The 72,089-nt window shown below is 32.1% G+C and overlaps 4 protein-coding genes, 2 non-coding genes and 1 pseudogene across 7 annotated transcripts in view; 4 read left to right on the top strand and 3 right to left on the bottom strand.

Annotated features, from left to right (window-relative positions):
* Positions 1-4,838: 4,838 nt before the first annotated feature.
* Positions 4,839-7,195, top strand: LOC131655999 (uncharacterized; annotated as a pseudogene).
* A 3,040-nt stretch (positions 7,196-10,235) lies between these two features.
* On the top strand, positions 10,236-11,796 carry LOC131661733 (large ribosomal subunit protein eL15y). Its single transcript, XM_058931341.1, has 4 exons — positions 10,236-10,373; positions 10,500-10,666; positions 11,103-11,300; positions 11,390-11,796. Exons 1-4 carry the CDS (start codon positions 10,370-10,372, stop codon positions 11,633-11,635), a joined length of 615 nt encoding a protein of 204 aa, XP_058787324.1. The 5' UTR covers positions 10,236-10,369; the 3' UTR covers positions 11,636-11,796.
* Positions 11,797-20,752: 8,956 nt separating this feature from the next.
* Positions 20,753-27,520, bottom strand: LOC131661734 (protein argonaute 4-like). Of its 2 annotated transcripts, none has more exons than XM_058931342.1 (23): positions 27,369-27,520; positions 26,174-26,437; positions 25,853-26,058; positions 25,531-25,752; positions 25,250-25,386; positions 25,039-25,136; positions 24,862-24,959; positions 24,561-24,717; positions 24,341-24,457; positions 24,155-24,262; positions 23,989-24,051; positions 23,765-23,878; positions 23,516-23,681; positions 23,314-23,426; positions 22,998-23,135; positions 22,727-22,857; positions 22,429-22,494; positions 22,010-22,073; positions 21,815-21,926; positions 21,653-21,726; positions 21,432-21,526; positions 21,304-21,335; positions 20,753-21,216 (listed from the first exon to the last, which is right to left on the bottom strand). In XM_058931342.1, the coding sequence occupies exons 2-23, from the start codon at positions 26,432-26,434 to the stop codon at positions 21,041-21,043; spliced, it is 2,748 nt and encodes a 915-aa protein (XP_058787325.1). In that variant the 5' UTR covers positions 26,435-26,437; positions 27,369-27,520; the 3' UTR covers positions 20,753-21,040. The 2 variants fall into 2 exon arrangements, with proteins under 2 accessions (XP_058787325.1, XP_058787327.1); XM_058931344.1 differs by having other exon boundaries at positions 27,246-27,383.
* A 17,491-nt stretch (positions 27,521-45,011) lies between these two features.
* Positions 45,012-45,084, top strand: TRNAR-UCU (transfer RNA arginine (anticodon UCU)). The gene has a single exon. It is a non-coding gene; the product is annotated as a tRNA-Arg (tRNA).
* An 8,025-nt stretch (positions 45,085-53,109) lies between these two features.
* TRNAR-UCU (transfer RNA arginine (anticodon UCU)) lies at positions 53,110-53,182 on the top strand. Its single transcript has one exon. It is a non-coding gene; the product is annotated as a tRNA-Arg (tRNA).
* Positions 53,183-62,845: 9,663 nt separating this feature from the next.
* Positions 62,846-65,801, bottom strand: LOC131661735 (putative transferase At4g12130, mitochondrial). The gene is made up of 5 exons (XM_058931345.1): positions 65,133-65,801; positions 63,946-64,199; positions 63,748-63,846; positions 63,501-63,659; positions 62,846-63,407 (listed from the first exon to the last, which is right to left on the bottom strand). The coding sequence occupies exons 1-5, from the start codon at positions 65,570-65,572 to the stop codon at positions 63,163-63,165; spliced, it is 1,197 nt and encodes a 398-aa protein (XP_058787328.1). The 5' UTR covers positions 65,573-65,801; the 3' UTR covers positions 62,846-63,162.
* Positions 65,802-69,461: 3,660 nt separating this feature from the next.
* Positions 69,462-72,089, bottom strand: part of LOC131661737 (protein EDS1L-like) — a 2,994-nt gene continuing 366 nt past the window's right edge. Inside the window, exons 1-3 of the mRNA XM_058931347.1 lie at positions 71,992-72,089; positions 70,432-71,238; positions 69,462-70,342 (exon numbers count right to left, since the gene is read on the bottom strand). The exon at positions 71,992-72,089 is cut by the window's right edge and continues 366 nt beyond it. Coding sequence (XP_058787330.1) covers positions 69,635-70,342; positions 70,432-71,238; positions 71,992-72,089 — 1,613 coding nt within the window. The 3' untranslated portion in view covers positions 69,462-69,634. The remainder of the gene's footprint in view (positions 70,343-70,431; positions 71,239-71,991) is intronic.

Here is a 72,089-nt window from a genome sequence, read left to right on the forward strand (position 1 = left end):
GACGGTCTAGAGGCAGTCGCCGTGGTGGAGAGGATCGTCGGTGATGCGGGCCGTGCGGCGGCATACAGGCGGCAGAGGAGATCCCAGGGAGAGAGGGTTAGGCATACCCAGTAGGGGTTCGGGTTTATTTTTTTTGTATTCGAATTATATATTTCGCACACTATGACTCGGTCTGTATATATTATTTGAATTTTATTTATTATATTAGTATTTTACGTTGATATGTCGTTTGTTTTGTTCGGTGTTTTCGTTTTGTATATATTACTCATTTTGTATATATTTCGTAAGGGACTATTAGAAAAAGCATAAAAATAAAGACTTCTGCATAATTCGAAAATGCATTTCCGAAACACCGTAAAATCTGAAAAAAGGTGTTTTCAGAAGTGCATCTCCGAAAACACCCCCAATTTGGTGTTTTCGGAGATGTACTTCCGAAGTATGGAAAAATTTAGAAAAAGAAATACTTCGGAAATGCATTTCCAAAGCAGGGGAGGGGTAAAGTGGGTTTTCGTTGTGGGTGACACCCATAGGGAGGTGGATAAAGAAAAAACCAATTTTTTTAACATATTGTAAATTATAATATATTCATAATGGAATAATTTCACGTTGATGAGTATTTTTTTTCAAGTAAGACTAACATGATTTGAAAAATTATTAATTTTTTTATGGAAAATATTGAAAAGCATTGTTAATTTATAGTTTTCTTTTTTAAAAGATTTCATAATTGGAAGATTTTATTAATAACCTTGGTACTAAAGTACTTTTTCAAGGTTCACTAATGTTTGTGCTGATATGTTAGCTACGCGTGGCTGCAATGATAAAAACTTCACCATCTATATTGAAGTGTGTTCCTTGAACCTTGTTTGGCGGCGGATTCAATTGGAATTAGTAGTTTTTTTTAGATAATCTTTAATTATTTTTCTTTTGGGCCTAGGCCCTTTCTTGTACCAAAAAAAAAATTACTTTTTCAAATATATTTTTGTGGTATTTTTTAATTAATTTTTAAAGCTAAACTCTTAAAATTTTACAAATGTCATGGGTGTTATTTTAACATTTTTAACACACTTTCGAATGCTGAATCGCATACCATATTTCAATATTGCTTTTTTACATATAGGATAGATTTATCTTGATATGAAAAATGATTGGTCTAAAAGCATATAAGAAATAGTAAGTGTCACATATTCATATCATTAATTATGGAGGAAGAGCAACAGAGAGACATTTTTACATATAATAGATTGGCAAATTTAAGTATCAGATTTGCAACAATGTGGCATGGCTTGTACATTTCCAACTTATACAGTTGCAAAATCAACCGCAAAAACCACAAATTTGATGAATATCATTACCAAATTTTATATATAAATCATGTTTGGCTTGCATAGCAAAAACATAATCAATTTATAATAGAGATTTATATTTGAAATTATCTTTCACTTATAAACATTTTCACTTATAAACATTTGGAGAATACATCATACTATGATATAACATTTACGCAATAATGTGCAATCTACTTTTTTCTAATATGTTTGATAATGACTTTAAGGTTTGACTAATTATTAATATTTTATTTGTTTTTATGAAACATTATAAATATACTTATTAAAAAGTATTTTATTTGATTTTCTAGTCAATACATATCTATAACTATGAATGTTTATAAATGATTAGGATTATTTATCTAATATGTATAAAATATATTTATTTTTTTATAAGATTTATAATCTTAAAAAATTATTACAATTACTTAAATACTTTACTTTCAATAATTTTTTTTTGACACTTTTACTTTCAATAATTAAAAGTATAAATTTGTAATAAATAAGATAGTAAACAACCAAAAAAATTTTTTTTTAGTGTATTAGAAAAATAAAGAATTTTCTTATCAAATTGTAACTTATGATATATTCTTAATTTATTTTTAAAGTAAGACTAACATGATTAGAAAAAGGCTTAAATGATGTTTTGATCTCCTAGATTTTTTAATTTTGATTTTGGCCCCCTAAGTTTCAATTATTTGATTTTTGTCTTTCGAGTTTTTCAATTGCTTGATTTCGACCCTCCAAGTTTCAAATGCTTGATTTTGGCCCTTGAAATTTGTCAATTGTTTCATTTTAACTCCTAGAATTTGTCCCCTTTTACATATGATGGTCCATTAGGAGATGTAAACTAAACTTTTCTTTTTTTTCTTCTAATTTGATTCTCTACAATTCTATTTTTCTTATATTTTTAATAGTCAAGCTTTGAATGAAATATCTTTAAAATCTTAATTATTCCATTAAATGTATATTTAATGTCAAATTATTTTGACAACAAAAAAGATAGATCATTAGTTAATTAAAATAATAGACTCTTTCGTCAATAACAAGTGTGAACCTTTTAACAAAGCTATTTTAGAATATAGGGACAAACTTACAATATACCTAATAAAAAGATTGAAATTCTATATGACCAATATGATTGTTAGACTTCAATACTTTATTCTTAAATATGAGGGAGTTAATGGCCAAAGAATTTGTTATTTTAATTAACCACTGCTCTATCTTTTTTGTTGTCAAAACAATTTGTCATTAGATATATATTGAATGAAATATTTAATATTTTCAAGATATTACGTTCAAAATATAACTATTAAAAAGAGAAAAAAAATAGAATTATAGAGAAGAAACTAAAAAAATAAAAGAGAAAAAGTGTATAAAAAAAACTTTAGCCTACATATCATCAAAAGACTATCAAATGCAAAAGGGGATAAACTTGAGGGATCAAAATCAAACAATTAAAAAAATTGGAGGACCAAAATTAAACAATTGAGAAATTTAGGGGGACAAAACAATATTTAAGCCTTAGAAAAACTAATATTTTTTTTTTGTAAAGTATAGAAAAACATCATTTATAATTTTCTTTTTTGAAAGATTCCATAATGAGACGATATTATTAATAACCTTGGTACTAAATTACTTTTTCAAATATATATTTATGATATTTTTTAAAATTAAACTCTTAAAATTTTACAAATGTTATTGGTGTTGTTTTAACATTTTTAACACACTTTCGAATGATGAATCGCATAGCAAAGCTTGTGGTAGCATCTCCAAATAAAATATTTTATCTAATAAAATGATAATTTTTAGAAGTGTCCATGGATATTGTGATCATGGGTTATATTATGGAGATCTTGTTACAATTACCCTTACGAAAGGACAAGTTATATTTAATTTAAACAAGTCATACTTCCATATTTTGCTTAATTAGAATTAAAGGTAACATGGTCAATCGTGCACTTAACGTGGTGTATAAGTGAACATAGCATTGTAAAAATGTTAGAGTAATTCATAATTTAATAAGGAAATTCTCACACACTCACGAAACGTATTTGAGGACCCTTTCAGCTTGATAAAATCAACAAAAAAACATTTTTCCCAAATAGCTAGTTGATTACCATCTTAATTAATCCTTTATGGGCAAAAATTACACTAGATAATCGATTATCACTAAATGATAGATAGTTATCTCTTTTTTTAACACCTTATAATTGAATATTAGGGCTTATACTCGATTAGCTATGAAGCAATTTGAAAACTTCCCGTCAAAAAATACAGGTGTGTGTAGTATCCCTGCACGGTATTAGATATTCATAGGCCTTAGTAAATAAGGGTGGTGAGGCTTTCCCGCAACGGCGAGAGGCCCTGTTTGGTGATATTTATGTGTTCTCATGGTGATGAGGGAGCCATTCATATAAGGTGAGAAGCTCTGTATTATTAGTGTATAAGCATTATACAAGTTAAGTTATGTCCTCCTTTTCTCCCGTTAGGAGGGAGGTATTTATAGAGACACTTGAGCCTGGGGTTTCCTTGGAAATGATAACTGCATACTCAGCCAATTGTGGATAATTAAATATCTAATTCCTAGGAGGACGAGGATTCACTAGTGACTTTGACTTCTCTCTAATCAAGAAACGTTTCTTCTCACATTTCCATCATTGGGCGGGTGATGGTACTTAGGGATAGGCGAGGGTTACGCCCTCTCACCTTTGCTAGGCCCTTTACAAACATATCACTACAATATTTTTTCTACTTCGAGTGAGGCTATAAGAATACCCATCCATTAGGATATTAATTTATATTGAGAATACCCATTACCAGGGGCGGACACATGTAAGGGCTTGGTGTGGCTAAAGCCCCACCAAAATTTTTAAATTTTTTTTTTAATATATATTTATAGAGAATAAGAGGCATAAGAAGAAATAAAATTAAAACTAATACATCTCCCTCACAATAAACAATAAGCTACCTACCTACATTATAGGCTATATTATAGATGGTGGTGGAGTACACTTACTTTGCGTAACTTACACATTAAAATTAAAACCAGAATTTTTTCTTTCTTTTATATTATATATATAATATATATTATAGAGAGGAGAGAGATTAAAGTGTAAAAGTTAAAAAAAAAAAATTATTAATTCTCTCTTACAGTCTAACATAAGAAGAAGTTACAAAGTTACAGCAACAATTTTATTCTCCATCTCAAATATTACAAACCTTCCACTCTCCTTCTCATTGTAAATCTTTCATTTTCTCCTCTAATTTTTCTATTTGGCTTGGATAGATTTGTTTATGGGTGATTGAAAATCTAAGATAAAGTGAGTATTTTAATTTTTCTCTTATTTTTTCTTCTTTATTGGTTGAACCCTAAAACCCCAATTTGTTAAAAAAATTCAATTTTCTCAATTTATCATAATAGTTTCTTTCATAATCAATTAGTTTTAATGTTATATTTATAATATTAGTATGAATAACTATTTTACATGGTTTCATTGATGTCTTTACAGGATGGAGAAATTTTTTCCGGTACTTTCTAGAGACAAAGCTATTTCTTCGACTAACCTAGAAGCATCGAAAACTCAACATCCAAATGAGAGTATCAAAGTTGTTGATTATGAATTGTTGGAAACGGATCCAGGAATTAGACTTCCAATTTCAAGTTATCATCCTGACATCCAAAATGAGGTAAGAAAAGCTTATTTAAAAATAGGTCATCATCAACCTCCTCACAATTTCGTGTACCCTTGGTCTGTTCAAGGTAAACAAAGACGTCGATTTTGCAAAAATTGGTTTGATTTGTATGACTGGATTGATTATAGTGAATCTAAGGATCTAGCATTTTGTTTGCCATGTTTTTTGTTTAAAAATGTCTCTAAATATGGGGGGATCACTTCGTGGGAGACGATTTTGGTGATTGGAAGCATGCTCAAAGATTGGCTAATCATGCTACTTCTTCTAATAGTCATGTTGATTGTATGCATATGGGTTATGCTCTCATGAACCCAAACCAAAGTATTAAAGACGCGTTTGTTAATCAAACTAAGCAAATGAATGTTGAATATCGTGTTCGTGTAAACACATCCCTTATAGCTACTAAGTTTCTCTTGAGATGTGGCATGCCATTTAGAGGGAGTGACGAGTCCCTTAACTCTTTATTTAAGGGGCCATTTCTTGAGTTGGTGGATACATTAAAGGAAATTAACCCAGAAATAGCTAGTGTAATAGATTGTGCTCTGGGAAATAACCTTATGAATGCCCCTAAGATTCAAAAGGATCTTGCTGCTGCTTGTGCATGTGAAATAACTCAACAAATTATATGTGATATTGCAGATGATGTGTTTTGTGTTTTAATTGATGAATCTGGTGATGTTGCTGGTAAAGAACAAATGGCTGTTGTTATTCGCTATGTTAGTAGTGAAGGTTTGGTAAAAGAAAGGTTTCTTGGCATTGTAAGTGTTAAAGAAACAAGTGCTAAGTCACTTAAGGAGGCACTTGAGAAGTTGTTGTCTATTAATGGCTTGAGTTTATCTAGCATTAGGGGGCAAGGGTATGACGGAGCTAGCAATATGAGAGGTAAGTTTGGTGGTTTGAGAACTTTAATCCAAAATGAGAATTCATCTGCTTATTATGTGCATTGTTTCGCCCATCAACTTCAATTGGCACTTGTTGCATGTGCTAAGACTCACAAAGATGTTAGTGGTTTTTTCGGTAAGGTCAATATGCTTGTTAATTTCATACGATCTTCTAACAAGAGACAGGAATTGCTACGGGACAAACAAGTAATTCAATTTGCTAAATTGATTAAATAGGGTCAGATAGAGACAGGTAGTGGATTAAATCAAGAATCATCTATTGCTAGAGTAGGTGACACTCGTTGGGGTTCCCACTTTAGGACTCTCACTAGTTTGATGACTTTGTATGGTGCCATTATTGGGGTACTTGAAGAAGTTGGGAATGATACGTCATTTGAAAAATATGGTGAAATTATGCTTTTGTTAGATGTGTTTCAATCCTTTGATTTTATCTTCATGTTATATATGATGGTTGAGATTTTAGGATTTACAAATGATTTGAGTGTAGCGTTACAAAAGCGTGATCAAGATCTTTTGAATGCTTTGTCACTCGTCAATGCTACCAAACAAGAATTACAAGAAATGAGGAATGATGGATGGGAAGAACTTATATCTAAGGTTATGGAAATTTGCAATAAGCATGATATTGATGTACCTGATATGGATGCACCGTATGTGCAAGGGAAGAAACCTAGGCGACATGCTACAACTTCTAGTGTTTCTAATTTGCATCATTATAAGCATGATTGTCTGTTTAATGTTTTAGATTTGCAGTTGTATGAGCTCAATGCTAGGTTTGATGAAGAGAATACTGAACTTTTACAATGTGTTTCATGTTTGAGTCCTTCATCATCATTTGCAGCTTTTGATGTGAAAAAACTACTAAGGATGGTTGAACTTTATCCAAATGATTTTGTAGATGTGCCGGAAGTGGTGGTACGGCATCAACTTCAAAATTATGTTAGAAATGTTAGATGTGACCCAAATTTTGCAAAGTTAAAAGGACTTTCAGATCTTTGTGCAAAACTTGTGGAAACAAATAAGTGCAAAACATTTGATATGGTTTATAAGCTTTTGAAGTTAGCTGTAGTCTTGCCGGTAGCAACTGCAAGCGTGGAGCGTGTTTTTTCAGCTATGAAGTTTGTGAAGAGTCAATTATGTAACAAAATTAGTGATCAATGGTTAAATGACCGTCTTGTAACTTTTATAGAAAGAGATGTTCTTGGAACAATTAACAATGATGTTATTTTAGCTCATTTTCAAGAAATGGATAGTAGAAGATTTTCATTGTAATTTATTGTATTAAACAATATTACTTTTTATTTTCAATATGATTTAGTTTGTAGTTTCTTTTATGTTTAGCCCCACCAATATATATTGTCTGGATCCGCCCCTGCCCATTACTAAAAAATGATCACGATTGTTCATACTTCGTCTTAGCAATAGATCTTTTCCCAAAGTGGAAGAAGCTGAATAAAAGTGTGAAGCTAAATATATATCATGAGTTCCATTTATTAGATGAAATATTATCTATTTCTAAGGTGGCCAAACAATGAAATAAACACATGGCATATATTCATATGAACAAAATATATCAAAATAATTCATTCAAAATATTACTGCTTCGTTAAGCTTCACATTATCCAACAAAACAAGTTAAACTTATATTGATTAAAGCGAACACAATCGAGAAAGATCTTAAATTAAACATTCTTAAGCAAGAAGATATAGATGATAAACCTAAGGATGACACTTAAATCACTTGTAATTTGTTAGTTAGCTCACGTCTTCCGTTACACATCCCGACATTGTATTCCTCTAATGCATAATTCTTTCCAAATTTTAGAACCTCTTTCTTCATTACATTACAGATATATCTATAGAGATTTCCTCTACAATATAATATCTCTCTATTTGAATCTCAGGCCTTTACAATTATCCATTAACTTAGAACCAACAAATTTAAGTATATTTCTTTATGTTTTACCGTGATAATATAATGCATGTGGGAGAAAACATGACATTATGGTAATGCTGGAATTGTACTAGCAGTGTAAGAGTGACAATAGTAGGCCAATACAACTTATTTGAAACTATTATCCTATAGCGTTCATCTTTATCTCTTTAACTTTACATCATATCCCTAATTACTTTCCTTTCAACTCTATCATGTCAGTCCTAATGTTGTGATTCAAACCTTCTACTAGTATATTCCACCTGAAGGCTTGGTGAGTATAGTCATAGATTTCTGGCATGACATAACTCGTTACCAAAGTAAATTCTACCGATAAAAAACAACATAAAAACTAAAAGAAATAACACTTGTTTTTCTCATCACTAATTAAAATAAATACATGAAATCATAAGTAAATAATCATAAATAAACATAAATTAATTACATAATTCAAGTATCAAGGTGTTGAATATCTCACGATAAATGAGTGATAAATTTCATGATATTCAATTATACAATTTAGGTTTTCAAACATTATAAAATACTCATCACCACACCATTGACTAATGTTAAAGACATTATGCGTAAGTATTTCACAAACAAAACACCGTCTACAGTTATTGTGGAGGAATTTTCCCACCATTTCTAAACATCATTTACATAATTCCATGGTTCCTAGACTCTCCAACAAGATCTTCCCCCATTACATGATATACAAAATTCCAAACCTTTTCTATAGTAAGAAGCTATTGTCTTCTCCGCAACAACAATTCATATTTTCTTATGTGGAGATTAACCAACACTCTCTAAATAGTCTTTATTTCATCATTCTGACATCATCATCACCTTGGAATGGTCATAACCTTTCCCGTTCTTTTTTCACATACAACATTTAGATTGAAAAAAATTAATAATCAAGATGTGGGATAAGTTATAATAACTTACTCCTCCTCTTATTTTAAATCTTATATCCATAGTTGGATTAATCAAATCCTTAATATGAAGCAACCTAGAATTCAACGATTTAATTCGCCTTTTAAGAGACTACTTTTTAGAGATAGACTAATTCCATTCTTTTTATATTTCATATATTGATTATCTTTTGTTTCAATTTAGTTTTATTCATGTTCTATGATTTTGCTATTTTGAATAACAGTGATAACGAAAAAGGTGATTTGATTGTGAGGAGAATATATGTTTGAAATTTGAGTTTTTGAGAGATATACATTTTTTAGATCGTAACAAAAAAATTAAAAAAAGATCATCATGAATATAGAGAATGTATATTTTATTCAAATTCAAATAAAAAAATGTATTCTCTTGAAACAAAGTGTGTCAAATGTTTAAAGAAATTGAGAAAGAATTTAACTTTGAGTTGGTAAGTTTAATGATTTTTTATTTATTTTAAGATTAATTATGTACGGAAGAATGATAAGAGAAGCGATGGTGAGACATCTTTATTTTTTAATTAGAGAGAAAAATATTAACAATTGAATTGATCAATGGTTAGGATTCCACCTTAAGAAAAAAAATATATAACATTTAACTGGATTAAAAGAGTTTTAAAAAAAATAAAAATTTAATACTCTAAAAAACTGTGACATACTTTCTTCCAAAACTAATTACTTAAAAAAAATCCTTTAAAGAAAATTTAAGAGATTGAATCATATAAATTAACTCTACTGTAAATTATTTTATTTAAAGAAACATAAAAATGCAAACAAAATACATATTCTCTTTTTTATAATTACTAATTTCCTCTTTTTTATTTTCTGATATAAATTATGTATTTACTCTCTAACTATCTTAATTAAGATTTATTTTGACAATCCTACTTAAAATCTAATTAAAAGAATTTAAAATGTATAATAAAATATATACTAACATAACAATTAATAACAATAAAATATACAAACATATCACAAAATATATGCATGTTCACGTGAAATGAATCAGGACACAAAACTATCACACACACACATATATATATATATATATATATATATATATATATATATATATATATATATATATATATATATATATATATATATATATATATATATATATATATATATATATATATATATATATATATATATATATATATATATATATATATATATATATATATATATATATATATATATATAGTTTGGTTGCTCTCGGGCTTGGGCCCTCCCTCCTAATTTCCAAAAAAAATAAAAATTACGTAGTATATTTAAAAAAAAAAAAAATATAGTAGTATATTCTTATTATTTATTTTTATGTAATTTTTTATAATAATTTAAAAAATCAATATAACTTTTTTATTTTAAAAGTGTAGGTGCAAAAAGAAAAACAACTAATTTGGATTTAAAAAACGGGTCAGCCCAATCACACAGTCCATTGGGTCTGCACATTAAATTAGGTTGAAAATCTGTATATAAAACGATCCTTTCTTCTCAAAACCCTAACTCCCGTCTCTCTGGTTTTGTGAGCTGCTACTCCATCTTCAGAGGCAGAGAAGAAACATGGGTAAAATTTCTCTCCTCTCGATTCGATTTACACGATTCTCCTTCTCCCTCTCTATGTTTGATCTGTTTGTTAGAAATGATAAACTGGTTTTTTGATTGGTGTTGTGATTTGTGATACTGTGAATAGGTGCCTACAAGTACGTTTCTGAGCTATGGCGCAAGAAGCAGTCCGATGTGATGAGGTTTATGAGCCGTGTGAGGTGCTGGGAGTACCGTCAGCAATCTTCCATTGTTCGTCTCACCAGGCCTACTCGTCCTGACAAGGCTCGCCGTTTGGGCTACAAGGCCAAACAGGTATCCCTTTCTCTCATAGGTTTCTATCATTTTGTTTATATTATTGTTGATTCGGTAGGGTTTTGGTTACTGAGTTGTTACCTCTTTAGTTAGAATTAGGGTTTTTACAAATTGTTAAGTTTGAATTTAATTAATTATATTCAATTTTATTATGTTTCGATTAAGTAAACCCTATTTTTTGTTTGTCTAAAATGAATAACTACAACTATTCAACTATCTATTTTATATGGGTTTCAATTTCAGTTATATAAAATTGTAATTACCTTCATAATCAGTGCATTTTATATGATTAATATTTAGTTTTTTGTATAACCTTATGCATTGTCTTTTGATTGTTCTTTGGATCTGTCATTTTATCTGAATTTAAGAACTGTAATTTGGTTGGATGAGATTTTTATAGTTATTGTGTTACTGAATTTTCATTTTATTACTCCAGGGTTATGTTGTTTACCGTATTCGTGTCCGTAGAGGTGGTAGGAAGAGGCCAGTTCCCAAAGGTATTGTTTATGGTAAGCCAACCAACCAGGGAGTTACCCAATTGAAGTTTCAGAGAAGCAAGAGGTCACTTGCTGAGGAGCGTGCTGGACGCAAGCTTGGCGGTCTCAGGGTTCTCAACTCCTACTGGGTCAATGAGGTTTGTTTCTGTGATCTTTTATATATTTTGTTTAAATTGGTTTTGAAAATTTTAGTGGTTGTTCTTAACACTATTTGTTTTCCTAATAGGATTCAACCTTCAAATATTTTGAGGTCATTTTGGTTGATGTTGCACACACTGCTATTAGAAATGACCCAAGAATCAACTGGCTCGTCAACCCTGTCCACAAGCATAGGGAACTTCGTGGTCTCACTTCTGCAGGAAAAGAAAACAGAGGTTTGAGGGGCAAGGGACACCGCAACCACAAGAACCGTCCTTCCCGCAGAGCAACCTGGAAGAAGAACAATACTGTTTCTCTTCGTCGTTACCGTTGATTACTGCAACTATTTTGTTTTGCTTCATTCTCTGGATTTTTCGAATGCTTTATATTTTGTTGGGATATTTAAGTATCAAGTTTTTGTATTGTCTACTGCCTAGAAACTCATTTTGTTTGTTAAAGAAGAGAGATTTATGATAATTTTCCCATGTTTGATTATTTTTCTATTTCTTTGAAGTTTTAATATGGTATTTTTGTTTTACTGTTATTTGATAAACCCACATGTCCTATTGGATTGCAAAAATTTAAGCTTTACTATTAGTGTTCTATCGCCATTTACACCATCCACTAGTGGCATATTTTCGTTTATTGATGTAATTGTGGTTGTTTCTGTGATTTAAACTGTGTATTTTCTTTTATAGCTCCTTAGCCTCCCCAACTATTGAGTGTCATTGGTGTTAAGACCTAATCCCTAGAGCAATTCATCGTAACTTGTCATTATCATATGTTGTTTTTATCTTTCCCCTTATATAGTTTGATAGATTGTTCTTGTAAGAATAGGTAGATGACTGTCAATTACTTTGTGAGCTTAAATTACGAGAACTTGTTTGATTCTTGTTCTTATTGTTATCCTGTATTTTCATTTGTTTTTCCCTTTAACGAGAGTTCTACTTTAGTTTGACAACTGCTTTGTCTGGTAATTCACAATGATAATTTCCAATTGAAAGTGTTTTAATGTTGTCTTAGATTAATATGAAAAATTGAAAATGATACAACATTCTGTCATAGATCTTTGAAAATGATACACCATTCTGTCATAAATCTTTAATCAATATGAAAGTGATGCATGAAAAAATATTTGCAGAAATATAAGAATCTAACATAAAATCCTATTGTCGCATAACAAGTGCAATAACGGATGCTTTCTATCTGTCATGTGATGAAAAGAGTCTATGAAGTTGCGATTCATGATGGACTTTATAGTTACTAGGAAAAGTTAGAACCGTTAGGAATTCTATAACAGGATCAGTTTGAGTGGCAGATTCGACCAAATTTTTTTCGGTAAGCTCATGTTACAAATTTCTGCCGAAGGAAATCCAGGATTTAGATATTGAGGCAGACTTGAAAGTTGTCCTCAATCATCTTTGGTGTACTAAGATTCCCTCCAAGTTCTTTATTTTAGCTCGGAGATTGATGTTGGATAGGTTATCGATGAAGAATAACTTGTTGTTTGGCGAGTAATCAACAGAGATAGAGACTTAAGGTGTGCTCTTTGTTTTAATAAAGATGAAAGTTTGAATCATCTTTTCTTCTCTTGCTCCGTTGCGATTTCTGTTTGGAGTCGAGTGGGATTGTGGTTGGGCATTGAGTTACAACCTCATACCAATCAGTGTGTTGCGATTTCTGTTTGGAGTCGAGTGGGATTGTGGTTGGGCATTGAGTTACAACCTCATACCAATCAGTGTGTCTCTTTCGTTAAATCGTGTAATTTTTTGCGGGTGGCTTTTGGTAAGGAGAAGGCAGGCATGATTTGGATAGCATCTTGGATTATTTGGTCGGGGAGAAACCACACTTTGTTCTAAGATAGTCTTTAATCTAGATGAAATTGTTCTGTCTATTAATTTTATTTCGTGAAATTGATTAATTGTTGGTCTATTGATTTTATTTTGTGAAATTGATTAATTGTTTGTAGTTTGTTGTCAAATGTTTGTAATTGGTACGGTTAATTTATTGTGCCTTTGCTTTATTTGAGTAGATCGTAAGTAGTCGTAGACCGTTGTGTAAGGGTTGGAATACCCATGTCCTGTACTTTGATATTGAATTTTCGATTATAAAAAAACATCTAGATCATATAGTCTGGTGGTATATTAGTTAAAAAATGAGATCCTTAAGTGAAAAATATGCTTATATTTATATGCTCAAGAGAAGAATCTAAGAATATTGATAGGCTCTCGGTTGATGAATTTCAAAGTTCATTGATAGTACATGAATAAAAAAATTCATATACTAAGACTAAAACACAAAGGAAATTATTTACAGAGTTCGAAAATTATACTTATAATTGTCAAAACCGTAACAAGTTCAAAAAATGATCCATTAAAAAACGAATTCACGAACAAGTTCGAAATCTGTTAGTATCAAAATATATCTTTTTCTTATCTTTATTCAGTTAAGGTTTGAAGACATATTACAACAATTCTCCACCTTGACTATGGTGATATTAATTTAAAAACTAATCACTTTGTTGCTCTCTCCAAAGCTTGAATCACTCTCGAACAAATTCGATTAAGTCCAAACAGTGGCTGAACATTGATCTTGACAATGATTTAGTAAACATATCTCCTGAATTCTCTTTTCAGGACACTTTTTAAACTAACATTTTCATTGACTATATCATGTCCACAATAAAGTGTACATGAATGTCAGTGTGTTTTGCCCTCTCTTGATAAACTCGATGATTGACCCAGTGAATAACAATTTGACTATCACAATTTATCTTCACACATTCTTGAGTAATATCTAACTTCCTAACCATGCCTTTTGTTCATATGGCTTCCTTGACCCCTTTACCACGAGTAATATATTTCGCCTGAGTAACAAATAACGCGATCATTGATTGTTGATTTGTGTTAATCTCTATTTTTATTATTGACATTAATTTTGATAAAATTAACTTGGCAGCAACATGTTGATCAAGATGTTCTAACATATAGAGAAACATGTTGAACAAGATGTCTTATTATAATGATGAAAAGACATCTGGGAATGTGATGTCATTCTATGTGGCGTCCAAGATTGAGGTATCATAGATTCTTTTTGATATTCAAAGATTATTATATGTTTCTAAATATAGAGACATTTTAGAAAAAAATTGTTTAAAGACCTATTTTTATACAAAAGATTCTGTAGACATTTAGCAGTCTCTTTCTGCGTCTTTGAAGCCCAAATCTAGTCCAGACTTATGCTTATAAATAGATTGGTACAAACCTAATTTAAGTGTTGAACAAATAACTAAGATTTGTGTGATTGTTTTAGGGTTTGTATGTTAATTATGAACCTCTCTAATATCACTCTGATATAAGAGGAGGATTGTCTCTTTGAGTTGTAAGTTCAGTTAATCATTCTTAAGCTTTTAAGCATTGACTAATTATGTGTCTTTGGAGTGTAACTCTGAAACATTCATTGTTATTATAGTTTCATCACTGGTGTGATTGAAAGAGAAGTGAGAGGTGTTTCATGCCTAGGTGAGTCTTAGGTAGAAATTAAGCACGGGTAGTAATTAGGTGAGTAGATTGTAAACTGGAGATAGTTTGCTGACAATCTACAAACTGATACTATTTATTGGATATCCTTTTAGGCTTGGTAGATTCCATAGTAGGTGTTGTACACCGAACTAGGTTAACAACTCTGCGAGTGCTTTTACTTTCAACATTCCTATTTGTGTATATTGTTCATTATGATTTGATCAGATATTAGTGTCTCGACATCTCGTAGGACATCTATATATGATACCAGAATTTCAATTTGTCTTTCAACGTATAGCTGTCACAATCAGCATAAACACAAAACCACATTACTTGCATAGTCTAAATCTACATTGAATTTGTGAGCTTTTTAAATCATCCTTTAGATAACTATTCAAACATCAACATCAACTTCAAAAAAATTTAATGAACCTGTCTAGGATTTTTCATAAATTGGTTTACTATGTTGATTGCATATGCTAAATCCGTCATACTACAAACCATATTATACATAATGCTTCCAACTCCACTTGAATATGGAGTATTTTTCATTATCTTCGTCTCTTTCATGGTTTGAGGACATTGTTTAACTGGAAGTTTTGTATGATAAACTAAAGAAGTGTCGAAGGTTTTAGCATCTTGCATTCTAAACGCCCCACCACTTTCTTCAAGTAATTAGATTGAGATAAGAATCATTCACTCTTCTTACGACATCCCATGATATCCATACCCATAATTATTTTAACTTCACCAAGATCTTTCATCTCAAAATTTCCATTCAAAATCTCTTTGAGCTTACCCATCTATATCTTACTAGATAGAAAAAGGTAGATAATGATTTTCTCATTTCTCTAAAAAAAATTACATAGATGACATTATTACTTTTCACAAAATCATATTTAAGAAGATATTCATCAAACCAATAATAGCATTGTCTTGTACTTTGTTTTAATCCATATAAAGATTTCTTCAACAAATATACCTTAAAATTATCTTCTATAAAACATTCAAATTATTCTATATAGATTTTCTATCAAGGTCTTTGTTTAAGAAAAAAAATTTGACGTCCATTTGTTCCAAATTAATATATTGATTAACAATATTCATAAGTTCCTTTATAGTACAATATTTTACCTCAGGTGAAATTTGTGCATTGTAATAACTCCCTTTTTTCTGAGTAAAACTTTCTGATACAAGTCTTGACTTAAACATTGGTTCTTCAATTTCTAGAATATCTTCATTTTTCTTGAAGATTAACTTGCCTACAACCCCCCATTGTTTCTTAGGTAGTCTCACAAGATCCCAAATACGATTCTTTATTAGTGACTTCATCCATCTCATCATTTACCGCAATCAACAATCTTTAACTATTATAGACGGTCTTTGGTTTTGAGTCTTGCAACCCTTTAATCGCAATCAAAGCATGACAAATAAGATCAACATAATCATACTTTTGAGGCGGCAAAATCTCCCTCATAACTCTATCATAAGCCAACTAATGATTAGGAGAAATTGTGAGTGTGTTTACCTATAATAGTTTTGGAAACGAGAGTCACAACTACCTCCTCGACTTTATTCTCACTAGTAGGAACCTGCACCTCAAACTATGTCTTTTATAGCATGAATTTGAGTTATGATTGGAATCAAGAAATTCGAACAGTCTTGATTCGAGTTATGGTCTTTGATTCTAATTATGAATTTTTTCATTTCCCAAAAAATAATTTCGAAAAAAATGATTTGTATCATGACAACCCATGATTTGAATCATAAGAAGTTTGGGGATTTGGAATTTGGTGTTAGAAACGTGATTCGAGTCATGACATTGCTTTGCTCGAATCATGAAGAATTTTGATTTAGATCATTGCTTGGTTTAATTCGAATCAAACACGGAAATTTGGTTTTTGAAATAGTTTCGAGAAGCTTGATTCTAACCATGAGTGAGAAATTTGAACCACGTTACTTGAATAATGATTAGAAACAAGCAGTCAAAATTTGAGTTCTTTATCTCTTGATTTTGATCATTTGCTCATTAGATTTGAATCACTCCTTTTGTCTTTGACTCGAATTTAAGTGTCATTTTTACATTATGTGTCTTATTTCTAACACATATATAAGTTATTTATCACTCTAATTTTCATTAAGAAACGAATGAAATAATCATACAATAGCTTTTGATAAACTTTGAGTGCTCATCATTCACACAAAATCTCTTTCAAAGAAACCTTGAAGAAAAGCTTTTTTGAATCCTAATTTATTGAGTGATAAATGTTTTTTGTGAGATTTTATGAAAAGTTATCTTCAACCTCAAATCATAATACCATTGGTGAGTGTTGCTCAACTATAGGAGAGAGTGTCCGCTCTTGTTGTGAAGTGGTTCATTAGGCATTCTAATGATTTTGTGAAGATTTTTCAGATAGTATAATCGGTTTGTGTCTTTTGGAGATTCAATTCCAGTTAAGAAAAAGAACAAGTTTTTTTCAACAAATTTTAGAGTTTCTAGCATCTTTCTACAAATCAAGATTCAGACAAGGGGATCCCGATAGAACCGAGTGGGGATCCCGATAGAACCAAGTGAAGATTGTTTTGGACAGGATCTTGGAGTGCATTGAAGAATTTTGTGAAGGGGTACCTGATCGAGATTGTGGATCTTGGAGAAAACCAAGAATTTGAATGTTTAGCTTAGCAGTTAGTTCTAAATATTTTCGAATTTGATATGTGATTATCATTTGTACTAAAAAACAATGTACAAAATTCACAATGGAAGAAAATAACAAATTTCGATGACTTTTCATTGAATACTGGATTAAATACAAGCGAGGACAAAGCTAAACTAGTATGAATCTCAGTGTACAATCTTTGCTTGCCTTTGGCACACTAGGTGGCGGGTTTGGCTGGGTAACATGATGAAAATGTGTCGGAATGCAAATCCTTGAGTGACGGTCGACCCCGTCCTTGGCCTCAGAAAGTGGCGAGAAGCATGAAACTTTCATTAATTTGTACTTAGTTTTGCATGCTTTAAGTCTATTGCTTTTTGTAGAGCACAAAACTTTCACTAATTTGTACGTAGTTATTCAAGTTTTAAGTTTATTGTTTTTAGTAGTGCATATATTGTTAGATTTAATTTCTAGTCAATAGCGATATAATGTTCAAGCGTAGAGATATGTGTTAAATCTAGGGATGACAAAATGGATGAATTGGATGGATTTGGATTGGATTGTTAATGGATGGATCAAAACGATCCATTAATCCATTAACAATCCACTAAACTTTCTTTTGAAAAATCCAATCCAATCCATCCATCAAGGGATAGAATCCATCTAATCCATCCATTAAGTATTTCTAATGGATGGATATCCATCCATCCGTAAAATTAACTTTGATATTTTTTTAAAAAAAATTCAATTAATTTTACGAAAACAATTTTTTTATGAAACTTTTTTTAAAATTTTTAAATTATAAATATTTATATCTGTATCTAATTCTAATCAACCAACGTCTTAATTAACTTTACTTTTTAATTAACTTTCTAATTTTAACCAACTAACTTCTCCATAAACTATTCTATTGAAAAGAAAATTAAAATTCAATGCATATACCAATTAAACAAATTTAACGTGAATGTTTAATTAAATAAATTCAATGCGTTTCAATTAAGCAATTTTAATGTTAATACTAATATAGACAAAGCCATTTAAGTATCAGCATCATTAATTTTGTTTAGGAGAAAACAAACCATCCTATGCATATTAAATTAAATTTACATGGTATCGTAGTATACTATAGTATGTAAATAAAAAAAACAAATTGTTGAATATTTATGTCCTGGTCCGTTCATTTTTTTAACATTATCATACAGGAAAGAAAAACAAATGGCTGTGAACATTTGTTTGACTCTGCTTAGATTAACTCTTGCATTGTTGTTCAATAAATTCATCATTGTTTTTGCATTCTTTAAATTAATCAAATAAGTATAATATCTTCCAGAAGCTCTTCAAATTTCCAGTGATTTTAAAAATAATTTTTTAAGAAGGAAAAAGTTTATTCGCTCTTCAAATTTCCAGTGATTTTAAAAATAATTTTTTAAGAAGGAAAAAGTTTATTCAACTCCCCACTTCAAGACCGTTTTTGCACTCATATTCAATCAACATCATTGACTTGTAGACGTTTGATATAATATCTACAAAATTTTGTAAAAATTTATAGAGAAAAAAAGGGTTAAGATTGCTTATATTCAAATTATCCTAAATATATATAAAAAGGCTGTATGGATACATAATAGAGATAGAGAGAGACAATTTTTTCATTACAAATATGTAAGGATACATAATAGAGAGAGAGACAGTTTTTTCATTACAATATAATTGCAATGCATCAAGTTTAACTCTAAATCCCTACCTTTTTCACTACAAGTTAGAATGTGTACTTACAAATATTATCTTTAAATTTAACTCTAAGAGTGTGTTTGGATGGAATAATTAGAAATTTTAAAAGAACTTAAAATTTAAAGCAATTCAAATGATTCAATTTTCCATTCTTTTTTAAATTATTTTGTTTGGATGGAGTATTAAGATAAATTATTGTTAGATTTTTGGGGTCATTTTTTTATAAAATCTAAAAATTTTGGACCAAATTAAAAAATGGAAAACAGGGACCAATTTGCAATTTTTAAAAATTTAAAAGATCAAATTGTAAAATTTAAAAATTATTAAGGACCAATTTACAACTTTTTAAAATTTTTTGGGATCAGTATAAAATATGTGAACCACTTTGCAAAATTTAAAAAAGTAATTGTAACAAATACTTTCTAAAGAGTATTCTTTGATTTTTTGTGTCATTTCAGAATAATTAAATTTAACTTACATAAAATACTCCATAAATTTTCATCATTTTAACACTACTTCATTTTTGAATCTAAACAATATATTTTGTAAAAATCATTTCAAATTTCCTCAAAACATTACATTACCTCATTAAAATACTTCATCCAAACACACTCTAAATTACAAATTATCATTAAAATACTTCATCCAAACACACTCTAAATTACAAATTAGAATGTGAGATATAAACTTAACTCTAAGTCCCTACCTTTTTAGGAGAATGTGAGATATAAACTTAACTCTAAGTCCCTACCTTTTTAGGTTAAGTTAGAATGTGTACTCACGAATATTATCTTGAACAATTAGAACCCAATGCCTCTTTGAATATACTTCACTATTTTGAACATTATGACAAAATTTGACGTGTATAACCGACTCACTTTATGATATAAGGCTCAGTAGTTGTTGACTATGTGGATTACATATAATCTTTAAAACTACTTTCAATCTATAAAACACTCACAACAAGAACAAGTAAAACCAATTGCTTCAACTTTGAATATGCTCCACTGTTTTAGCTCAAGATATTACACTTCCCAACACAGTAGATCACCAAAATATGAATGGTGCAAATGCAATAACAATAACTATGCTCATAAACTATCCAAAATAGCATAGAAATGAAATGGTGTTAACTTTTGAATGATTCAGGTATTGCCATGGTCTGCTCAAGTTGGTTTCGCTTGTGATGATGAAATTCAGCAGATAATGAATTAGAGTTCATATTTGGGTAACCTTAGGAATGTAATATTACCACAAAATCAAACTGATAATTTCCTTATTTCATCTTTATTTGTTCACCATTTTCCTCCTAAATCTGAAGCTTTTGACTTAACTATAAGCCAAACGATTTTGGGAGTCAATTCTCATTACAAACCCTGTCCACAACTTTTACAGTCGTGGATGCTGGTGGACATTCTCCACATGTTCAGTGGCAACACATGCTGGCATGCAATCAACAACAAATCCAAACATTAACTTGGAAACATAACCATATATATTGCAACCATTAGTCATAGGTCACGCACCATACACCATACATATTTCGCCTACCACAAAACAAAACAAGGCTACATTGCAACCACAAGTCATAGGTAAGGCACATACATACTTTGCCTCCCACAAAACAAAACAAAACAAGGCACCATACATCCTTCGCCTTTCACAAAACAAAACAAGGCTATAGATATATGAAAGCTTGTACTGAAAGCTTTCACATACAGAAGTCAACAGCCTACGGCTAACAAGGTTTAACTTGGTTCAAAAGTTAGGTTGAAACAGTTATATATATACAACATCACGTCTTCACTAGTCTTCAGAGAAACAGGCTTATAAGCCTCAACAGAAGAACATAGAGTTGCACACACTGTCCTGCAATTTCGGAAGCTGAGGGACAGGTACAGCTCCTGCAGCACTTAGCCCACCATGGCTTGAGGCTGTCTCAGATTTATCCTCAAATTTCATGAACTGACCCAATTGAGTTGCAGCCAAGTGTGCATAGCATATAGGTGCAACTGCAGAAAAAATATAAGTTGTAGATAAGTTTCAATCATGCATTAGATTTTATCAACACCAATAATAAATGCTATGTAAGAACTTACCAACTGAAATAGCAGTAGTACTCCTCTGGTAACTGAAATATCATAAATTATTAAACAAAGATTAGTCACAAACAATTAATTAAAACATATATCTAATGCCAATCAAATAGAACCCAAGTTTAACTTACACATATGAAAGAGAATGAACAAGCTCCTGAAGTTCGTCAGGGGAGAAGCCAATCTCATCAAGCAACACATGATAATGAGTAGGCCTACTTGTGCCCTGAGCAAAATATTCAAAAAGGAAAAGAAAATGAAAAACTCCTTACATGCCACAATCATGTTCAAAATTAGAAAAAAATAACATGAATCATGTCCAAAAACTAATATTAAAAACATGGATACTCACTATCATTCCCGCATGAGCACAGAGATAGAAATCATAGTTTCTGGGGTGACAAATTTTATTGTCAATAACAGTACCTGTAAAGACAGGATGTTAATAAACATTTTAACTGTAAAGATTGTTTCAAATAAAAGAACTCTGTTTGAATATTTTTAAAATACTTGCCTGGTGGGACATTTTCGGGTGCGTTGGGCTGGAAGAATCTTGTGTGGTGGTTCTTTTGAGCAACAATTACCGCAAATTTTGGATTCCATTTTTCATCAAGAAACTTGCATGCCTAAGAAGTTCAGAGTCAATATTAGTGCTCATGACAGAAATGTATGCTACTAGGTAAATGGTACAGTTAATCAGCTTATGAACCTCAATGATCTGGTCAAGTTCAATGTTCAAGACTTGATTGAATTGTGACTCGCTAACACCATCCCTGTATTTGATAAAGACAAAGCATGTGTACATGTTCATTAGAAAAGAATTGCAGTATTCAGAATGATATAAACATACTTGAACAAATACCAGATGCATCTTATAGAAAATTGATACAAAACAAACACAAGATAGTATTATCTTAACTAGTCCTCAACTTCATATCATAGTTTCACACTGAACAATTAAATGACATCATTTAAGAGGACTTATAAAGGGACAGAAAAAAAAACTCAATAGGGTCCTATAATTAGAGAAAAAGGTAGAGTAATATAGAACATTGATAATCACAATTGTGAGTTAAACAACAAATTTTAAAAGGAAAATTAACAGAAAAGTGCTCAGAGAAAACATACCTAAAAATAATAATGTTATCTGGTTTTCTCTTCCCAGAACTATTATAGAAATCGAGCAAGAGTTCCCTGCAATTGATTAAATAATCAGGCTAAAAAGTCCTTTGTGTGTACCAAATTACCAACGAGCAAGAAAATGGTCTATGAAAATACAACTGCCAATAGAAGCTTAAGATAGATGCTTTAAAGGACAAACAAACAATCGCATATAAAAAAAATATCTCATGATGCCTAATCAAGTACCAGCTATTAGTCAGAAATCTATAATGGTTATTAAACAATCATGTATAAATGAAGTTACCTTATGATGCCCTCATCTTCAGTATCTGATACTTTCTTGAACAAATTATCTATCATTTCAACTTTTGCAGATTGTGTGCGAACACATGCCCTATATTTGGAAATCAGAGGCCACTGTCTAGAACTGACAACCTACAAGTGCATATGTAACATTAAACATGAATATTATTGCAAGGGAACCAATATATAAGACATCAAGACCTAACACCATTGCATGAATTTAGAAGCGAATTATATCCATCATGAACATACAGAACCCAGTAATCACTTACAGCAGCAATTGAAGGAATATCAGTCTGCCCTGGTGAGCCGTGTGACACATCCATTCCTAGAATGAGAGTAGGAGCTTTGGAAACAATAGGAAGAGACGGAGAACTTTCAACACCCAGCAATGAGTTCAACCCACCAAGCTGCAGGAGAATGATTGAATTAGAAATGGATAAAACATTCTGATATAACTACGAAAGCAATAAAAATGAACTATAATATGAAAGAGTTCAGATATGGCAGTGACACTACATGCCAGATATCTACATGTAGAAAGTAGCCACTCAACTTTTTACCATAATACCAAACTAAACTACATACCTTGGCATTGATCTTCAACATAATATTACCCAGATACTGATCATTGACTCTTACAGGACACATGCACTGATTGACGATTCCATAATCAGCAAGATTCTTCTTTTTCCATGGACCTTGGATATGTCACAAAATAATTTTCATCAAGTACACTATAAAGTTACTTAAACATATAAATAAGGTATAATAACATCAATACACTAACCATAAATATCACAGTTTTTTCGATCAGGAAGCAAACAGAGAAGGAATTGAGGAGCCCCAGGAAGTTTAGACTGAATGATCTCAAACATCTTCTCCACTCTAACCATTGGTGGGGCACGTCTAAACTGAGGATTTTCTTCAAACACATCAAATGGTTCAGCAATCACCTGCAAAGGTTAAAGGACAAAAGTAATGAAATTATGCTAGCACATTCATACTCCAGTTAATAATATGCAGTGGTAAAACTTACAATTCCTTTCGTATTTCCAATTCTAATTAGATCCCTTATAAGTCCCCGTACATCACATCGTGCAGAAAAGTTTGCCACAGCCCATTTATCGATCTTTGTTGGCTGCACAAATTTCTGGAGAAAGAGAAACATTCAAGTCATTTTAAGAACTTAGAACGTGAGTCAATGCTGTTAACAGCAGGATCATGTAAAAGATTATCTAATGTGAGGAATGTAAAAATTACCTTATTGTTAAAATTCCACCTTCCATTTCTTGGATTGAAATCTTCACCATTGCCAAATTTCAACTAATGAAAACAATTCAATAGTCAGATTCAAAACATAACACATACTAATGAAACCCAAACAAGCAATGTCATGATCAATCAACTACATTAATTTAAAATATACCCTTGGAGCAGGCAAAACACGTCCTTCCACTTGAGTAAAGCCTGTGCTTATAGTAACTCCACAGCTTTGAAGCAGAGGTTCAGCACCATAGTTGCTGGTTTTAAGTGCCTACAACAAGAATAACCCTTCAGCCGCAACAAATGGATGACATGGCAATATCAATCAAAACTAGGCAAAACAACTTACATCTGATAAAATTCGCATCCTCTCTTGTGGCTTCTGTCTGGACTTCTCTACTAATGAAGCCCTTTGAAGTGTGGACAAAGCTTTTGTATATCGTTGCAACGACACCAATTCACACAGCTAAAGGAGTAAACATGAACAAAAGGAGAGTTAATAACCAAACACGCAATATAAACCACTGAAACAATACAATACTTAACAAAACGGGAAAACTGAAATTCACCTCAATGGGTAAATATGTTGGTCGTTTAGGCCTGCCAATATTAATGCATGGTAAATCGGCAGAGTAGCGCAGATCTATCTTTCGGACATTAACAAAATAATCCAAAACAGTCATTTCTTCAGTACCTTCGCTGCCATCCCTTTTCTTCAAAGTAAAGCTGCAAAATACAATTCATTATTAAAAAATTAACTCATCATGCAAAACAACTCTGCAATTTCAATGCAGCACACAAATAAGGTTAACAATATGCCTTCCTCAGCTAAAGAAATTTAACAAAATTAAATGTAAAAAAAAAAAATACATAAGCTCTTTGCATGGGACGTCACTGAGTCCACAAATTTTTCCCTCTTGATTGGATGGATGAGTTTTGACCCTCAGATTTTTTAGAGTCCTTTTAGCCTGATTAAGGAACCAAGTAAAAGATTAGACAAGATCAATGAATGATGATAAACAACATTATGAAAGTAGACGTATGTACCTTTGCCCAGTCAAGATTAAAAGGATCTCTTGCATTTTGATTAGAAATTAAGAAATCCACCACAGGCCCAGGTTGAATTATCATGGTGGTTGTGACATCTAGATAATTTGGAAGAATGAAGAAAGTTAGACAATTTCGAATCCTGGGTGGATACCAGAGCTTTAACACCAAAAAAGTAGAAGGTAGGTTGCATAAGAGATAAAGATTTAACCTATGTTAAGGGAGAGACCGCTCTGCGTAGCTCTAAAACTTGAATGGAATCCTCTACAGCCTAGAACACCACCCCCGACATCAGCAAAACTCTTGGGATCATTATGAAAAAAGTTTTGACGAACAAGTAGGCAGCCCCTATAATGACAATGCAAAGTTAGAAATATTGAGATGTAATACTGCAACATGCATAAACAAAATTGAAGATACCGTAATAGTTGAAGTACAAAGAAATAGATAAAACAGCACTTTTGTTTTACCATATAAGAAAAAACTACTTACTGCTTAGCAGCATGTTGCCTCAATATGATATCAAGAACTCTAACAGCTTCTTGGAAATTCTCCGTTTCCTGCCCACGTAACGCATTGGCAATGGCATACATAGGAACTTTGGTAGCAAAGCTAATTTCAACTTTAAATGCCTTGGCATTGTAGGGGCGTCGGATCCTCTTTTTGTCACTCTCATTGTCTCCATTACCATCAGGACTAAGATTACCATTATTTCTACAAAAATGATGGAGAAAATATTAACACAACTGAAACAATAATATATTAAAACAGGTTTCAAGGGCCAGTACAACAACCCTATGATAGTAATTTCTACCTGTTAGATCTAGCCTCCTCTAAAACAATCTCAAACTCGAGCTTGTTTTGAGGAAGAGAGCCAATAGTAAACAGACTTTTCTCCCCGTCGTATGCAAATTCCTTGCCATTCAAGTCAGAAGCATATGTCTCCTGCACACGGTCCATTATCTTCCTACCAACACCCTTACCTTCCACAGGGCGTCCATCTTCATAAGTAAAGTTCACCTTTTACATACCAAGAGAAGAAAAAAAATTCAAGCATGAGTAAAGGAGCTTTAACATTAACACAAAAACATATACTGTAAAAAATAATACATCACAAGTTAAGCAAGAGACATACACTGTACTGAAAAAAATATCCATCATTTTTACCAATGTTAACATTAAAGTGATTAGTTAAAAGGGGTATCTTCATTCCTTTTGTTCCAAGACCTCGTCTTGCAATTGGAAGACGGGTAATTTTCTTCTTAACAGGTTCAGGAGGGGCTGAGAGCACCTCCTCTGCTTTGAGAGGCACCACATCTGAAGGGACAACAGGAGGTGGAGGAGGCAAAGACTCCTCCTGCCCATTTCCATTTCCATTTCCGTCTGCAGAATCCATATCCTACAGATACAATGTCACAAGTATAAGACAAAACAGGAGTGAATATTATCAAATGCATTTAATAGTTGGAAAGTGGCAAAACTCAGCATGGTAAACATATACACTGATTATCAACGGTGCCCTAAAAGGAAAAACATATAAGGATGTTATGGAAACTGAAAAAGGTAACTAAATAGTTTTCATCATGAAACTAGCATAACAATAATGTAACAAAAACCAGGAAACATTTAAACTTATGAATGATTTTGTACTGTTATTCCAGAAACCAACAGAAAACCGGCATTGCAGGAAAAGAAATCAAAATTTCAAAAAAAATTGCAAACAAAAGCAAACCCCAAAAATGCAAAACAACAACAGCTACAGAGTAACCCAAAATATTATACCAAAAAAAAAAAGTAAAAAAACCCAAAATTTCTAAAACATTAAGCTCTCTTTCTGAAACATAGCAAAAACCTTTTTTTCTTCAAAATAACCAACCAAAAATTGTAAGATCGAAGCCGAAGACATGCATGCAACACCCTCAACAACCTTAAAACACGCGAAACAAATGCCAACATGGTAAAAATTTCATTTTCAGATGAAAATAGAAAAGAAAACACAATCCTACATCGGTTCAACCAAAAACCTAAAACAAAACCACCCTTTTTCAAAACAAAAAATGAAACCAAAACACCAAAATCAGAACACAGAACACTAATGTAGCATGCATGGTAAGAAAAACCCAACAAAACAAACAAACAAAAAAGAAAATTTTCATCATCGCAAAAAAAATATAAATAAAAAAAAATTCACTGATAAATTAAGTGACCTTGAAATGAAATGGTTGAAAAATAACAAGAGCTTAGTGTTGGAAGAGAAAGTTGAAACTACAAACTAAGAAGGAAGATGCATAACCCTAAATCCGCAGTACAAAAAACCTAACAGTACTTACTTAGTTACGAAAGCTTGAGAGTGTGTTGTAAATGTAATGTGTTGTGTCAACGTTCTCTATCTACTCTTAAAAGGGTGATGATGTAATGTAATAAATACAGTATTTTTCCTCTGCGGTTCGCTTCGGTGCAGTGCGAGCCTATGAACCGTTGATTTATTTAGTTTGATTTGATGGACGGATTAGATTGAATCATGGGTATTGTAATGAACGATGTGCACGCTTTCATGGGGAAAGTGCTGGTGAAAGTGCCTCGAGGTGCGTTGGTGAGTTTATCCATTTTGGGCTTCTACATTTTCGGAAATGACGGACCAGTCCAAATATTCGGTCACTTTCCAATTAAAAGTTGAAAAAATTATTAAAAAAAAGTTAAGAAATTAAAAAAGAATGGATAACCTAAACAAAATAAGGTGGTCCATAGAGGACATACCTAAACTACATTGGATGCTCAGTTTTTCAAACAATCGTGTTGGGAAGACATAAAAGATTTTTGTTTCTTGGGTTGAGATTTAACACATTATTTACATTTTTTTTGTCAGTTAAAATTACTAATATGGATCTCATCTTTTTTTAAAACAAAATAATATTCAAATTGTGTTGCACTCGCATGATATGATATTCTGTGTATTCTGATAGTTGTTGTGGTGTATTAGTGACATGTGTAGAATAATTGTTTTTTGTTTGACAAGTGTTAAGAATGCTTGTAAGAAGTAAGAACTACTCTTTTGTTTGACAAGTTGTTGGAGTACTAGTAAGAGAGTTGCTTCTGTAGTTGAATGGAAGTGTAATAAGAGAATTCTAAAAATAAAACTAAATAGTTTCTATATCATTTCGTGCATAAAACAAAATACTAACTTAAATAAAATGCATGCACATGATCTAAAACAAACGAGTGTTAGGGAAGTTGGGCTTTTGGGTAAAAAATGGGAGTTGGGTAACTTAGCCCAGCAGATAAAATTGGGCAAAAATATGAAAAATCTAACTGGCACCTCACACTTGATACTGCCACCCCAACATATTTCAATAATATCAAAACTATCCCTCTTATTTTTTACCTCTCTTAAAATTTTCATTTTTTTTTTTTAAATTTTTACTCTCAAAACACTAATATATGCTAAATTTTTGATAGTTTTATTGAAAATTCGGTCACACCCTATATCAAATTCAGGGTCGGCCCTGGGCCAGGGCAAGCAGGCCCACACCCCAGGGCCTCTAAAAATTGGGGGCCTCAAATTTAGGAGGTGTAGGTCAAAAAAACTAATACTGAAATAATAAAATATATAATTCTTAGCGATTGTTTGACATCTCGTTAGTTGTGGCCCAGTGGCAGAGCTTCTTCTTTCCAAGCTTGGTATAACTGGTTCGATACTTAGTGTTTCCAAAATTTTATTCTGCTCTCTCTATCTAAATGTTGTTTATTTTGCTCTCTCAATGACAATAAATTATGGTTAATTTAGAAATAATAGAGAGGTAAAGTCATCATTTTAAAAAAAATATAATTTTTGTGACAATTAAAATTTTTGTGACAATTAAAATTTATATATAACTAATTAAAATTTATAATTAAATTTTATTCTCAATGGTTATTTATTGTAACTCTTATAATATTATTTTAATTTATTTTAGTGTAATTTTAAAAACTATACATGTTATAATTAAATATTTGAAAATTTATTATTAATTAACTCATTTATTATCAAATTTTTATGATAAAATCAAAGTATTTGTGCTATGATTTATTATTTTCCTGATCATAAAAATAAATTTCTTATCAATTCGGTAAACTTGCGTATGAGGGCAAGAACATGGTTTACACCTACTCGTACATTTTCAAGCGACTTAGTTTGCCGCCATTAAAGCAAGAGAAAATGCCATTTCTATTTCTTTGAGATGGTGGATGTTGCTTAAAAATTGGAATAGTTAAGACACTTACAAAAATTCTCAGTTAATCATATTTCAATTTTGAATTCTTTAATAATTTGCAGATGACTACTTTTCTGGTTTGAAATTTTTTTTATAGTTAGAAACAACCAAGATTTCGTATTTTTGATCTTGTCTTCGAGAGCCTTCTTCATTTTAGAGACGAATAAAACATCAATTTTTTATTAGGGTCCATTTATTTGTGTGCCCTGGGCCTCTAAAAAGTCAGGACCGGCCCTGATCAAATTTATAAAAACATTGGTAATCAAAATTGTATCCTTATTAAAAAATTTAAAAATTTGGTATGATGATGATTTTTACTGATTATTTTTAAAAAAAATCTAGAAACTCATATCGTTTATGCTAATTTTTAGAAAATTGAGGTAAAAATGCAACAAGGAGTTTGGATTATACCGGATATTCCTAAAAAATTGGAAAATTTCTTTATCAACCCTCATGTCTTCTTGGTCACCTCTGGTGAAAAACCCAAACTACCCCCAACTTCGGAAATGCATTTCCGAAATGCAAGAAAAAGGTGTTTTCGTAGATGCATCTCCGAAAGCGCCTTTTTTTTTGAAAAAAATTGTCTTATTTCGGAAGTTCATTTCCGAAAACAGCATTTCGGAAGTTCATTTCCGAAATACTGCGCGTTTTGCAGATTAAGCAAAACAGCCCCCTCCCCCTAATCATTTACCCTAATCTTCTTCCAAACTCAACCCCAAGAGATTTTTGTGCAAACCAGTTCCAAGCTACCTCAAAGGCTCCATCTACTTGCTCTATTACATTCAAAAGTCCTCCAATCTATTCAATCGATAAGCATTTTGATTTTAAGATCTATGATTAAAATGTATATTAGGGTGTTTACAAATAGCAAAAAATGTATTAGGTTAGGTTTATACTGATATTTAGGATGTTTAGAATGTGTAGACATAGGTTTGATGTTTGGTTTAGGGGTCTGCCATGGAAGTTGCAGAAAACTTCCTCGCAGGGGTGTTTCGGAAGTTCATTTCCGAAAACACCTCCATCCCAGTTTCGGAAATGAACTTCTGAATTGTATCAGAAGTTCAATTTTTTTAGTTTTTTCTTTTATCTCGCATATTAATCTTATTCAATTGTTTACAGGAACATGTCAGACAACCAACCAGCACGCATCAGACAAGGTAGGGAGACCCAGACTGCGTCGGCTAGACGCGAGCGGCCGGCGGCGCAGCTGGCGTCGACACAGGGACGGGGGCAGGGCCGAGGACGACGTGTGCGAGTACCCGTGGATATGGGAGAGGGTACATCTTCTTCAGGATCTAGGAGTCGGCTGGCTCGGGTATCTTCTTCCCGCCAGCGAGAGGAGGAGGAGGTGGCGGCAGTGCCTTACCACGAGCCAGAAGGGGGTACCGGATGTTGACCCTCCAGTCGGGGAGGAGGATGAGCAGGAGGACAGCTATCCGGGAGGGCCCTTTGACACTTCCGTGCTGATTCACTACCACGATCACGTCGCTCGGCGTATCTGGGAGGGAGAGGTATTTTTTATAATTTAACCGTTTATTTGTCACCATTTTTTATAATTTAACCGTTTATTTGTCGTTTATTTGTTTTTTTTTTGTAACAGGAGAGAGAGCCGTTGAAAATGGTGAACCACGCCAGGAAGATTTTCAGTCTGTTTAAACCAGCAGCTGAGTGGTTTAACGACCATGTGCGAGGTTCAGGGCTTAGCGGGCTCTGCATGACGGGGTACACCACCATCAGCACCGGCATGCAGGGGGTATTTGTGGAGCGCTGGCACAAGGAGACGTCCTCTTTCCACTTGCCGGTTGGGGAGATGACGATCACCTTGCATGACGTGCAGTGTCTTCTCCACCTGCCGATTAGGGGGCCGCTGTTGCACCACTCCCGGATCCAGAGGGTCGAGGCCATTGAGTGGATGACGCTCTATTTGGGCATGGAGCACGAGGTTGCTCACTTTGAGTGCGTCACGACATCTGGGCCTCATGTCCGGTTCACCACACTTAGCTGCTATTTTGAGCACCACCTGGACGCGGCGGCCGAGGCTGAGGAGGCGGGTGACGAGCTATTCACACACTATCACCGTGGCTGCGCTCTCCGGTGTTGGTACATGCATGTGGTAGGCGCTGCATGCTTTGTGGACAAGAGTGCAAGGTACGTCGACGTGACCTACCTCCGCAACTTCATGGACCTGGATACCGTTCACCAGTGGAACTGGGGGGCAGCTACTCTGGCATACCTCTACCAGAAGCTGAATGAGGCCTCCAACTGGAGGACGAGGCAGTTGGTCGGATCTTGCACACTACTTACGGTACGTTTTATTTTAATACATTATCGTATTTATTTATTTATTTATGTTTCGTATTTATTTTTAATACATTATCGTGTTTCTGTTTTAGAGCTGGATCATCTCCTACTTCTCCCGCATCCACGGCTTTCACATCGATCCTGCGTACGTGGACGCCATGCCCAGGGCCGCCAGATACGTTCTCCAGAGGGGGAACGATGCGATGGGACCATACCGTGGATACCTGGACCGCACGATACACGACGACGTCACCTGGAGGCCGTTCAGCGACTACGCTCAGATTGTCCCCTTTGACGGCATTGCTCGATATTCAGGCTGGCAGGCATGCGGGACTACCATCATGGTCTGGTATCTCCCTGAGCGGTGCATGCGTCAGTTCGGATTCATGCAGCGGATACCCAGGTCACCCTTTGAGGCTGCTCCCGACACAGTGACCATATGGGAGGACTAGCAGCATCATGTGGTACCGCAGGAGTACCGTCTCACTCGGGTCACCCAGGACTGGCACAGTGAGGAGGGATACGTCACATGGTTCTACCGGGTGTCACATCCTCTTCTGAGACCCGACGTTCCCGGCGCTCCTAGGCCAGCATACGAGGAGATCCTGGAGAACCAGCAGGCCGAGGATGACCACGCCATTGACCTCATGCCGATCTGCCAGCGGATAGAGATGCTTGGGCGGGACGCGTTGGATTGAGGTGTCGTTCAGCAGGGCGGTCCAGAGGCAGTCGCCGTGATGGAGATGATCGCCACTGATGCGGGCCGTGCGGCGACATACAGGCGGCAGAGGAGGTCTCAGGGAGAGCGGGTTAGGCACACCTAGTAGTGGTCGGGTTTATTTATTTTTTGTTTTCGGATTGTATCTTTAGCACATTATTATTATTATTTGGATTTGGTTGAGCTTGTATATATTTCTTTTTTTTATCATATTAGTATTTTCACCTTTATATGTCGTTTATTTTATTTCCCGGTTTCTTTTAATTAAAAATACGAAACTGTTAAGAAAAACATAAAAAAAAATCTCTGTTTCTGCATAATTCGGAAGTGCATTTCCGAAACCCCTCAAAATCTGAACAAAGGTGTTTTCGGAAGTTCATCTCCGAAAACACCCCCATGAGGTGTTTTCGGAAGTTCATCTCCGAACACACCCCCCATGAGGTGTTTTCGGAGATGCACTTCCGAATTGTGGAAATTTTTTTAAAAAAATCAAAGCTTCGGAAGTTCATTTCCGAAGCAGGGGTAATTTGGGTTTTTCGCTGGGGGTGACCCACATAGGGAGGTGGCTAAAGAAATTTTCAAAAATTGGTATGACACCATAACTTTGATATTAGTATTTTTTTTATAAAAAAAAAAAGATAAAAATGCATGATTTATATGAAATATATGGAATTCTAGTAAAAAAAATTGAACCAACAAATAAAATGAATGAAAAACGTTACTTGTAAAAAAATTGGTATTCTTTAGCAAATCTCGGAGACAAATCGCTGTTTTTTGAAGAAAAAAATCCAAAAAATATTTTGAATGTGAAAATTTGATTTTTCATGTCTTGGGGGTATTATGGTCAAGTTATTGATTATGGGTGTCAGGTTCAGATGTAGAGGTGACAAATAGATTTTTCCAAAAATATTATATAAAAAAAAAACATGGCTTAGTGCACCTAAATTACTAATATGTCCTTTTGATTTTAAAAATGTATTTTTAGACGCACCCTCTTTACGCCAAAACACGTCTTAAGTAAGACTCGCTCCATATTTTTCTTAATATTTAATTCGGAGATTCATTTTCGAATTCATCCTATATATTACACTAAATTCATACGTAAATAAGTCACCTTCATTTTGTAAAAAAAAATCCTAAAATATATTTCCAAAATAAAAATGAAAGTATTCTTCTGAAAACATATAAAGTCGTCCTCCTGGCATTTTATATATTGTAAGATGAAGTAACCAGAAGGTGTTTATGGTTTAAGTTGATTTTTTATAAGTTGAAACAAAAAAAAAATTACGATATATAAGCCTATATCTATAAGATGACTGATATGTATAATTTTTTTCTTCATAACCTTAGGAAAGGAACCGTTAAAGATAGGGGAAAAGTTGGTTCATCGGTTAGACAAGAATTTTTAAGACGAGCAAAATGTGAGAAAGTTCGAGCACAGAGAATGTAATTTAAATTTATATTTTGTCAGCTATATATGTTATTTGTATGATAACATTTATTTATCTCTTAAAAAACACTCAAGAGAAAGAAATAGCAAGAAGGAATGCATTCACTCTTTACTGTAGTATATCATGTAAATTGCATACTCTATAACAATTTGGAAACAACGAAACGAAATCATATTCAACAATGGGGTGGGCGATATCGATCATTGCTTATATATCATTGCTTATAAAAAAATGTATATTTTTCTTATTATTGATGTTTCAACCATATATATTTATAGACACACATAATAATATGAGCATTGCAATTAAAAGGAGCTAGTGATTAGAGTTTTACTTCCCCCATAATAATTCTTCAAGAACATTAATTACAACTTATACACGATTTTTTTTGTTGAAGTTTTGTTAACAATCATCCAATAATATAAAGTGATAGATGGCTTTAAATATTCTAATATATAAAGTGGTAGATGACTTTAAATGTTTCCATAAGTATATATCCGGAATGTTTTTTTTGTAAAATGGGTGTGACTCGCTTACGCGTGAATCTGGTGTATTTAGGATACGTCCAAAAATACATTTTTGAATTCTATGGATGGTTTTGATTTTTCACTAAGGTGAGGAAGCAATACTTAGGGAGCCTTAAGCAACATCCAAATATTTATCTCAAACTCTACAAAAATTATATTCCTGACCCACTTGTATCATATTATTCATATGATTTCACTCGAAAAAATAACCAAATGGGTTTGGTCTATAGTTAAAATCGGAATATTATTATTTGTACACACACACACACACACACACACACACGTAGTAAATGGTAAGTTTAAAATATTACTACGAAATTTGATGCCAAATAATAATCCGCACAGGCCCGGCCCTGTACAGGCGCAGCCTGCGCTGCCGCACAGGGCCTCAGAATTCTAGGGGCCCAGTTTGTTTTTATCATCAAACAGAAAAATATGAAAAAAATGGAAAACATACTATCAATGTAAAATTATGACTGTGTTAAAAAAGAAAACGCTTGCTCTTTTCCCTCATATGTTCGCTCTTCACCTCTTTTTGTCGAAAAAGAAAAAAAAAACGCCGCACCATTATTCCCACCCGTTTACAACGACATCGATGGAAATGACTTTGAATATTTTGTTTCTATTTGTTACAAGAGTTTGAGAATAATATTGAAATTATCTGGGAAAAAATGAGAGATATAAGTGATTATGGACCATGAATTGAAACTGCTATAGTGAATGAATTGAAATAAATACAGAAAGAAAAAGAAAAAGAATTGAGAGACAACTATGGTGAAATAGGGATAAGGTGAAATGGATGAAATAGATATAGCTATGAACAAATTGAAACAACTGAGAGAGTTAATTGACACAACTATGATGAATGAATCGACATAGATACAGAAAGAAAGAAGAAGAAAAAAAGTGAGAGAGTGAGATGAGATGTGACTTGAGTTTGCAATTTTATGTACAATACAATACTATTACAACTTATAAATAAAATAATATATATATTTTATATATTATATATTACTATCAGCTAGTCATCATTAGGCAGTGTTCGCTAGATTGTACGTGTGATATATAAATGTATGTCTCTAATTCTTATTTACTTTAATATTGGGTTAGGCTCTATGTCCCCTCAATATCTTGTATTGCTCTATTTCTATTTTATTGAATTTTTAGTTGATAAAAAACAAAAAAAAATTGTTACATTTTGTAGTGTACATCTTTCAGAATATTATTATATTGTCAAATTTGTTCACATGATGTTGTTTTGTTTTTCTCTCTTTAATTCAATATTATTAATTTATATTTTTGTTTAGCTTAGATTTTTTAACTGATTTCTAATTGTCAATGTTCTTTTCATTACTAATTTATAAGTTTTTATATTTAATAAAATTAATTTTTCTTGTTACTAATATAATAATTTAATGTAGGTTTATTTTATTTGACTAATATATATATTTTTTATTTTTGAAATATTAATTTTAGTTATAAAAAAATATATATTTTAAAAAATTAAACTATTTTTTAAATTAGAACAGGGCCTCCCGATCGATTGGGCCGGCCCTGAATCCGCATGAGATTTTAAAGTAAAATCTACAAGAACTTCTAATGTTCAAAAGTTAACTTTCGATCCACTTGCTCTATTATGAACTCCATGTACTACCAAAAATATTTTAAGTATATTTATGGGAAATGTTAACTATTACAAAAATCTATGAAACTTGATGTGAAAAACTTTAGAGTGCACTCAGAAGACAGGGCCAAGCTACTCAAGCTAGGACTTTAGGCCTCAAAAGTTTTGGCCTAAAAAATGCCTCAAATTTTTTTCATTTAGTTATAAAAATATATAATGACGCTTGAGTTATATATATTATTGTAGTTAAGTTGGTAAAATATAGGCCTTTTTTCCTTTATGTCTTAGGTTCAACTCTTAGCAACCTCCAAATTAATATTTTAAAATACATTTTAAAATTTGCTTTAGGCCTTCTAAACGGGTTGGGCCCGCCCTGTCGGAAGATAAGTTTCGGATGTGACAAAGGAATATTTTTAAATATTCATAAAGTTTTACAGAAATATATATATATATATATATATATATATATATATATATATATATATATATATATATATATATGCGCTAAGCATTCCTAGATAAAAGAAGAATAAAATTAAGAGCTACTTGATAATAAGTGTGTTAAGCACTAGATAGTACAACTACGTTTTTAATTGAGCCACTGCTAAAGAAATGAGGGACAATTGACCTAGGGATGGCAAACAAACCTGCACCCGAACCCGAGTCAATAGGTGAAAATCCGAGTTGACTGGGTTTAGGTTCGGGTTCGAGTGCCACCCGATATTTCGGGTGTGAGTTTGGGTAGTGTGAAACCCGCACCCGAAATCACACCCGCTTATATATATATATATATATATATATATATATATATATATATATATATATATAAATTATTGTGGAAAGTTGTAGGAAAAATGTATTTTTTTAATGTATTTTACTGCAGGTTCGGGTTTGGGTGAAAAACCTGAACCTAACGGGTGTGGACGTAGGTGTTATTTCAACATTTGGGTTCGGGTTCGGTGCCGATTTCGAGTACGGGTTTGGGTAGTATGAAACCCGCGCCCAAAATCATACCCGCTTATATATATATATATAAATTATTATGGAAAGTTGTAGGAAAAATATATTTTTTTATCTATTTTACTGCGGGTTCGGGTTTGGGTGAAAAAACCCGAACCTAACGGGTGTGGGCGTAGGTGTTATTTTACCATCCGAACAACATTTGGATTCGGGTTCGGTGTCGATTTCGCGTACGGGTTTGGATTGTGTGAAACCCGCACCCAATCTGACCCGTTGCCATCCCTAAGTTAACCAAGATGCTGCAACACCAAGTGAAAATGAAGAAAGTCTTCAAAGATGGTTTCACGTATTAAAAATCTTGGCATTGATTTCAAAAATTTCATGTCTCACAAGTTTATGAGATTCTAGAACTAGTATGGAAAACCTGATCCGACCATAAATCATAAAGAAACTTAAAGAGTTTATCAAATTACTTTAAAATGATGAAAAAATGAAAGAAGAAAATTTATAGGTAGAATTATATGAAATATCCTTTGAGAGTTAAGATGAAGAATTATTTGTACCATCATTTGAAGAAAAGTCATATGAAGATGAATCTGAAACATCCTTTGAAGCATTAGAGATGATTTACATTAGTTGGAAGATGCTCCGTGTTGAATGGATAAATTCTAACTAGTTAGTGCAAACAAGGAAGACGGTGACCTTGCAAGGTGTGGTGTGCTTCATGCAAGGATGTGGGACATGTTCCTTAGTTTGGATATGGCTTAAAAGGAACACATTTCTCATCTCACTGTATATATCTACGTGCTTGCAGATATAATCATCAGTTGGTTTTCATGATAACAAATGTCAAGTAGTATTAAGGATGACAACTTAATAAGTCAAAAGACCTTTGGGAGTTAAGAGTTCTTTATGATATGGGAGTTATGTCAAGTTTCAAGTGAAGTTTCTAATGATGGCACCTGATCAAAAAGATATCTCAAGTCTCATCAGTCAGACAATTCAAGGATCCAATTTATGTGTTAATCAAGTTGTTAAATCAAGTAGAGGATCTTGAAGTATGATAGAGAGAAAATGTGAAAGCTTGTCTGGTCTTGAGCTTATCGCTTTATAGTGGCCATTTTAAAATGTAAAAGGTTAAGAGTAAGTATTGATGTACTGAGGCCATCACATACGCACACACAAATCTTTTTCAAACCTTCTCTGATTTCATAAAACTTCTTAAAAACATATCAATGCTTGTATGAAATTGATTAAGAAGTGTTCTCTAATCAATTAGGGAAGTTTACACGCTGCCTAATCTAATAAGGACTAAATCCAATTGATTTGAGCAAGTTGAAAGATCTTTTAATCGATTAGAAAAGTTGTTAACTGATTAACTCATATAGTTATTTTAGGGTTTCTTTTTTAGATCAGGGTTGTCATTTTTGAAGGTGTTTTCATTGATTACCAGATAGAGTCAATTGATAAAATTAATTAATTTAACACATGCATTATTCCTTTATTAACCAAAAAAAAATATATTGAGGAGGGTTTTCCTCATCATCTCCATATTCATTCTATCATTGCATTACCAAAACTAATATAAATACTTCCAAAGATAAATCTTTTTACAAATAAATCACGAATTTAGAATATCACAATTCGTCCATCGCCCCCTTACTCGTCATGTGTTTGGAGTTACTTGGTCAACAAGTGGCATTTAAGCTTAACTCTTGTCATAAGATTGATCATCTCAAGAGGAAGAAATGACATCAAATAATTCACTAAACATACCACCATCCTTTCATAGAGAAGGGCGTTCTTTGTGGAGAGAGAAGACAAAAAAATTTATAGAGGGGTTGGATTATGATATGTGGAAAGTTGTGAAAAATGGTCATTTTGCTCCCACCAATAAAGTTAATGGTGTTGTGGAAAATAGGGATCGATAAATTTGGATCAAAGAAGAAAAGGGAAAAGTGCAGCACAATATGAAAACAAAATCTATTATCACTATTGCCTTGGGCATTATGAGGTTTTGTATGTTTCTCATTGTGATACTTTTAAATAAATGTGGGACACCCTTCAACTTACCCATAAATGTAAGGATGAACACATTGGTCCATGGGTATGAATTATTTAATATGAAACTTGAGGAAAACATTCAAGACAAAAAAATTATTCACATTGTGAATCACATGAGAATTCATTGTAAAGTTTTTCAAATGAGGATTTGGTTATCAAATTCATTAGATGCTCAAGCTGTAGTCGTTATCCTAAACTCACTATGATTTACTAATATAAAAGCTTATCTTTTAAAGATTTGGCTACCTTGTTCAGAACGTTGCTAGAACACAAAATGGAGATAAAAATTCTAATTGAGGATAAAGAAGGAAACACAAATAAGAAAATTCTTGCTCTAAATGTCACAAATGTCAAAAAGGTGGAGTCAAAAGATGAAGATTTCCAAAGTACAAGAAATGGAGACATGAATCTCATATTTAAAAAATTCCTTAGACGCGAAAAACAAACTTCAAAATTTGAGAAGAAAAGTAAAGAAAGATCAATAGTTATTCCAACATGCTTCTAATGCGTAAGAAAATGTCACATAAAACAAGAGTATCTGCAAAATAAAAAAATATATAGAAGATACAAAAGACAACAAAAAGACTCAGAAAGAGCTGATACTACATGGGACGATAATGACATGGACTCCTCTAATGAATCTAAAAAGTGGAAGAAATAAACCACAAATAAAATGAGGTATATAATATAATATATGAATTTACTTATGATGAATTATTTCAAATATGTAAAAAAATTAGATAAGGATTCAAGTAAAATAGAACACGCTGAATTATACTCCTCATATTATGATATCTTCCCTTAAAAAAATACTTATTAGAATAAGTAGATAGCCTTAGAAATAAATAAAGTATTTTAATAAAAATCTCTTCTTCTCCTTCTTCTCCCTCTCATGGGGATCTAGTTAAACATGCAGAATGTGAAGAATATCATGTTTTGAAAAGTAAAATTGACAGTTTGCATAATTCACTTGATATGTTTACCAAATGAAGAGATAGCTTAAATATATTTCTAGAGAATCAAAAAGCATCTTATAATGAAGTCGGTTTAGGTTATGAACATAAAAATAATTCTAAACATTTTAGTAACTTATGTCATGCAAATATAACATTCAAATACAAAACTCTTAAGTGCAACTACTGTAATAAAAATGACCATGTTGATTTATTTTGCTGTGTTAAGAAAAACCATGAAAGTAAGAATTATTATCCTACTTCTCATTTATATGAAGCTTAACATGTATGTCAAGTTGTGATGAAAATATGCTTGATGGCTCAAAATCAAAAAGTCATGTTGATCGTGGTTGTTCAAATCATCTAAGTGGAGAAATAAATATGTTCTTTAATTTTCCACCTACTAGAGGAGAAGTTTTTTCTTATGGTAAATGTAAATCTGTTGGATCTGAGACTATTGTTAAGAGACCTAATATTAACTCTGAGTTTTTTATTATTGAAAGTTTATAACCCAATTTACTCAGTATTAAGTAAGTTGTGTGACAAAGGTAATTAAGTATCTGTTAATACTTCTATATGTATGGTCTTTAAAACATCGAAATAAATCTTACCATTTTCTACTAAATCTTTTTTATAGACCATAAATATAGAAAAATTTAGACACGTTACCTTTGTTGAAAAATATATATTGTAGAGGTAGAATTCTTTGTTCGCACAAATAGTCTAAGAATTTTTTTCCTAAAATATAAAAAATAAGGAAAAATCAATATCATTTGAAGAATCATCAAAATCATCATATGAAGAAACATCTGGAGAATAAGGTGAAGAGGAATATTTTGCAGCATAAAATGCTAAGTTTCAAATCAAGAAAAATCTATACAAACTATATGTCCAAAGATTTCACAAAGATCTAATGTTTAAGGAATTTCTTGGTAATGGCTTAATGGGTGAAGAATTATTTGGAATTAATTGTAGAAAAGGTTTCATAATTGTCTCTCGTATCAAAAGATTTACAGAGTTGCATAAGAAAGAAATCAGAGTTTGGTTCCAAATAGAAACAAGGAGAATAAGTCATTTAAAGCTTACTTTTTATTTGGTAAGAGGTAAGTCACTTTATAAAGAATGAACTCTGAAAACTTCAATTATTCTTCAAACAAGTGCTAAGTTATTGTTTATACTTTAATTTATTATTATCAATATTACGTGTTTAAGTGTGTGCCCAAAATAAAAGGGGATTGAGACTTAACGGGGGTGTATATAAATAAACTTGGTCCAAATTTTTTATAAGGCCCAAAAGAACTTCACAAGTTACAACCACTTTCATCACTCAATAAGGAATCAATTACGTTTGATGCTCGAATCAATTAGAATAACTTCTAAATTGGTTAAGAGTAGTCTAAATAAGGGTTGTAATTCTACAAGCATGTTATCACAAGGTTATGGGTCAGTGTAATTTTCATCTTCAAGACAATGGTATCGTAGAGAAAAATGCTCATATTGAGAACCCACACCAGACTCTAAGCAAAAAGCTTCTCAACAAATAGGACCATCCTAGGGAGAAGTACATACTTATATTTTGCTTAAAAGGCCTTAATATACTTATGCTTCATTAGGCAAATAATTCTTTCTCATATGATCTATGATGTGATCAATGTGTTTGTGCTATTTATTTATATGCCTTTTTGATGATGACAAAGGGGGAAATATACTCCCACAGAGAGTAGCGTATACGCTATTTGTCTATGAATGGGAGTTTAATCACTTAGAATCATTATCTATCTTTTTCACTGTTTTCTACCTCCCTGAAAAATGCATCATCATCATAAAGAGGGTGAATATGGTTCCACGTATATCCATCAGTTAGTTTTTATGATGAAAACTAATGAAGACTGTCAATTAACCTTTTAAGATGATAATTATTGACAACGGCCAAATAGCCTTATAAATGACAACTCCATAAGTCAAATGACTCTACAATATTGAAGTTTATTTGTGACAGGGGGAGTTGATATTAATTATCAAGTAAAGCTCCTAATGATGGCACCTGATCAAGAAGATATATCAAGCTTTATTAATCAGACAATTCAAGGATCCAGTTGAAGTTCTAATCAAGTTGTTGAATCAGGTAGAGGATATTGAAGTCTAAAAGAGAGATGGTGTGAAAGCTCATATGGTCACGCACTTAGCATATTAGAATGATCAATTTAAAATTTTAAAGGCCAAGAGTAAGTCTTGAAGTACTTAGGTAATCACACACACGAAGACACATAGAGAAATATTTTTCAAACCCTCTTTAATTTCACAAAACTTATTGAAAATCAATCAAGGCTTATATGAAATAATAATAAGTGTTCTCCTTATTTCATTTAACACACGATTTTTTAAAAGAATCCTCTATATTTTTCTACTCTCATTTTTTTCTTTCAAAATTTCTTTTTCACGAGATTTATGTTGCGTTGTAATTGGTGTGATACTTATTTTTCTTTATTCAAGAGTGTCATTCTCTTGTCAATTATATTTGTGAAGGATTTAAATATTGTAAGATAAATCTAAAAAAAAAAGCTTTGGAGAAGGTTCTTAAGCGGAGCCTGTATAAAAGCTTTGTTTATTTGTCTTGGATGATTTGTGGACTCGTCCTGTATAAGATGAAGTCAGATTTTAGTGGAACTCTTAAGAGGAAACTCTTGAGGGTAATATTAGGCCAAGTAGTTAGGCCGAATATGTATAAATTTCCGGTACACTCTTTCTAAATGATTTTTTTTTTGTTTATCACTTGATTTTTATTGAACATCTTTCTTCATCTCTATCTTATTTATATCATTCCATTGTCATTTCTCTTTGTTTATCTAAAATAATATAAACATTTTCAAAGATAAAAGTTTTTATAAACTAATCAAGAATTCTAAATATCACAATTCATCCCTCTTGTGCTTGGAATCACTTGGTCATTACACTGTTAAAGCAAAAATCTATCGATCAATTTAAATGGACATTCACATTTCAAAGACGTTGTATATTTTTTCACCTAGATAAAATCTATGAATAACCATAATAAATATTTAATTTTCTTATTCACATTGTACTCATTTTAACAGCTTATTTAGTGAAGAGTTTTTTTTATTGGTCTTTAGTTGTATATATCAATCAATAAAGTATGTGACTAAAAGTACGATATCAACTTTCACATCAACAGATTTTGCATTGACAACTAGAGATATAATGTAACTTTTACATTATAGTGGGAGCTTCATGAAAAATGCTCATACTCGAAACACTAAAATCTAATTAAAAAATATATACAACTTCACGAAACACATAATTCAAAATATAAGATCCGGAGGACCATTATAAGGGTTCACACTATTTGTAGGTTGTGCATTCTGAACATGGGTATCATTAGATTTTACAATATGAATTACATTGTGCATATTACATATTGCATTTGATTCTCCAATTTTTCTTGGATTGAAAACCAATGTAGAGAGGATAAAAATATCATATGGACATCAAATATAACCTGCTCGCACTAAGTCTTTAGAATTGAATATCGTACAGAGAAATCTATATTCTCTAACTTTGATTGCCCAACTTATGTATATTCTTCCACCTCACTTCTCAACAATACTCATTTTTGGACTTCTCAAAATATTCAATACCGAGTTTAGATCTTGTATGAATCTATTGGACTTTTTCTTTAAGGCAATCTCCCCATGTTCTCATTGTAATCTATGACCTAATGAAATACGTCATCTTTGATTGCCATCTCTAAAGTATGCATTTCATAAAGTACTTTGACAATGTCATCGACCCTTAAAGACTTGCAAATCTCCTTAACAAATACTAAATATGATTTCCATATAGGCTTGATGAATTGACATTTCACACTCAAGAAAATTTTAAATGCTTCAGACACATGATTTTGTGAAACATGGCGTACAATCATGGTTGTTAATTGTTATACCCAAAATATATGGATTAGTTCACCTTATTTAGACGTGGAAACTTTAGGCACGTAACCAAATTCATTCATGCTTTGAAAGAAATCAAGACCCGTGCATATATATTTCTCCATGAATACCCTTTTTTTTATAATCATGTGAACGTCTCCATAATGATTGACCTTACTGTTCATAATTTCAACAATCTCTAATGCATATATATAAAGTCCGGCTTTCCTTCCACAAACTTCTCACCAAAGTCTCAAAATACTCATGTTCAAGCACATCTCATGAGTTTTCGATACAGTTCATTAGAATCTTATACAATCTTACAACATTAAGTACATTTATACAAAAAAAATAGTTCATGACCTTATAAAACTCCATAACAACACACCATTATGAAAATTGCAAAGCACACAAATGATCATTTTATGCAAAAAAAGCATTTGTTCACAATTACACCTTTCTATAGTTTTTAAAGGCCAACAAAGCTTCTTTTATTTTATTAGCACTCCCATTATATGATACAACGATGGTTCACATATTAACATCTTTTAGAACTCCACATCAATCTATTTTATCAACCAACTTCTTCACTAATTCAGACTCCTTAACTTATTATGCAAGGCACAACATGGTATTATAAATGTGTTTTGTGTGATTAAATTCATCCTTAAGTTTCAACCAATTGAAAACACTCAAAGCTAAATGTGAACTTTTGAAACACTTTTTCAACACTCTATGAAAAATTCAACATTCAATTCACAATAACCTATTTTTATTACCGTTTCTAAATAAATAGAACCAATTTCTGCTCGAATTATTGCTGCAATGTCACCCACCATTTAGAGCATTCCCTCTTCTCTCATTTTACTAAAATTAGTATCTTCCGAATTTGTGAAGTTTTTGTTTATCTTTATCAAGTATCATACTCTCTGCAACATTTCAACAAGTAGACTTGGTACAATCACGTTGCTCCTTATATTTAAATCCTATATCTACCAAAATAGAGACAAAGTTTGTATTTGAATGCTCTCATATATTTGGAAAATTTGAAGTTGAAACAATTATGTTACCTTGTTATTATATAAAATTCAGAAATGTTATATACCATACAAAGAAAACAATGTATAGTTCCACTAAAGACAAAATAATTTTTAATTATTTGAATTGTATACAAAAATGCACCTGTGGCCTAATGGATAAGGCGTTTGACTTCTAATCAAACGATTGTGGGTTCGAGTCCCACCAGGTGTGGTATAAACTTTTTTTTATGGAAATCTAAAGGAGTTATGAATATCAAATATGATTGGGGGTTCGAGTCATACCCATTGGATAAATATGATACTCGTACCAGCCTCATATCCATTTTAGGGTGTGTTTGGTTGGAGGTAGATGGAGGGGAGGGGAGGGGATATTTATAACAAAATGTGTTTGGTTCAATTTTTAGGAGGGGAGAGGAGGGGAGGGGAGGGGAGCAAATTCCCTCCAAATCACACTTTTTGCGTTCCCCCGAATTGGGGGGAATCGGAGGGGAGGGGAGGGAATGTCACTTTTAATACTTAATAAATTGATATATTTACTAAAATATCCTCAATTATATTTTATTATTTTAAAACTATTGTTTTCTTTTGTGTTTCTGCTTTTCTTTTTTGTGATTTTTCTCTATTGTTTTTATCAATTTATTATAATTATTCTTCAACTTCAAATTAAATTTTTATTTAATAAAAATTATAATCACTGCAATATTTTAGTAATAAGTTATTTTATGTAATTAAAAATTGTTATCAAACATAGTTTAATTTATGTAAAAAGTTATAATATGAATCAAGTGTACTGAATTTTTAACGTTATGTGGTAAGTTATGAATTTTTAATCACTTAATATTACAAATATTATTTTCAAAAAAATATTTATGAAATTTTCACCTTTGAATATCATATCATTTATATAAAATTATAAGGATAGAAAAGTAAATTATTAATAAAATCCCTCCCCTCCCCTCGTGAACCAAACATATTTTTAACCAAAATCACTCCCCTTCCCTCCCCTCCCCTCGTTTGAACCAAACATATATATAATTAAAAAAAATCCCTCCCCTCCCCTCCCCTTCCCCTCCCTCCATTAAAATCTCTCCCCTCCCCTCCCCCTCATTTGAACCAAACAGACCCTTAATATCCACCATATGGGTATCCGGGGATTTTGAGATACCCGCATATATTTAAATCAAATTTTATTTGAAAAAATAACGATTAATTAAAATTTATTTATCCTCTTTTTAATGAAATATAAAAGAGTTTCAAATTTAGCACAAAATAATTCTATATAAAAATAAATAAATCACATTCATTTTATTTCATTTATTACCACTCAATTATACTGTATTAAACAAAATAATAATTTCATATTCAACAAATAATAATAATAATAATAATAATAATAATAATAATAATAATAATAATAACAATAATAACAACAACACTAATAATCATAAAAATAATAATAGTTTTATATTTAACAAAATAAAAAAGTAATTTTAGATTCAATAAAATAATATTTAAATTATTTTAAAAATTATTAACAAATACATATACCAACAGGTATGTGTATCATCAAATCTGTATTCGTACCCGTGAACTAACAGGTAATTAAATACTCATTAAATTTACCCTGGATATCAATTAAGCCATCAAACATGTGCCTGTGACAAGTTTTACTAGCGGATACCCACATATACGAGTTTTTTTATCCATCCATATTTGAAAGATATCAAACGCTAAATATATGTATATATGTCAATCAATATTTGAAGTATTTTTTATATAACAAGAAAATAAAATAAAAATAAGTACAAAGTCTAGACTATCGAGGAATACACTCCTCTAAGTAAATTTTAAGAAGTAGAATAAATATTATAGGATATACCATATAAACTAGTAAGAGAGAAGTCCACGTCATAACTTCTTAAAATTCGAGCATAAATTTAAGAGCTAGCCTCACAGTGAATGTGATTGTTTTAAGTAATACACATTATAATGTAGATAAGAAGAATTATATCATTGAGTAGATGTTTAAGATGGAATATGAGAGTAAATTGATAATGAATTATAACAACAAACATATTGAAATAAGTTTATAATGTAATATGAGTTAAATGTAACTCTCAGGTCAATTGAATATCAAAGTAAATACCTCATAATTAAAAAAGGAAAGCATTTTAAATTTCAAGCTTTTGTAAAAAAAAACTTCACAAAGTGACATTTGGAATTTCTAATAAGGTTGAAAAAGACTATTCATGAACGTAAGATCCATCTGCACTAATTTTGAAAATTTTAAGGGAGAAGTTTGGTCAAATGAATATTGTGCTTACCGATGCTCTCATAAAAAAAGACATGCAAATAAATGATTTCTTTATCGATCTGGTCCTATAGGCTGACAATCTTTGCAGTTAGACTCAAACCAATATCAATCTTTGAAAAATTCCTGAATTTTGGTCATAAGATTATTCAAACTAATATTTTCCTATAAATAACTTTTGCATGGACAATTTGAGATACAATATCAACTTTTACATCAGTGGGAGACTAAAGAAGACCTATGTTTGAAACACTTCAAACCAATTCAAAAATATAATCATTACACAAAACAATAATTTAAAATATATGACCTGAAGGATTATTTCCAGGTTTCGTAACATTTTAAGATTGTACATTCAGAGCACAATTATGATTTGATTCTACAATCTAAATTAAACCATGCATATTGCATATTCGAAAAGTTTCCATAAAATTACGCTTAACTCAATGTTGTTTTTCTCTAATTTTTATTGGACTAAAAATCAAAGTAAAAAGGATGACATTATCTTATAGACATCACATATATCTTTCTCGCACTAAGTTTTAAGATTTGAATGTTGTAATGAGAAATATACCTTCTCTAACTTTGATTGCCCAACTCATGTATCTTCTTCCACCTCATTTCTTAATAATACTTGTTTTTGGGACTCCTCAAAATATCCACTCTCAAGTTTAGTACTTGTAGGAATCTATTGGACTTTTTTCTTATAAAACAGACTCCACATGTTCTCATTGTAATCTATGATCCAATGAAATACTTCATCTTTGATTACAATCTTTGAAGCTTGCATTTCATACAGTACTTTGGCAGTATCATCAATCCTTGAAGTGTTGCAAAGATCTTTACCAAATACTGAATATAATTTCAATGTAGACATAGTTCATTGGCATTGTATGGGATGGAAAATTTTCCATGCTTCAGATAAAAGATTTTGTAAAGCATGGCATGTAACCATAATTGTTATAGCCATAATATCTGACTTTTCTTTTCTTTAGATGTGCAATCCTTAGGCAGGTAAACAAATTCATTTATGCTTTGGACCATATAAAAGGCCATGTGGACATAATTTCTATGTAAATACCATTTTTTTATAATCATGTGAATGTTTCCATAAACATTGTCCTTTGTCTTTGTAATTTCAACAATAACTAAAATATATGAAATCTCGTCTTCCTTGCACAACCTTCTAACTAAAGCCTCAAAATATCCATGTTCAAGTATAGTTCATGAGCACCTTATGCAATCTTACATCATCAAGTACAATGTCCTTCTGGACCGTGTCCTTACCCTTGCAAAAAGTGCAAAGCACACAAATGAGCATTTTATATGAAATAATATCTGGTTCACTGTCACACTGTTGCATATTTTCAAAGGCCAACAAAGCTTCGCTAATTTTCTTAGCATTCCCATAACGAGATAAAAGAAAGGTCCATATATTAACATCCTTTGGAACTCCGCATTCTTCCATTTTTTCCACGAACATCTTCACCCACCCAAATTCTTCAGCTTATCCAACAAGGCACATTATTGTATTATAAATATGTGCTAAATGACCGATCTAATCCTTAAGATTTAACTAACTAGTAACAAACCCGTGCGTTCGCACGGGTTCTGGTACGGGACGCGCAGTTGTTTCAGATGTATTTTTTTAATAGAAAAAATTATATATAAAAAGTAATTAACATTTTAATCAGTAATTTCATGTTGCCGTTAACATTCAATATTTTGATAAATATTTTCATGTTCCCGTTAATATTCAATATTGTGATCAGTAAGTTCAGGTTCCCGTTAATATTCAATATTGTGATCAGTAACTTCATGTTTCCGTTAATATTCAATATTTGAATAAGTAACTTCAAGTTCCCGTTAATATTCAATATTGTGTGATCAACAACTTCATGTTCCTGTTAATATTCAATATTTAATCAGTAACTTCAGGTTCCCGTTAATATTCAATATTGTGATCAGTAACTTCATGTTACCGTTAATATTCACTATTTTGATCAGTAACTTCATGTTCCCTTTAATATTCAATATTTTAATCAGTAAATTTAGGTTCCCATTAATATTCAATATTGTAATCAGTAACTTGATGTTCCCGTTAATATTCATTATAAATAATCAGTAACTTCATGTTCCCGCTAATATGCAATATTGTGATCAGTAACTTCATGTTCCCGTTAATATTCAATATTTTAATCAGTAACTTCAAGTTCCCGTTAAAATTCAATATTGTGATCAGTAACTTTATGTTCCCGTTAATATTCGATACAAATAATCAGTAACTTTAGGTTCCCATTAATATGCAATATTATGATCAGTAATTTCAGGTTCACGTTAATATGCAATATTGTGATCAGTAACTTCATGTTTCTGTTAATATTCACTATTTTGATCAGTAACTTCATGTTTCCGTTAATATTCAATACAAATAATCAATAACTTCAGGTTCCCGTTAATATGCAATATTGTGATCAGTAACTTCGGGTTTCCGTTAATATGTAAAGATAAATGTTTTTAAGTGTGAAAAATTATTCAATATTTGAATCAATAGTAAAGTTGTTACCGCTTATAACAATGATATATTTTTATATATGAAAATATTTTAATAAACAATATGTTTTTCCCCGTTTATAAATATTATTTTTGTTTTGACATTATTTATAAAAATATTTGAATCAATGATAAAGTTGTTGTCGCATATAAAAATATTTTAAACACAAATGTATTTTTGCCCGTATATAAATATTATTTTGTTTTTTTACTACATTAGAAATAATGTATTATACATGTTTTGTCTTACATTGTGATAAAAAAGTTTATTTAACAAACTTCTCTCACACACAAACCCACTATTTTCTAACACGCCGCCCTATACTTCCTTATCCATCATATTATCAAATTTAACCATTAAAAAACATAATAAAATACTTTCTTACCCTAAAATGTGTAATTAAAAAAATTAATAAAAAATATTATGAGTAAAAAATAATATTTAAATATTTAATATTGTAAGAAAAATAATATTTTATATTAATAACTAATCCAACTCATAATATCTTTCATTATCACAAAAAAAAATTATATAATTAATACATAGATTAATTAATTAACATGAATATAATATAATTTTAGAGCCAATAAGCAAGATAATAGAAATCTAACTTTATGCTCCAAAATCAAAAGAAAAGAGGAGATCTACGTTTTATATACACCTACAACAAAAAGAGGAAATCTAACTTTATTCCCTAAAATAAATAAAAAAATAGAAGTTGTAACCAAGAAAGTAGTGATTTGAAAAGAAGAGTGTGAAGTTGTAAAAAAGAATGTGGTTACCAAGACCAAAACCAAAAAGTCACTTTTATGAGTTGATCAAAAGTTTAAAAGCAAAACAATAAGTAATGAGTAGAGAAAAAAGCAATTGAAATCTAAACATAGAAGGCATCCACTAGTCAAACTTAGAAGCAATAAGAGCATTCATGTCTTTTCCAAAACAATGAATTTTCTTATATGATAGATTATCAAATTTCACCATTAAAAAACATAATAAAATACTTTCTTATCCTAAAATGTTGTAATTAAAAAAACTTAATAAAAAATATTATGAATAAAAAATAACATTTAAATATTTAATGCTGTAAGAAAAATAATATTTTATATTAATGACTAATCCAACTCATAATATCTTTCATTATCACAAAAAAATATTATATAATTAATACATAGATTAATTAATTAATATGAATATAATATAATTTTAGAGCCAATAAGCTAGATAATAGAAATCTAACTTTATGCTCCAAAATCAAAAGAAAAGAGGAGATCTACGTTTTATATACACCTACAATAAAAAGATGAAATCTAACTTTATTCCCCAAAATCAAAAAAAGAAGTAGAAGTTGTAACCAAGAAAGTAGAGATTTGAAAGGAAGAGTGTGAAGTTGGAAAAAGGATATGGTTACCAAGACCAAAACCAAAAAGTCATTTTTATGGGTTGATCAAAAGTTTAGAAGCAAAACAATAAGTAATGAGTAGAGAAAAAACAATTGAAATCTAGACGGAGAAGACATCCACTTGTCAAGCTTATAAGCAATAAGGGCATTCATGTCTTTTTTAGAACAATGAATTTTCTTATATGATAGATTAAAATCGCTCAAAGCTAAACATGAAATTTTGAAACACCTTTTCAACACTCTATAAAAACTTCAATATCCCATTCACAATAATCCATTTTTTCTTAGCTCTTTTCCATATAAACAGAACGAATTTCTCCTCAAAGCATTTCTCCAATCTCACCAACCATTTAGAACATATCCTCTTCTCCCATTTTACCCAAATCAATATCTTCCAAAACTGTAAAGTTTTTGTCTTTATTTATCAAGTACAAGAGTCTCTGCAACAAATTCATAAATAGACTTAGTGCAATCATCTCGCTCCTTATAGTAGAGGGTATAACATATAAAATAGTAAGAGAGAAGTCCACATCATGGCCTCTTAAAATCCGAGCATCAACTTAAGAGCTAGCCTCACAATATAATGTGATTAATCTGAGCAATGCACCATAGAATGTAAATAAGAAGAATGATATTATTGAGTAGACATTTAAGATAGAATAAGGGAGTAAATTGATTTTGAAACATAGCAACAAATAGATTGAGAGAAGTTTCTAAGCTAGCATGAGCTAGTTGTAACTCTTAGGTCAATTGAATACCAAAGTAGATACCTCATAACTCAAAGAGGAAAGCATTTTCAATTTCAAACTTTTGTAAAAAAAATCACAAAGTGACCTTTGAAATTTCTAATAAGGTCGCCGCAATACACCTATTCATGAATACAAGAACCATCTCCACTAATGTTGAAATTCCAGGGAAAGGTTTGGTCAAATTAATATTGTGCTTACCAATGCTCTCATCGACGAAGATAAGAGAATAAGTGATTTCCTTATCGATCAGGTGCACTAGGTTTACAATTTTTGCAGTTGGTCTCGAATTAATATCAATCTTTGAAAATATCTTAAATTTTGACCATAAAATTTTTCAACAAATATTTTCCTATAAACGACATTTTCATTGATAACTTGGGATACAATGTCAATAATTACATTACTCCTATATTTGAAACACTGCAAACCAGTTCAAAAATATAACTACAACATGAAAGACATAATTCCAAATATAAAACCCGAATGACCATTATCAGGGTTGATAATATTTTTAGATTGTACATTCTGAACACGTTTACGAATTTTCCATACAGTTCATGAACATCTCATACAATCTTACATCATGATGCGCAATTTTCTTTCAGACCATGACCTTATAAAACTCCATAGAAACACACCATTATGAAAACTACAAAGCACACAAATGATCGTTTTATACGAAAAAACATTTGTTCACAATCATACATTTATGTAGTTTTCAAAGGCCAACAAAACTTCACTGATTTTATTAGCATTCCCATAATAAGATACAATGATGGTTCATATATTAACATCTTTTAAAACTCAATTATTCCATTTTATCAACCAACTTCTTCACTAATATCCAAACTCCTTAACTTATCATGCAAGGCACTACATGGTATTATAAATGTGTTCTGCGTGAATGAATTCATCCTTAAGCTTCAACTAATTGAAAATGCTCAAAGCTAAACGTGGAATTTCGAAACAACTTTTTATTACTCTATACAGGCTTAGTGAAATCATGTTGATCCTTATATTTTAATCTTATCCCTATTGAAATGGGAACAAAGTTGGTATTTGAATGCTCTTATATCTTTTAAAAATTTAAAGTTGAAACAAATATGTTGCATTGCGATTATATACCATTCACAGATGATACATACCATACAAGGAAAACAATGAATAACTCCAATAAAAAACATAATGTTTTAATTATTTGAATTGTATAAAATTAAAAAAATGCACCTGTGGCCTAATGGATAAGGCGTTTGACTTCTAATCAAACGATTGTGGGTTCGAGTCCCACCAGGTGTGTATAAACCTTTTTTTTTTATAGAAATGTGAATATGTTGTGAATATCAAATACAATTGCGGGTTCGAGTCCCACCAAATGTGTGTAAATATTTTTTATGAAAATGTGAGGGAGTTGTGAATATCATCAAATAATGTGAGTGATATTTGGCATTATTGTCCTCAATTATAATTGTATCTTGATTTATTTTATAGATCATACCAAACATATTTGAGACACGTTAAACACTAAATATATGTATACATGTCAATCAATATTTGAACTATTTTTTAGGGTTAAATATGTTATTGGTCCTCATAAATATAACCATTTTTAATTTTAGTCCCCTTAAAATTTTTCTTCAAAGAATGATCCTTCTAAAAATTTCCATCCACACTTTTGGTCCCTCTTGCTAATGTCCGTTAAAAGAGCTGATGTGACAATGCCAAAGTGATAAGATGTTAACGTGTCATTCCACATGGATAAGGTCAACATCATACTTGAACCCATAATATTTCGTAGCTAATCCGTAGCTAAAATCGTAGCTAATTTGTAGCAAATTTATTGCAAGAATTCTGATTAAAATGCAGTATGTTGATGTTGATGTAGTACAAGTTGTAAACTAGGAAAATCATTGCCTTAATAACACTTTCAACAACCCAACAAACCATAAGTTTTCTCAATATAATTTTGGATAAGTTGTAGGCGAAATGAGAACTTTTTCTTTCAGAAATCATGCCTAATAACTTATTATGATATCAGGTGAAAGGGTTAGAAGTATTACACTTACCGTCTCTATGGGCGATGAGGCAAAAGCAACGGGTGTCCCACCATATGTTAATACTTATGACCTCTCAAATAAAGTGTAGTTATTTTTCAATCTTCATAGATATTCATTAACTAAATTGTACAAAAATGGAGTAAAGAGGAAGCATATAATAATGCAAATCTTTTAACAAATTTATGGGGTCTAAGTTCTTTCGCTGTGACATTGAAAGTGAAGAATATAAACACTACAAGCAAGCAATAAAAGCAACAATAACTCACTTCTTTTATCTTTCCTCTTTGCATTCTGTACATCACACAGTGTCGCAATGAGATATCGATATCAATCAGTGACAAAATAACACGTATGAATAAAATGTTCATTCTCCAACACTCCATAAAGCTATATCAAACATAACTTCTTATTTTATGTTTTGTTTGGTGCAACCAAAAACAAAACTCTAAGCTTTATATTATTAACACACATATATATATATATATATATATATATATATATATATATATATATATATATATATATATATATATATATATATATATATATATATATATATATATATATATATATATATATATATATATGTGTGTGTGTGTGTGTGTGTGTGTGTGTGTGTTTGTTATTAAATGGTGACAGTGTTTCATTGATTGAATTCACTTTTAAAAGCATTACTTTTTCAGATAGCACCACCAAATTGCACTATATTGCAATGCCATAGAAGAGATAAATAAAACTTTCAATATAATAATGATAATAATATGATATAAAGTGCAAGTAAAACACCAAATTTTGCTTTCTCTTTTATGTAGGACTCATACTAAAGGCAATAACTGATAATGAAACTAAAGTAGGGCACACAAATTAACTAGCTACTATACTATAATACTACTATCTATTATTTGAGTAAGAGTAAGGAATTTATATAGAAAATAGGAATTGAGGATTAAATATATGAAAACATGAGAATGATAATTAGTTATATGAAGGAAACATTAGTCTTAATTTTCCCATATGTTACATTACATATATGTGTTCTTTTTAAACCAAATGTAAAGTTGAGATTGTAACTTCCCGGGGGAGTTAATGCACCAAATCCAATCTCTTCAAGCTATGGAATATTTATGTATTGTTGCTTCACATCATTCCAAGCATGAACATCACCACCATTCTAGTTATTTCCATTATCATGACCAGATCCACCACTTGCTGTAGGTGTAGTAGCAGCAAAACCATAAGAATTACCAAATAACCACTCAGTTGGTGTACTTGTTGAAAAAGGGTAATACATAGCAGCAAGAGAATTTGAAGTAATAGGGTAATTGATAAAAAGAAGAAGTTTCTCCAAAAGAGAATTTGAACTCTATGACAAGTGAAAAATAATTACACTTTATTTGAGAGGTCAGAAGTATTGCACTTACTATATCTATGGGGGATGAGGCAAAAACAACGGGTGTCCCACCATATGTTAATACTTAGGACCCTTTCACCTGATATCATAATAAGTTGTTAGGAAAGATTTCTCAAATAAAGAGTTTTCATTCCACCTACAATGTATCCAACATTATATTGAGAAAACTTATGATTTGTTGGGTTGTTGAAACAATTATTAAGACATTGATTTTCTTAGTTTACCACTTGTGTTGCATCAATACAATAAATTTGCTACAAATTAGCTACGATTTTAGCTACCTATTAGCTACGAAATTTTATGGGTTCAAGTATGATACTCACCTTAGCCATGTTCAAGTATGAATTTTTTTTAGAGGGACCATTCATTGAAGGAAAATTTTAAAGGGACTAAAATTGAAAATGACTATATTAATGAGGACCAGTAACATATTTAACCTTTTTTTTTAATATAACAAGGAAATTAAAAAAACAAGGCAAACTACTATTTTTAATCCCTTAGCTTTACCTCAGTGTTCATTTTGGTCCCTGGAGTTTTAAAAAAACCAAATGAATCCTTTAACTCTTAAAAAAGGTCTATATGAGTCCTTTCCGTCTATTTTCCTCAAATGATGTTTATGTTTGTACTCGTGGAAGCAGAGTTGGAAAATGAGCTTCTTCTTCTTTGGTTTCCAATTTTTTTCGTTTGTTTTCTGTAATTTTCGTGCCAAATCGAATTAGGGCTTAGGGTTTATTCCGTTCCCATCTCAAATTGATTCCAAAAATTGAAGGTTGTAGCAACCATGAACTCTGCCCGTTGTTCATCCATATCAAAATAGAAGGGCACTAGATGTTTTGATTTCAATGTATACAAAACTTCCAATTTGCGATTGAAACCTATTTGTCATTGTGGAGACATAGTTGTTCTTCGCAGGGAGACCACTGTTGAGAATTTTGGAAAACAATTATGGGGTTGTCAGCATTTTAAGGTAAGCATGTTTGTGAAAATTTCTAGGAATAATTTTTTTGAACATCAAATTATGTTTGAACTTCAATTTATGAACAATTTTAGAGTTCTACGCAAGCCAGGTGTGGTTTTTTTCGATTTGGTTCTATGAGGACGTGGGAGATGAGAAGGATCAATTTTTGATGAAGCAAAAATGTAGGTTGACAAAAGTTTTCCCTTCAGAAGAACTAAGAAATAAATTTTAATCGAGCCAAATCCAAAGCTACCCAATTACATCAAACCTCCATATCTCATATTGAAGACAAACCAAAAGAAAGAGATGGAAGTAGATCAGTTTAAAAAATTCATGGAAATGTTGAATAAAATCTAGGTGAACAATCTGTTTTGTGAAACACTTGAACAATTGCATGTTTATGCGAAGTTCATGAAAGAGAACCCTCAACGTTACTAGGTCGATATACTCGACGAGGTTGTGAATAAATTCAAATTCAAAGTTACATTGAAAAACCAATGGATCAAGTCATTCTGAATTCAATTGAACAATTTAAAAATGATTTTGATGTGGAGGTAGCTGAATGCTTACTTTAACTTCAAGCCACATAAGTTGAAAATACAACAAATAAGATTGAATAATTAAAAAACATTGAAAAATTAAGCCATCCAGTAGCTAAAAAGGATCTTGAATTGAAAGAACTCCCAAAGCACTTGAAATATGTCTTTTTAGGAGAAAATCCATTACAATCGGCGATCATCAGCAGTTCATTGGAGTGTAAGTGATCTGAAAGGCATTAGCCCATCCTATTGCATGCATAAGATAAAATTGGAAGAAGAATTCAAACCTGCAGTGCAACCACAAAGAAGATTGAATCCTACGATGAAAGAAGTGGTTAAGAAGGAAGTCTTAAAATTGTTAGGAACAAGTATGATTTATTCAATTTTGATAGTTCTTGGGTGAGTCCAGTGCATGTGGTCCCCAAGATATGAGGCATGACAATCATCCGTAATGAAAAGAACAAGTTGATCCCAACTCGAACAATTATTGGATGGCGAATGTGTATTGATTATAGGAGGTTGATCCAAGCAACAAGAAAAGATCATTTTCCATTACTTTTTATGGATCAGATGTTAGAAAGATTAGCATATCAAGCTTACTACTGTTTCTTGGACAAATATTATGGATATAATTAAATTGCTGTAGATCCCAAAGATCAAGAAAAAACTACTTTCACACGCCCTTTCGGATTCTTGCGTGTGCGATGCATCTCATCGCAGCACGACACTGCTTTTTCAACTGACACACTTTTTGATGTTTAAAGACAATTTTGGCCACTTTTTCAAGGGTTTAGAATCAAAGAGAGAAAGTGAAGGCTAGAGTCACTCAATGAGCGATTTTGGAGCACATTGGAGAGCAATTCTTCCATAGTTTTTGATTATGAATGCTTCTCCACTCATAGTATTTGTTTATTTATCAATGAGTAGCTAAGTTTCTCTAGATTAATGTTTTTTTAGATGAAACTTATTTTTACTCTGTTGGATCACATGTCTGTTTGAGATTTGTTGAGTACTTTCAGTGTTATTATTCTATTTAAATTATTCTTGTGTTTAATACTTTTTGTCACTTAGGAGCATATGAATTGATCTAGATAATTAGGAATTTCTGACAGTTAGTCTAATTATCTGAACTAGGCTATTTATTCAACTTTGTAATGAACTAGGAATAGGAATTTAAAAGTTGTTCCTAATGAATTAACGTGCTTAGATCACCTAATTTAACCTTGAATTGGCCTAAGGAATTAAAGAATTATCGTATAAATTAGTGAGAGGAAGTTTAACAGGTGTGAGAAGAAGTTTGACCAGGTGTGAGAGGAAGTTTAATTAGGTGCAATGAACAAAGAAATTGAGTGTAGTGGTTATGTTAATTCGTAGTAAAGATAATAATATTATTTTAACTCAACAGGTGTGAGAGGAAGTTTAACCACTTAAATATTTTAATCCATCTTTTTCTATTTTGCCACTACCCTGAGACAATGAACACACAAAATACTTTTCAAACATTTTTAAAATTTTATGAACTTCTTGAAACATATCCAAGCAAGTATGGAATCGATTGAGAAGTCTTTCTATTCAGTTGAGAAAACTAATTCACTTTCTAATCGATTTAGACTTTGGTCAAATATATTAAACCAAAGAGAAACACATTCTAATCGATTAGATAGGTCATTAATCAATTAAAATATATAGTCGATTTAAAGTTTCCTTATATGAATCATGGTTGCCAATTTTGAGTTAGCTTAATCAACCAAAAGCATGTTTTAATCAATTAAATCATTAATTTGACCTATGAATTGTTTTCTTTATGAGCAAAATCTTTCCCATTTCTCCTCATTAATTTCGTTACACACTAAATTTCAAAATAAGAAACCTCTCTACTATTTTTCCACTCTATTTCTAATTTTTTTTCATCATAGTTGTTGTAGTGCCAAAAAGAGTGAAAGATTCTTATGAGAAATGCGTTGTACTAGTGTTGTGTTTATTTGATTTTACTCAAGAGTATGATTCTCTCTTGAAATATATTTGTAAAGATTTGAAGGTTGCAACTTAAACTTGAAAAAAAAAGATTGGATGAAGATTTCTGAGTTAAACCTGTGTAAAAGTTTTGTTTGTTGGCTCTTGAGTTAAACCTGTGTAAAAGCTTTATTTGCTGGTTCTTGAGATAAACTTGTGTAAAATCTATGTTTGTTGATTGCAAGTTCGTGGGCTGATCCTTTGTAAAAATCCAAGAGTTGTTGAAAGTTGTTTGGACTGATCTTTTAAAAGTTCAATGTTGATTTTAGTGGAACTTCATGAGAAAGTTCTTGGAGACAAGAGTAGACCAAATAATTAGACCAAGACTGTATAAATCTCTAATACAATTTTTATATCTCTTCTCTTTTTATTTTCTATTGTTTATTGTCTTCCTAATGATTACATGTCTTTCTCTTCACTTTCCTCTTATCTTTTTGTTGCTATTTCTGTCTTATTTATTCATACTAATATAAATATTTTTAAAAATTAATTTTTTATAAATTATTTTTAATTTTTAAATATCACAATTTACCCTTCTTGCGTTCGAAATTGAAATCATTTGATGAACGTTTGATAACTCAACCAACTTAGACCATTTTTTAATACCATTACAATTTTTTACTTCATGACGTAAGGCTTAAGATATGGAGATACTGTATGCAACGTGACTCCCATAAAAAAATATCGAAACACTTTATTTAGTTCGTGAAGACAAAAAATTTTTTGGAAGCATAAAGGGGCATATAGCTTATGTGTGGAGGAAGTTCTTAACACCAACCAACCACTTTTATGTTCATGCCTTCATGGAATATTGCATCATAAACAAATTCTCTCGTAGTCACTAATTCACTATGTCATATTAGTGGAGATTACCTCCCTACGAGAGATATCATTCCAAGGGGTTAACTTCCCAAATAATTGTTCTCTGTGTGAAGATGGTGTTGAAGATAGCCTTAATATTTTCTTCAAATATCAAAATAGATTTCACTATTGACAAATGATTAGTTTAAAATTTGTTTTGCTGCAACAAATGGATGTGAAAAACTGTGTTAGGACCGTCTTCGCTCTGCGCTGAAGGCGCAGAGGAATGAGTGCAGGGGCACCGACAGGAATCGAGGCAGTGACAGGTTTATCTGTGGAATCATAGTGCATGGGAATCAATTGCTTGAGGAATCATTGTGCAAGAAAAACAACCAGAATTGAGTGCAGAGGAAGAATCTGTGTCGGGAAAAAAACCCGCCCAGAAACAATTGAATTGGAAAATGAAAGATGGGCTGACTTCCAACCTGTTGGTAACCATATTATTAATATTATCAGATATTTTGCAGGGTCATAACCACCAGTCTCAGATATCCCAGTATCAACAATGTTGCCCTAACTACAAATCTAGAAGAATAAATGTATGTAACAAGTCTAGTGCTATGATGCGCTTTTAGAAACACTGATAGCCAAACTTTCTAGCCTTTCATAAGTCATAAGGTCATGAATTAGGATATTATATTACATTTTTTCCAAAAAAAAAACCTAGAATTTGTTGGTGATTTTAGTATCATCAATGTATTTTGGTAGTAATGTGATTTACTATAGGCCAATGCAGTTATGCGTTAAGTTTGAAACGAGTTAGGGTAGTGCGGAGTGCACGCTCGTCGAGCCAAACGTGTAATTGAATATGAATAATAGAAACGGGGTTCCAAGGGGCGTAGCCCCTGGCGGGGTGCGGGGCAGCGCCCCGTCGGGGTCCAAGGGGCGGAGCCCCTGGCGGGTTGCGGGGCAGCGCCCCTGGCTGGGGTCCCGCTGCCAGGTCAGTGGGCGGGGTGCGGGGCAACGCCCCGTTCGAAAAATTCGTTTGAATAGTTGCACCCTTTCCCAACGGACATAACAATTCGTTTGAATAGTTGCATCCGTTTCCAACAGACATAATTGTTTTTCCGAAAATGTGTGTCTGTTCGTTTCTATTATTGGTCTCCTATATAAGGAGTCTTTTGTTCTCGATTTGGTACACGAAATTACATACTTCCTCTCTATATTCTGATCTGTTCTATTGTCAGAAACAGATTGTTCTTCAAGAATTATCCCCGCAAAGATTTCGTGAACCCAGACAAGAATAGGGTCGAAATACTTTGTTCGGAAAGTGAACAAACACGATTCTTGAAGATATCCAGGATTATCATACTATTTATCTAACCGAATTTTCCAAAAGCACTACTACCATGGCATTATGTTAACAAAACTACCAAGCCAATCAAAGAATTAAAAAATGACAGCACTACCACCAAGAACAACCACAACTAACCACAACTTTTGAAGAATGCATTATAAAACAAGTGTAACCTTAAATCCTTAATAGGCAATATAAATCCAAAATAATTTGCTTCACTAAGTTGTTGAAGATACCATGACACACCTATCATGGGATTTTGTTTCCATGAAAACCACAAGAATAGAAAAATCACATAAGAATGAAAACTCAGTCTTGAGAAGTGAAGAAAGAATATAATGATGCGAGCAATGAAAGCTTACTTTTAGACTGGTAAAAAAAATCTTTCTGATTTTGCACTAACATATTCTAACGGTGTGTTTGGTTCGAGGTAGATTGAGGGGAGCGGAGGGAATATTTTTATTTAAACATATTTGACTCAAATTTTACGAGGGGAGGGGAGCAAAACCCCTCCAAAGCACACTTTTTGCGTCCCTCCAAATCGGAGAGATTTTGAGGGGAGGGGAGGGAATTTCAACTTTAATATTTTAAAAATTATTATAATTACTATAATATTCTCAGCTTTTAATATTTTAAAATTATTCATTTTCTTTTGTATTATTGCTCTGTGTGATTTTTTTTATATCTCTGTTATGTTTATTTATGTTTTTTTTCTTTATGTATCTAATTATATTTTCTTTTATATTAAATTTTGAAATTTTTATTTTAATTTATTTTTTTATTTTATTAAAAGATTTAAACCATTTATATTTAATAATAAATTATTTTATGTGTTAAATAATTCATTACAATTTCAAAGTTGTTATCAACATATAGTTTAATTTGTTTTTGAGCATTTTATTCGAATTTAATGAACTCAAATTTTTAACGTTATGTAATAAATTATAACTTTTTAGTCACTCAATATTACAAATTTTACTAACAAAAAAATACGTAAAGATTTTTCACATTTGAATATCATATTGTATCACTTATATATTTGAATATCATATTGTATCACTTATATATGCTAATAAGGATAAAAAAAGTAAATTATTAATAAAACCCCCCCCTCCCCTCCTGAACCAAACATATTTTTAATTAAAATCCCTCTCTTTCCCTCCCCTCCCCTCGTTTGAACCAAACACCCATCTGATTAAAAAAATCTCCTCACCTCCCCTCCCCTTCTCTCCCCTCCATTAAAATCCCTCTCCTCCCCTCCCCCTCATTTGAACCAAACACACCCTAAATGAAGCTTTAATTGGAATATGACCACTGCCCCCACTGACCCATCTCACTAAAGTCAATTCCATGAAAAACATGGACACACAGTTCAATAGAGAATACATAGTTTCATATAATAGTTAAACACAGGAGTGAAGAACAGAGAGTAATTGATCCTATTAAATATTCTACTACCATTGAAGATTCAATGGACAAAATACATACTAAGAAGCTAAGATTGAATTGAACAACCAGAAACATCAAGTTATGCAGATTTAAGCAAATTGGCTAATCTAATTTGAGCAAAACCAAAAAATTGTTTCTCCATAGTTTCAAACTCTGAAGGAGAATAGTATGTTCTGAACAATTACAAAAGCTAATAGATAGATAAATGTTTTCATAGCTAATAATAATAAAAAAAACACTTCTCAATCTCCACCGAGAGAAGTGGGGCAGAACAAGCAGCCTTTACATTTTCAGGGATGTATGGAACAATTCCAACCTCTAGGCTATTGAAGCATGTTTCAGTCATAGTATGTATAACTGATTAAGTAGATCCCCAATTCGTAGCAACTTTCTAGCCTTTCATTATTCATAATTTTATCATTTGGTACAGAAGGTCTCCCGTGACATTAGGTTTACACTGATCATATTTTTCCAGCTTATACTACTCATCAAGCAAAATGAACTGAGACAGCAATGCTGGGTTTTGTACAAAGTTAGAAAACAAAACTGATCTACATTAAGATTTCTAAGGAGGAATATGACAAACTGTCATTTTCATAACCCGCTCAGCAAGAAAATCCACAACTGCTGCCGTCACAGTTTCCCTATCCAGCAAAATTTTCAGATACTTGTCTTTTGAATGACATTGAGCACCCTATGCAACAGCAGTGTGCTGTTGAATATCTTGAACCCAATCAGAAGGCCACCAATCTGGTTTACTTGCGACAACCTTCACGCCCTCTTGTCCTTGAATGGACAAGGCAGCGGATCCCTTGAAAGCTTCTTCTAACCGCAAGAGTCCCAACCCGTGACATCCCATGGCGGTAGTCACTAAACCAGCTTTCTTACCAGATGCTGTGTTTATTACTTCTGAGCCAGGAATGACTTTGTTTACAACTTCTACAAAAGCAGAAATGGAAAGGCTCAGAGTCCATTCATCTTTATATAAAGTCATGCGATAGGTATCATAATATAAAGACAACTACTTATTACCGTTCCCATCATTATCTTGAAACCTTAGAGGAACTATACGCTTCCGAATCACCCCTCTATGGTGCGTACGAGCTATGAGTTCTTGTCCCACATAGCAACCTTTATCAAAGCTGATTGCATTAAGACCTACAAGATTATACTCAAGCGGCATTGCTTCACCTGAACACGATCAATTAATCGAGATTGTCAGACTCGGGTAATCATTCTTCTTTAAGAGGAGTTTGTTAGAAGGAAGGGGGATATGAACCTTTTGGAATCTCGGTTGATCCTTCTGCTACTCCCTTCTCTATTCTCCACATAAGATAATTCTGTTCATCAGTCTCTTTGTCAGCTTCAATTAGAGGCGCTGAAACACAAAGGAATCATTAAGACCAAATATCTATAAAAGGTCGCATCCAAAAAATGACACAAAATCTTATTAGCTAGCTAGGGTTTGGATACTAACGAATGATATTTGATGGGAAGATCCCTCTGAAACCAAGACAGGCCAATCTGGGATCCTTAAACCATTGCCAGCCAAGATTACCCCCACGAGAAGAAGACATTGCAGCACCATCCTCACCAGCACCCCACCCAACCGAGGATGCTTCTGGTTCTTCTACATCCGAGGACTTCTCAGGAGGCCCAGAACCATAACGCTGCCAACACGAGAATTCGCCAGCAACATTATCAATCTCAACCTTCGACCTCAACCGGTATCTGCAGTGCTAATAACTTTAGGGTCTCAACAATCAAATCTCATAAATACAAAACAAAAAAAAGTAAGATAAGTGAAGGTACTGCCTACAACGCCGAGGAAATAGTCATAACCTACGAAACACGGACACCACTAGAAGTAGATGTGTGGCGGTGTCCGACACTTCGTGGTGTCGGACAATTTGTATTATTCAGACAAGTGTTTCAAAAATAAGTTATTTTTTTCCTTGCTTAAAAAGCATTTTTTAGACAAACTTCACACTCATATAAATGAGTTAAACATGTCTTTAAACAACTGTTATGAATGGATAATTAAACACATGAATTTTGATTAGTATAATAGATGGATAAATGAAGCTCAAATACTAATAAGGTGTTGGTGTCCTATGTTTTGACATTATCGGGTGTGTGTGTTGGAGTGTCCTGTTGTGTCGGAGTATGTGCTTCATAGGTCACAACATATCAACCTATCTATTTACTAGTCTATCTTTTTTACTAAAAATTATATTGCCTATCTGCCTTCTATCACTAATACTAATTCCTAATAAGAAAATTTTGTTTTTGCACTGCATCTTGTTATCACCTCCTAAATTTAATTAACATGTAATATGTCCAAGATGTTGGTGAGTTAAGGGACATAAAAAAAAGTTTAGGGTTGGAACTTGGAAACTAATATGCTTACTAACTTACTTAAATTAACATGCGACACCCTCCCTAAAGAGTGGTGTTGTTCAATACCAGTTACTGCTACTAGACTAGTTTAAGCTAAATGAAAGGAATGAGACTATTCTAACATCAGGTATATGATCCCAATGATCTCTATCAATCCACTACCTAATTGTTAATCGTCTAAAACAAATGCAAATAAAACATGAAATGATTATGATACAAAACAGAACAAATAAAAGCTTGATGAAAAGAAGCAGTGACACTCACTTAGTAAAGGTTGTCAACAGTTCATCCAAAACAGAAGCATCAACATCAGCAAACAATTCAAACGGTTCATCAGGTTCGGAGGCAGGTCCAGTCCCCGTCCTATTAAGCTTAGTATCGGAGCTTGGCGGTTTATAGAGAAAGAGGTCATAGAGGAATCTCCCTTGAGGGGTTAACAACGCAGCATAGATAGGGGGAACCGAGGTGGCGGGAACATTGGGTGTAGGCAAATTCGCGGTTTTATCGCCAATAGGTTCGCCAAACTTGCGTACATCGTTGGTCAATAGTCCCTGAAGGAATTTGATGGTGTCGGGTCCTCGGAATCGGATGACGGAGCGGGATTTTATGAGAGAGGCAACGGGACCTGCGGTTTGGAGCTGGGTTTCGCAACGGTGGTGAATTGCTCTGTGATAGTGTTTGGAAAACGATAATACACGATTCATGGTTATTCCTTTTTTTTTTGGGATTCTGAGAAGAATGAGGACGACGAGAAGAAGAAGATGTTGATATTTTGGGTTTAGGAATTTACGAAAGAGATGAAGACGACGTGGTTAGTTGGTAGATTGACACGTTTGGTTAGAGATCGATAGGTGTTCGATGAAAGTTCTGAGAGAAATCCACACATCTACTCTTTGCTAGTTTACCCAGCTCCGTGACACTTGTGTTGTGTGCGTGCCGACCAAACTTGTTCCTTTTCTTTTCTTTTTTTTTTTTTTGTTTTTGTTTTTGTTTTCGTTTTCGTTTTTCATTTTACTAAAAGAAAAATGTTTTTAAAAAAATTAATTTTTTTTACAAAATATTTTCGGATGTACATCTACGAAAATAAATGAGACATTTTTGACAACGCACATGGTGCATAAGAGACCAAGGGATGAGGTTAGAGATTCCCTTTAATTTTTAAAAATTATTTTACATATTAATTTAAAAAAATAAAAAAAATAATATTTGATAATCTTATTTTTTAAATTATTAAAGATGTTTGACTTTTCTTTAATCATATATAAAGTATTATTATAAATTGTTGTAATATACTTGGTGTGTAAAATATTTTACACTAATACTAATAGTACATCTACAAAAATTATTTTACTTAGTGTGTAATTTTATAAATTTATAATTCTTTTTGTCTTATTTTGATTTTTTAAAATTTATAATACTCTATAATCATATAACTTATTTTACTAAATTTTCCTCCAAAATCTCTAACAAATAATAATAATAATAATAATAATAATAATAATAATAATAATAATAATAATGTTTTTCAAGGTTGGTTGTCAGGGGTTCTCTCATAAAGAAGAAGTCGACTTCACATTTCAATGATGTGTTCTTACCTGTTTAAAGCATAAATCCATTAAAATATTGTTAGTCATGGTGCCAAGTAAAGACAACCTTCATGTATGGTGATCTAGAAGAAACAATCTTGATGAGGCAATCAGATATGTATCCAAAATAGGGCAAGGAGGTTTATGTGAGCAAGATGAATATATCTTTGTATATGACCTGAAACAATCTCCTCGACAATGAAATATGAGATTCGACAAATTCATGACACACATAGATTTCATTAGGAGCCAGTTCAAGCATTGTGTTTACTCAAGATTTCGACATGTGGATGGCATCCTCATAGCAAGCAATAGTGTCGAGGATGTAATAAAGGTGAAGGCTGAACTCGTTAAGGAGTTCGACATGAAGGATCTGGGAGCTGCCACCAAAATTCTTGGGATTGACATCCAGAGAGATATAAAGCAGTCAAGATTATGCTTATCTCAAGAGACATACTTGAAGAAGATTCTCGACAAATTTGATATGTCGAATTCAGAGCCCGTTGTAACACTGAAAAATCCTCAATTCAAGTTGAGTACGACTCAAAGTCCTAGTACTGAAATCAAAAGAGCTTATATGGATAGCATTTTGTATGCTAGTTTAGTGAGTTCTTTGATGTATGATATGGTTTTTACGAGGTCAAACATAGCTTACAAAATGAGCCTTGTAAGCAGGTATATGGCCAATCCTGAAAAGGCACACTGTCAAGCTTTGAAGTGGATTCTGAGATACATAAAATGATCCTTGAGTAGAGTCCTGGTTTATGGTGGAGCCATGAGTGAGGGCAAAGTCAAAGTTGAAGGATTTGTCGACTATGACTAAACAGGAAATATGGATGCCAAAAAATTTCTTTCTAGATATGTTTTCACTATGTTTGGTACAACAATCAGTTGAAAAATTTCTCTTAAGAAGGTTGTTGCTTTGTCAACCACTGAAGTTGAATATATTGCCCTCACTGAAGCTATGAAAGGAGAATTGTGGCTTGAAGGGTTTGTTAAGGAACTGAAATTCAAGGTCAAGTTATCACTATTAAATGTGATAGTCAAAGTGCTATACATCTGTCGAAGAATCCAGCCTATCATGAAAGAAAAAGCACATTGATGTTAGGTTGCACTTCGTCAGGGAGAAAACCAAAAGTGGAGAAGTCAAAGTGATAAAGGTTTCGACAGATCATAATGCTGCAGAATGATCACAAATCAATGCCAACTAACAAGTTCTTCCACTGTATGCAGCGGATAAAGCTGCATGATGAAAGCTAGTTTGCTTCCTTGATGTTGTAGAGTTTGTTCCTAGGTAGAGATTTGTTGTATATTGGATCAAACTCTAGACTCGACAGGGATAGTTTCATGGCTCGACATGGTTAGATACATGTTGTAATCGAAGTCTATTCAAGTGTGTAGGTGCCGAAGATGCGCATGTTGTAGTCGAAGCGTGTTCTAGCATGCAGTTGTATAAGTTGGCTTAGTGGTTAAGTTAGCTCAGGGTTTAAATTAACTTGAAGTCTATAAATAGGATGCTCTCTTAGGTTGTTGAGAGAGAGAGAGAGAGAGAGAGAGAGAGAGAGAGTTAAGGTTGATTAATATTCGCTTGTAATAAATTCTCCCTAATTGAGAAAGTAAATAGTTGAACGGTTTTAACCAATCTTAATTTTTTGTTCTTCTTTCTTCTTCTCTCTCTTTAGTAAACCTAAGGATTTCTCAAACTCAATCTTTCTCATAATCTTTATTTGTTACTAGTGTAGCGATTGTCACAACAATATCAATATAATATGTCTATATAAGCAAAATGAAAAGAAATTATAGTTGTATATTAGCATCTACTATACGCCTAGAGAATCGTCTTTGAAGGTGTACAAGACAGAATATTCTAGAGTTTGAAGTTTGACATTTTTAAACAATAACTTAAAAAAGACCTCATAATTTATATGTCGCGATTAAACTATGACAAAATAGGACTTCTATTTAATTTGTCACCATTAAATCGTGATTCCACGCTAGGGTTGTTCATGGTATGGTTTATTGAAAAAACTGAACTGTACCGAACCGAACCAAAATAAAAGTTTATATAAACTGAACCGAACCGTTTTAATTTATTCAAAACCAAACTAAACCAAACAATTGGTTCGGTACACCGGTTATTAATTCTAAACCATACCAAACCGTTAGTAACCAATTTTTTAAAAAGAACCGGTAAGCACAGCTGTTATATTTTTAAAAAATAATTTAATAAAAAGTTATTTTAAACTATTTTTTTATAGTATCTTCTTGATAATTTACTTCATTAAATATCAAATTAAAATCACAAAATTAAAAATCAAGCACGTGAAATGTTATTGAACGTGATATCGTTCAAATCAAATTTTAAATAAATTTCCAAAAGCAACCAATAAATAAAGGCACGATCTACATATTCTGTTTCATTCTAAAATTTATAGTGTTTCATTGAAACAAGTTAAATTATAAGTATTTCATTATTATAAAAAAACCATTACTATTACATTATACTCTTAATTTGTCTAGAAATTTATTCTGTTCATTGTCTATTATTAATCAAGAGATTTAAAAGTTTTTGTAATGCTAAAATATCATACAACTTCTTTCTTGGAATTAAATATCATGCATCAGTAATACGTGAAAAATGAAATTTTCACATAATTTATTATAATTGATTGAACCTTCAGTTTATTTTTCACCTATATGCATGTTAAAAAAAATTTAAATTTTATTAATTGTTTAAAGGTTAATTTTTATATTTAAAATAAATTTAATGAAAAAGATACTACTGAACCAAAATTTCAACATAAACCAAAGTTTTTAACATAAACCAAAGTTTCTAACATAAACCAAGTAATACCATACCATATGGTTAGTTACGGTTCGGGTTCGGTTAACTATGGTTCAGTTCAGTTATAGAACTGTTAGATAAAGTGTGGTTCGGTTCATTAACCAAAGAAAATAGTTCGGTTATTTAAGGTACGGTTCAGTTTAGTTCTAGGATTCAGTTCAGTTCTATAGATTTTTTGAACAGCCCTATTCCACTAGACGTGAGAGCCACTAACTAGTAACCACAACATTTGTCCATGAATCAAAACACACAAGAAAATCATGCTTATTACAAAACCAAACAAGACAAATACATATGCCTCTGCTAAAGAACTAAATCCAATGACAGTGTCACCCTTAAACAAGACTTCTAATGCGTGATTGTTGCCTATGTTGTATTGGCAGTGTTTTCCACCACTTCACAAACGTAGAACCCTCCAAAAACACATCCTTACCAACTTCACCTTTCTTATCCCACTCTTCTATCTGTTCCTCCAATGCCGAAACTCTTTCCTTAACATCTTCAAAAGATTTCTTATTGTCATTACAGAGATCCTCCACTTCAGCCCAAAAACAAGATTCAGAATAACCACCTTCTTTCCTCCTCTCACAATGCTCCAACCATCTCTGCGTATACCTGTATCTCTTTGGCCTTCCTCCCTTATCCATATAAGCACGTCCATCACGGTTCCTCGAATGACGATAGTAATTAGCAATGTCCAAAGGCTCGACTAGTCTTCTAAAGTTTGTTCCTCTCATAATCCAATCCATTTTCCCTTCAAATTCATCTGGAAGTTCATAGTTTAGAAGCTTTTCGATTATCTCGTCCCATACTCCTGCTAGATCTAGTCTCTTTACATTTGCTTTGAAATCTTCTGGATCTTCTTGATCCTTGAATCCGTCGTAGTAACCCTTTTTCTGATGCCCCCACATTTCTCTGTACTTTTCCACTTCCTTCATCTTTTCTTCCATAAATACTGTCTTCTCTTCTATGGCTTTTTCGTTGTTTCTTTTTCGCTCCTCTAACGCCGCTGCTGCTTGAATGCATAACCTTGCTCGCGTGCTCTAAATTATTTACAACAAATTCATTATCATACAAATGTTAAGCACATAACAACATAGTATAATAGGTAAGGATAAAAATGTTTACATACCAGGCCAAGATCATTTAAGGCTGTGTTAATGGTTGCAATGTCGCGGCCCGTAGTAGTATTCTCGGACAAAGGAATCTTCTCTAGTTGGTCCAAGTGCACAGCATTCTGGATTCCTAAGTTTTTTGGTAATTCCGCGCCATAAGTGAAGTGTTGTCGCAGGCTTTTAAGAGAAACCTCATCAGTTTCTGCTTCAGAGCTTAACTGAGCAGAGAAAAACAAGACCTGCAGAATTGCATCAGGGTTTTTTATGACAATTTGCTTTGCTTCATTTCCACTTGTAGTGCAGAAAATGTAAGTTCCAAAGGGTCTATAAGGACTCAAAGGAACAAAATTCGTAATAGTTTCGAGTGTTGCTTCTGTTGTTCCCATTAGCTTGCAAGCAGCATGTCTTGTGACAGTTGCAGCATTTGATATCACCTCAAAGTAGAACTCTGAAGTTGAGGAGATTCTTCCGAGAGACGACTCGCTCATGAATGACCTGTTTTTAGGATCTAAGAGCTGTGAAACTGTGTCAAATTTTTGGTCAAAAGAAGACAGAGGAGCAAGGAGGATCCTTGGCACTATGTCATATCTCAGCACAAAATGGAAAAAGTAGTTAGACCATATTTCTCTTCTTGTAGCATGAGAAAATATGTGGTTTCCAACTAATGGAGAACCAAATGTAACACATAGGGGAGGGATACCACCCTGAAAATTTGGGTTTTGGTAGTTTTCTAAGACCCAAAGGGTTGCCAGAATTGCCACTGGTCCACCAGATGAATGCCCTGCAAAAATTATTTGCTTCTGCTTTTTTATTGCCCTATCCACCTGCATATTCATTCAAATATATACTTTTCATAAATAAACAAAATAATATTTATTAAATTTCTAACAAATTCATGTGATCTTTAACAGTGGCACTAAAATAGATTGTGTTGTCTGTTGGGGAGTCCGGGGAGCACGAAAAATGCTAATAGGCTAAATTTAAGAGACTTTGACACGACATATCTACAAATAACCTTAAGGCAGTGAGAGTATGTGTCACCTCCTTTATATGCTCAACATTTTCTCCATTTCTAGTCGAAATGAGACTTAACCACTCACAATTATCCCAACAATCACCCCATAAGTGTGTGTCAGCCTCATCAATAGCCTTGATCCTTACTAGAATTCCACTTCTGCACCCTACCAAACCTAACCATGACTCTGAAACCACTTGAGGAATCCGGGGAGCCCAAAAATATCAATTGGTTAAACGTTCAGGATCCAAGATACTTTGACACCACATATTCATCCAAACCAATCTAACTATACACGGTTTGAATTCACCTATTTTAAAATTAAATATGTTTTTAGTTAGACAAGTTCAACAACTATGATTCCTTCGAATGTGACTCATTCACGAAATTCGACAAATTAACTGCCTAATCAAGTTTCTAAGACAGTCTAATTATGAGTTAGTTTGGTTAATTTCTACCATGTATGGATGCTATAAAAGGAAAGAAAACTGAAAATTGAAGTTTGCATAACTAGATCATAAAGAGTAATATAGAGGTGTGGGTTTTCACATATACAATATACCTCATTTTGAAGATTAGACTTTGCTAAAATCTCTTGGAATCTTTGGAGAAAGAATTGATTAACCAAAGCAGGTTCATTGTTACCAATACTTCTAAGTG

This window comes from Vicia villosa, linkage group LG3 (assembly GCF_029867415.1).
Source record: "Vicia villosa cultivar HV-30 ecotype Madison, WI linkage group LG3, Vvil1.0, whole genome shotgun sequence".
NCBI lineage: Eukaryota > Viridiplantae > Streptophyta > Magnoliopsida > Fabales > Fabaceae > Vicia > Vicia villosa.

Excerpts from the sequence above, each read along its gene's own strand:
- LOC131661733 (XM_058931341.1), top strand. Across the intron at positions 10,667-11,102 it reads TGGGCTACAAGGCCAAACAG|GGTTATGTTGTTTACCGTAT; the intron begins GTATCCCTTTCT and ends TTATTACTCCAG. Across the intron at positions 11,301-11,389 it reads ACTCCTACTGGGTCAATGAG|GATTCAACCTTCAAATATTT; the intron begins GTTTGTTTCTGT and ends TTTTCCTAATAG.
- LOC131661734 (XM_058931342.1), bottom strand. The coding sequence starts at position 26,434 with ATGGATTCTGCAGACGGAAATGGAAATGGAAATGGGCAGGAGGAGTCT. Across the intron at positions 25,137-25,249 it reads CGGTCTCTCCCTTAACATAG|ATGTCACAACCACCATGATA; the intron begins GTTAAATCTTTA and ends CAAATTATCTAG. Across the intron at positions 24,458-24,560 it reads CAACATATTTACCCATTGAG|CTGTGTGAATTGGTGTCGTT; the intron begins GTGAATTTCAGT and ends TTACTCCTTTAG.
- LOC131661735 (XM_058931345.1), bottom strand. The coding sequence starts at position 65,572 with ATGAATCGTGTATTATCGTTTTCCAAACACTATCACAGAGCAATTCAC. Across the intron at positions 64,200-65,132 it reads CTGTTGACAACCTTTACTAA|ATACCGGTTGAGGTCGAAGG; the intron begins GTGAGTGTCACT and ends TTAGCACTGCAG. Across the intron at positions 63,847-63,945 it reads CTTCCCATCAAATATCATTC|CGCCTCTAATTGAAGCTGAC; the intron begins GTTAGTATCCAA and ends TTTGTGTTTCAG.